This window comes from Malus sylvestris, chromosome 12 (assembly GCF_916048215.2).
Source record: "Malus sylvestris chromosome 12, drMalSylv7.2, whole genome shotgun sequence".
Taxonomy (NCBI): Eukaryota; Viridiplantae; Streptophyta; class Magnoliopsida; order Rosales; family Rosaceae; genus Malus; species Malus sylvestris.
Genome location: NC_062271.1, coordinates 24,095,484 through 24,167,572, shown reverse-complemented (window position 1 = coordinate 24,167,572; position 72,089 = coordinate 24,095,484). Strand labels below are relative to the sequence as shown.

General features: G+C 36.1%; 3 protein-coding genes and 1 pseudogene across 3 annotated transcripts; 3 read left to right on the top strand and 1 right to left on the bottom strand.

Moving 5' to 3' along the window:
- The first annotated feature begins 11,649 nt into the window (after positions 1 to 11,649).
- On the top strand, positions 11,650 to 16,782 carry LOC126593632 (calcium-dependent protein kinase 13-like). The gene is made up of 7 exons (XM_050259727.1): positions 11,650 to 12,527; positions 13,951 to 14,094; positions 14,206 to 14,358; positions 14,786 to 14,901; positions 14,995 to 15,162; positions 15,966 to 16,196; positions 16,311 to 16,782. Exons 1-7 carry the CDS (start codon positions 11,906 to 11,908, stop codon positions 16,458 to 16,460), a joined length of 1,584 nt encoding a protein of 527 aa, XP_050115684.1. The 5' UTR covers positions 11,650 to 11,905; the 3' UTR covers positions 16,461 to 16,782.
- An 18,990-nt stretch (positions 16,783 to 35,772) lies between these two features.
- Positions 35,773 to 37,029, top strand: LOC126592288 (uncharacterized). Its single transcript, XM_050257995.1, has one exon. It carries the CDS (start codon positions 35,773 to 35,775, stop codon positions 37,027 to 37,029), a length of 1,257 nt encoding a protein of 418 aa, XP_050113952.1.
- Positions 37,030 to 53,046: 16,017 nt separating this feature from the next.
- Positions 53,047 to 53,517, bottom strand: LOC126592286 (uncharacterized; annotated as a pseudogene).
- A 6,611-nt stretch (positions 53,518 to 60,128) lies between these two features.
- Positions 60,129 to 63,403, top strand: LOC126591783 (jasmonate-induced oxygenase 1-like). The gene is made up of 2 exons (XM_050257464.1): positions 60,129 to 60,885; positions 62,650 to 63,403. The coding sequence occupies exons 1-2, from the start codon at positions 60,380 to 60,382 to the stop codon at positions 63,230 to 63,232; spliced, it is 1,089 nt and encodes a 362-aa protein (XP_050113421.1). The 5' UTR covers positions 60,129 to 60,379; the 3' UTR covers positions 63,233 to 63,403.
- The last annotated feature ends 8,686 nt before the right edge of the window (positions 63,404 to 72,089 follow it).

The window sequence follows — 72,089 nt, the reverse complement described above, 5'->3', positions numbered from 1 at the left end:
ACTTTGTTGCTTCCTCAATTGACAATGGATGTTATAGTCTCATCTTTTTCAGAAATAACGTGTTCAACCTCTCAGAATCCGAAAGTCCAATAGGCTATTTAAGTCAAGCCAAAGTATATGGCTGTGACAAAAACCACAACTGAAGCTTATTATTATAGCAAGTCCACCCGTTTTAAGAGGTCAAGGGCAAGGCAAGAACAAGGTATATAAGTTGCACTTACTACTCATTCTGAATATTACTTGTCTTTTCACAAACATATACTTTTATTCTTTACGCTTTGAAAACAAAACAATTTTACTTCCAATAAATTATTTTATATACAAGACAAAATCATAGCATTACAACAAACATAATTAATTTTAAAAAGGCGAATAACTCCCTTAATAATATAGCCAACTATATATGAAATTGAAACAATATTATTGCTAATAGCATTCAACTTAGAGGATAAAATCAGTGTGGCTCAATTTGTCTTCCCTTGGAACATATGGAACTTCCTTATACTCCGTGGAAAACCTCATTCGATCCGACGATCAAAAATTGAGAAAAATATATATATTTAAAAGATAAAAAAGGTGTATGAATAGCACCACCCTATTAGTATTTGAATTTTGGCACATCATGGTTATTCATTTTATTTTTCACCACCAATTAAGGACTGGTGGATTTTTATGTACAAGTACAACCCTAGATATGGTTTTTCTACTTCTCTGTACATATGAGATATTCCATCATAAACAGTAATTTCAACTCGATTTTATTTTCGCATTGTTAGGTCTGTTCCAATGTGTAAAGGCTCTACATGGCAATAGGTACTTCAATCCCCTCAAGTGAATAGTAATTGTTTTTAATGAAGAGTAATTACCTATTGCATCTCCATCATAAACTAAATTGCTCAGGCATTTCGTATTAAAATATTAGTATTTTTTATTTTATAAAATAATAAAAAATTATTATATTCGTAATTTCAGATAGGATTTTTAACCGATTTGATCAAGCCACGTGTCATTATCCGAAAGTACGATTTTTGGTGATCGATTTCGATAAGATTTTTATCTAATTCCGTCACACCATGTGTCGTTACCTATTTAGAACAGTTGATGATAGATTTTTGATAAGATTTTTAATCAATCCTGTTGCATCACGTGTCACTGTCTGTTTACAATCTTTGAGGATAGATTTCAATAAGATTTTTAACGAATCACGGTATGCCACATGGCATTATCTAGAACCTAATCCTTTATTTTCTCCATGTAACCCACCATCCATCCTAAGAAATCATACACCAAAATCAAAATCTCTCAAAATCTCTATCTTTATTCATAATTTCTCCCTCATTTTTACAAATGTCTTCTTCAAGGATCTTGTGGGAAATCGATGAGTAAGAGAAAGAGTTGTTTAAACAAGAGGAAGAAATGTTCAATCTCTAGAAGGGAGAAAATGAGATGGAAGAGGAAGAGGATGAAGAGTGGAGAAAGAGAGATGACGAAGCAAGAAACAAGAGAGCCTCGCATTCTCGTCGAGTAATCCAAGATGTGGTTGAGATCTCTAGGCCCATGCGTTTAGCAAACATTAATATAAGCAGGCAACAACGAGGTAAGGATCTCTTGGACGATTATTTTGACCGTAACAATGCATTTCCATATGTGTACTTTAGACTTCATTTTAGAATGCAACAACATTGTTCACCAAAATCATGATTGTTGTTTGCCACCATGATTCTTACTTTGTGTAAAAGAATGATGCTTTTGGGGTCATGGGTCTCATTTCTGAGCAAAAAATTAATGTTGCCTTGCAGATGCTTGCATATGGAGTATCTGCAGACCAAGTGGATGAGATAGCGAGGAAGGAAAAATAAACCATTCTTGAGTCCCTGATGAGGGTTTACTCCGTAATCAAAGCTATCTACACCGAAGAGTACTTCCAGAGTCCCACGACAAAGGACCTGCAAAGGCTTTTAAAGAAGGGTGAGATGCAAGGTTTTCCTTGCATGATTGGAAGCATCGACTGTATGCACTGGACCTAGAAAAATGCCCAAGAGCATAGCAAGAAGCTTATGGAGACATAAAATGAGCCAAAAGTATCATTTTGGGGGCGGTGGCATAATTTGATACATGGATTTTGCATGCTTTTTTTCAGTGTTCTAGGAGCTCAAAATGACCTCAATGTCATTGCCCAATCCCCAATGTTTCATGATGTTTTGCAAGGAATAGCTCTTTAAGTCACGTATACAATCAATGGAACCGTTCACTTAGGGGCATACTACATAGCAGACAACATCTACCCAATATGGAGATCATTTGTCAATACAGTGTCATGTCCACGAAGTGAAAAGGAAAAACACTTTGCAAGATGTCAAGACGGGTGTAGGAAGGATGTGGAGTGTTGTTTTGGTATCTTCCAAGCTCGTTGGGTGACTATCAAGGGTGCTGCCAGATTGTCTGATGTAGAGGCGTTTCGATCCATCATGATGATGTGTATCATTCTTCACAACAGGATGGTGGAAGATGGGTATGATTATGATGTCATTGATGAATTTGAACCAGACACGATGAACAATTCTAAAACATACTAGACACTGTGAACAATTCCAAAACATAGATATATTGTGCTCATGACACCACCGAAGACCCCTTGCAACACGAGCCATTGGAAAAGGATGGACATTACAATGAAAGTCTCATTCAACGATATACTTCATTCCAATCCTCATTCTATCACAAAGCTCGACAAAATGACTTGATAGAGCACTTGCGGGGATTGAAACAAGCTCAAGAAACTTAAAAACAAGCTTGTGGTGGAAGAAGAATGCTCTTAGTTTGTTTGGTGTACTTTTTTGAGTTCATTTGGTGTGTTTTTTAATATTATTTGGTGTGTTTTTTAAATTCATTTAGTGTGTTTTTTTAAGTTTATTTGGTGTGTTTTTATGAGGTTTATTTGGTGTGTTTTTGTAATTTATTTGGTGTGTTTATGTTGTTTGAATAAAGATGCTCTTACTTTGAATGGAGTACCAAATTAAATAAAGATACTCTTAGTTTAAATAAGTTACTAAATTAAATAAATACGAAATTACATAAAGTACCAAATTAACTAAATACGAAATTACAACCCAAAGTGAATGGAAAATTATGGGCTCCAATTTTACAACAAATTCCCTAGTCATCACCTAACCAATTTTAATGCTAACATCATCTCCACTTGCTCCCTCATCTCTTGCACGCCTTATTTGTACCACGTCCGGTTTCTCCAAATTCCAAAAATATTTAGAATTCGGAGACATTTTTTCTACAGGCATGCATGTTCATAATGTCACGATTTTGTTGAGCCTTTCTTTTTTCTCTAAGTATCTCTTTTTCTTGCCTAAGTAGCTCTTTTTTTTCTCTTATTAGCTTGAAATAATCTCTCAGAAGCTGTAACTTTTGTCTCATCCCTAGCCTTATCAGCCTCAAATTTAACCACTTCCCGCGCCAAAGTCAATTCACCTTGGCGAGCAAGTTTTTACATATATTTTGCATAATCATTCATGGAATAACTCCTTTTTTTTCTTTGAAGCCTTCTTACCTTGAGGCCTGAGTGGATAACAGGTCGCCCTGACACTTCTTCAGGTGTCGCTCCCGGCACTTGTTATGTGTCACTTTCATGAACATGCGAGTCGTGATTTGACGTAAAATGTAGATGGGTGTTGTTCATGACAACTTCTAGACCGATAGACGCAACTTTGTATTTGGGACAATCTTTGACAATATTCCAACATTCCTACTGGTTAAATGATTTGTTTTTGTTTATGTTTTTGACATGGTACCAAACTTGTTATTGAAGTGTCTACAAAATGCGGGAGAAGAAAAAAATTATAATCAAAGTAGTTAATGTGAATTTAGGTATAATACAAACAAATAAATAATATTTTGTTACTTGAACCGCGTAATTTTCGCCACTTCAAATATTAGTACTAGATTGTGCCAAGGCGTCTCTCCAAGAAGTAAACGATTGGTTGAGTATTCTCCAATGACTTGTGAGAGATTGTTTCGTTCTTCTACCGCTAATCTTCTCGAGAAAAAAGGAATGAATATTCTTCCACTTTTCTCGCAACTGCATCTCATTACCTGTAATCGGATCATGATTGAACCTAGCTAGAATACAACGTAACATCTTCAATAATCGACCAATTTGCACCTGCATCATTGGCCATTTTTTTGCAAACAAAAGTATATGAAAACTTTGAGAGAAAGATTGGAATGTGGTTGAAAGTATTTGAAAATATGGTGTAAGGTGGAAGATAATGGTAAGGTACTTATAAAAAAAAATAAAAAATAAAAAATAAATTTGGATTTTTTCAACATTTTTTATTAAATTTTTATTAACTTAATTAATTTGTACCGTTGGATTACAAAAAAAAGGTGTGATATCCACACACCATTTTTTTACTTCTCATACACACTTCTAATTTTTGGTCGTCGGATCAGATGAATTGAAGAAGATCAAATGACAGAAATTAAAAAGGGGTGTGTAAGAAGTAAAAATGAGTGTGTGGATATCTCTACACAAAAAATTTGAAATCTAACAATCCAGAATGTGATACGTGGCATAACGGTAACATATCAGATTTTATTTATTTATTTTTAAAGCCGAAAAACTTGAACCGTTGATATGGAAATCAAACGATTAAAATTGTGCCTCGTCATCTAGCCGTTGGGGGAGGTTTGAATTTTTTATGACCGTTGGAAATCTAATGGTCCAGAAAAAAGAGATGTTGAAAATCCAACGGCGTAAAGGAAGCCATGTTGCTCCAGCAACTGCTATTAAGTAGGGTGCCACACGGCCCCACCACCTGCAATCTTGTAGGTGACGTGCCCCCCACGCGCTTTATGCAAAATTTTCTATAACGTGGCTAATGTCAGCATTGCATCACTCCTCCCTAGGCGCTCGGGCCTTGGACGTGCGTCTGAGCTCTCCCACGGGCTCCCCCTCATTCCAATAACCCGAATGGGCTGGCGGCACTTTGGCAGGCAATTGGGTTGCAATTGAAGCCAGTCCACAGGGAAAATGCCCAAGCTGGAGTTGCTCTTAGAGAACGAAAATGATTTTCACACAAATATTTTTCTCTAGTAGTTATATTCGTTGATTCTTATATAATTTATTTGATTCAGCAATAAAGTTGTGGAATTTGACTATGGTGAATTGAGCAACAAAAACACAATGCACTATGTTGCTACAGACTCACACAACAATTAGGTGGGAGCATGGATTGCATTTGTTATGTCATAACCCTAAGGATGGGCAACGGTTATAGCGGGCAGGTAACCGCAGTTATTTACTTATAACTGTTTATGTTCATACCCGCATAACCGTTTACCCTTTGGGTAATTGCATGAACGATTATACTCATACCCATAACCGTTTATACATGGTTAACCATACCCATAACCGTGTACCCATTTAACCATAACTGTTTACCCATTTAACCATAACTATTTACCCGTTTTTGAACCCGTTTATCCTTTTTTTTTACCCATTTATCCCATTTCACCCGTCTACATGTTTATTTTTTTAACAACTTGAAAATTACAAAAGAAAAATTTGTCATAATTTTCGTTTTCTAATAATTAAACACTGTTATAGGTATATTTTAGTATGTATTTCCCTATTTTAATCATTTAAGTCCTCATACAATTCCAATAATTGAAATACTAGTTTGCGAACGATATTTTTCTGCTACACCCAAGCAAGTCTTTAATTATAATCCATATGATTACAAAGTAAAACTTCTAAAAACAAAAGGTAGTCATTATCTTGAATACTAGATGATTCATTTGCATAGAGGCAAAAACCAAAGAAACTATCTTATAAGCATTCATAAACAAATAAATCAATAATTAATCAGATAAGTATGAAATCGGAAGGGTAAAATGCACCTTGAGGGGCGAGGAGAGACAGATGAGCGACGAAGATTAGAGAGAGGGTAGTGAGGAGGGAGAGATGAGTAGGGTTTGGGGCGTTTGAGACTCTGAGTCTGGTGGAGAGATTGAAAATTTAGGGTTTTTATTTTTATTTTTTAAATTTTACATATATTAAATTAAATGGGTAAATGGATACCTGTTATAACCGCGGGTAATACCCATAACCAATGGATATCCGTTATAACATCGGGTAATGCCCATAACCGTTCATTTAAATTTCACAGATATACGGTTATACCCATAACTATTTGTTTGTCTAAACAGTTACCCATAACCGTAACTGTGAACTTTAAATGAACGGGTAACCACGGTTACCCAAACTCATGAGTATTTTACTTATCCCTACATAACCCTAGTACCTTTTTTTTTTCGTTTCTTTTTACCTATGCTTTTTTGCGTAATTGATATACAACAAAGAAGTCGGTGTTGTGGACACTAGAGTTTCATGTGAAATGAGAGATAAGTGAAGTGACGGTTCATATGCATTGGTTCACTACCCGAAAGTTATTTTTCATGAGCATTGGACATGATATAAGTTCATGCCTTACAAGCATCTAAATAACTTCTCCACTCTTCGATAAAAAACTTAGTTAAAAGCGTTGTACAAGCACACCTACCCTCACGTGACAAGTTAATTACATAAATATAGATATTTGCATTTATAACTGAATGGTGTACATGTAATATAATTTTTTTTTTTATATAAAAATGCGTCAAATGACAAGGGTTCGACAATGCTCGGAAAGTAAATAACTGTGTTGAATGAGTTTTTCTTTTTCCTCTATATGGTTCTTTAGCTGCAGTGCATTGTGTACGTCTTTGGTGACATTGCATGTTGCCTTTGTCCAACTTTACAGAGGCACTCGTGCCAGAACTGCTTTTCCTTAACGGTCAACCTACAATTTTGGCAGCTCCACAAAGTAGATCGAGTTTTCTATTGGAAGTCTAAGTCACTGGGCAACTACTGCAGAAAGATCGAGTTTTCAACTGGGGAATTTCCCTATAAACTTAGAAGGAATGGAGTACCATTCATGGTGAACTGACCTATTTAGCACATGCCTCTCACCACAACAGTATTTTGGTAGATAGTAGGGACTGCATTTGTTATGTCATAACCTTTTCTTTTCTTTTCGTTTCTTACCTATGATTTTTTTGCGGAACTGAAAAACGACATGAAGTCGGTGTTGTGGATACGAGATATCACATGATGAGAAAGATAAATACAAGTAATAGCTGACCGATACGTATACACCGACTGCATGTAAGTTATTAATTTTGGTGGACACTATATAAGTTCATGCCTACGCACATCTAGTCGGAATTTCAGTTGCATCTCCAATCTTGATATATAAAACTTAATTGAAAAGTTGTGCGTGAGGTGAGATTCACGTTAGAAGAGACGGTGTATGCAACCGAGATAGCCTAAGTTTTATTTCACTTCCTCTTCAACTCATTTCATAAATATTGATACTTGAATAGCAATGTGACGTTCTTCAGTGGTGTTAAGTAATTAACCAGAGTTGCATGAGTCTTTCCCATAATGTACTTTGTTGTGATATTTGCATGGAATTGACATTTGGATTTCTGTGTATGGAGCCGACGGATTTGGTAATCCGGACCAGTCATTTTAATTCCTGTAATCCTCATTAATTAACAATTTTACTGGCCCACTTTACACAAACTAAAGGTTCGAAGCGCTCTTTTTCTCTCTACTACGGCTCAAATCTCCGGATCTTTAGGCTCTGGACAGAGAGATCCAGAGAGGATCTTCACTCATTTGCATGGTGCTTTTGTTCCAACTTTACAGAAGCACTTATGCCATAATCGCTTTTCCTCCTCACCCAACATTTTGAACAAATAATTACAATCAAAATTGGAAATGTAACCTTGTTTTATACAACATATCGGACCCAGCAATTCACATAAAGCCCATAACATTCAAACCGATCATTGAATATTATTGATTTAAGCCCCCACAAATCAAGTTCTTCTAGGGAAGCAAAAGCAAATTGGAAGCAAAATCAGAAAAAAAAAGTTGAAAGCCAGTTGGTAGAGTGTCAAATGAGACCCACTCAAAGGGAGAGAGACGTTGACAAGAAGGCCCACTTTAATCTCTAATCCACAGACAACAAGCAACATCTTCTCTTAATTCTCGCACTCACTTTCTTTTGTGTTTGGCTTTTCTCATGGTGCTCCAATTATTCTCCTTTATCTCATTTAAACACTCATACCTATGTATTATAATTCAAGGCCAACACCTTCCTTTATCTTTACGATAAAACTTAACGCACTTGTAGTTGTAGTTTAAATGGTTAAAAACATTTACAGCTGCATTCGAGGTCATATATGATTCTCTTTTTTCGTACAATCGGTTGTATTAAGACAAAAAACCTATGTAGTAAATATTTAGAGAACGAAGCGCCTACGAAGCACTTGAGGTTAGCTCATGATTAAGAAAGTTGAAATAACGATTAAAAAAGTTCTAGGGTTCAATTACTTGTAGTTGTAGCTTAAATGGTTAGAAACATTTACAGCTGCATTCGAGGTCATATATGATTCTCTTTTTTCGTACAATCGGTTGTATTAAGACAAAAAACCTATGTAGTATATATTTAGAGAACGAAGCGCTTACGAAGCACTTGAGGTTAGCTCATGATTAAGAAAGCTGAAATAACGATTAAAAAAGTTCTAGGGTTCAATTACTTGTAGTTGTAGCTTAAATGGTTAAAAACATTTACAACTAAATTCAAGGTCATATATTTGAGTCTATTTTCCTATACTATTGCTTGTATCGAAACAAAAACCCTATGTTGTATATGGTGAGAGAACAAAACCCCTACGAAGTCCTTGAGGTTAGCTCACAGTCAAAAAAGCTGAATTAATCTTTTTTTTTAAATTTCTGTATTTTTAACAATTTTTAATAATTTTTTATTTATTTTTATTAAGTGAATTAATTTGGACCATTGGATTTGAAAAAAAATATTCAAATCCAACAGCCCATAAGTATGACACATGGCGAATGGTAACAATTTTGATAGTTGGGGTTTTTTTTAAAGCCTGAAAATCATGGACCGTTGATCTTTGGATCAGACGGCCTAGAACACGCCACGTCATCTAGCTGCTGGATTTCAAATTCAAAATTTTTTTACTGTTGAAAATCCAACGGTCCAGAAAACTAGCCATTGGAAATCTAATGGCCCACGTGGCCTACCCATCTGATCGGTGAGTGCGCCTGCGCATGCGGGCCCCGCCTCTGATTTCTTGTCAGCGACGCGCTCCCAGTCGCGCGTGCTTCCCACCCGCTTGGCACAAAAAAAATTTCAAATGCCCTACGATGTCATGTTGGGGTTAGCATGATGTCAGATGGGCCAGTTCTTTAGTCTGTCGATTTTGGGCCGGCCTATGACCTGGCTTGGGTTGGAGGGTTTTAGCTAGGTGCCGGACTGTCAAGCTCTGGTGGACTTGCTTTGAAATAACGATTTAAAAAGTTTAGAGTTCAATTAATTGTTTCCATTTTTGCACGTTACCTTGCTTAGCATATTTCCTTGTTTGCTTGAGTTTTTTTCCTTTTCTTTCTTTCTTTCTTTTTACCAATTATGGCATTATCTCCTTGATGGATATTTTAGTCTCCAATTCTCAGCAACTATTTATTTTATTCATGTTGTTTCACGTTTTCCTTTTAAAAACTAATTGCACTGTTTTATATCCATAATTAATTATGAAAAAAAAAAAGAAAAGCAAAGGATGTTTTCAACCAAACAAAAAGCAAAGGTTGTTTTGAGACGTAAAATGGTAAGTAGCTGGTTAAAACTTTCAATTGTCATACTCTTACATCACATAAAACTCTTCTAGACAACAAGCGTATATAACATCTCTTTCACAATAACTGATCACGTTACTAGCATGTAACGTATAATGAGTAGCGTAGTATCCACATAAAATTCTTTCCTATTCTACTTTACAGACACAAACATAAGAAACCCAAAACGCCATCAATCTTGTTTGTGCATTTTGAGAAGAACATAATGAGAGGGTGGAGGAAATAGGGTCTAAAAATTACACAAAATATGTAATAGAATTTAAGAATTGAGATAGAAATGCAAATTCTCTAATTAATTGAGGCAGTATAATCAATAGCCAAAAGTTTAGGGGAACGGAAATAAATTTGATTATTTAATTAACCCCTATCATTCTGTCTGTTCTGGCTCTACCCTCTGGCCTCTCTGCCTTCTAGCGACACGCGTTGGGTCAAATATAACAAAAATTAATTAAATTGCACCCAAGGCCAACAGTAACACTATTAATTAATTAATTCCCAAGTAAATAAATAATTATAAACAACCCCAACGTTAATTTATATGGAACGTGTTCAATTCTATAACAAGATGATAGCCGAAGAAATGCTGAAATAACTCTGTGAGTTTTTCGGCCCTAAAAAAAGTTAGCTACCATAACCAAACCACCAAGTAATTCCCTTTTAAAAAAGGGATATTTTGATATAGGCGCCTCAGTTTTGAATTTTCTAGATCAAACATCCATGCCTTTTAATGATTTGATTAAACTTTTTTTTATCATAATCTTGGTGCTATATGCACATTATATTGTAACAAATTTCCTATAATCTAGCCTTTTGATTACACTCTCCTCCATTAGAGATAATTGTAAAAAAAAAAAAAAGTTGGTTAGATTCAATTTATTTTCACAATAATGCTACAATTTAGCAATAATTATCTACGATTTAAGATGTTTTTTTTCCAAAATAGTTTAAAATAATTTTCAATCCCCCAAAATCAAACGTACCAAAATGAGTTTTTCTTTTAGTACGTTAAGAGAAAATAGGATTGAGAATACTATAAACGTACCAAAATAAAAATAATGTACCAATATTAACAATATGTATCAAATCAAATGTACCAAAATTGCAACTAAACGTACCAATTAATGATTTTAGTAAATTCAAACGTACCCGCAGATAATATATACGTAATGTATTGTACCTAATAATAATTTGTCAACAACTATACTTAAAAAAAACAAAAAAAAAAAATATAATTTCACAAAAAATTGAAAAAATTACACAGAGCTTTTATGTTGATCACCAACTATTTGAAAAAGAAAAAACCATTTGGAAAAAAAATAATATTAAATGTTTGCATACCCAAAAAAAAAAAAAACTGTGATCGAAAAAACATATTTGGAAGAAGGGAAAATATAGTTTAATTACTAATATCTCCACTAAATAAGAAAAAGTGCATCGTGCAGATAAAAGTATAAATTCAAAAATTATTTTAATTTTAAAAAATAGAGGTAACTATTGGTCAAAGCACTTTAATCAAATTTTAAAAAAGCACGGATGTTTAATCTAAATGATATATAAAAATTGTAGGAGATTCTAATTTTCCCTTTAAAAAAATATAAAAAATCCTATAACGTAACTTAGTACATTATCAATGAAGAAGTTATTTTAGAAATAATTAAAATATATTACTAGCTTGATTTGTATCTGTTACACGTAAGTTACTCTCGTTATTACTCATTCTCTCCGTTTTTCCACTCTTTCCGTCCCGTTCCCGACCGTTTAAACCCTCCTGCTCGATTACCCGACAAAAATCGCAGAACCAAAGAAGAACATAAAATATTCTCCAAATGTTTAGTATTTTATTCAAAATTAAATTCGTAAAATAATTAAATCTCCAAAACACCATCACACCTCACTTCTTCTCTCTACAGCAACGGTCCACCGTACACCCTCACTCTCACTTTTCCAATTTTCTCTCTTTCTCTCTCTAAAACTTACTTTGATTTCACAGTTCAGGAGTTCTCTGCTACTTTCTCTCTCTACCTCCAGGCTTAGGGTTTCGGCATTATCATGTGAAACCCTAGCTCGCCCAGGGCTAGTTAGGGTTTTGGCGAGATCTGTACAGAGCTACCGACCGTGGGCGTTGCAATGGGAAATTGCTGCAGATCTCCGGCCGCCGTCGCTAGAGAGGACGTGAAATCTAACTTTTCCGGGCACGATCAAGGAAGGAGGGACTCCAACGCCGGGAAGAAGGCACCGACGACGGTGTTGACCGGCGTGCCGAAGGAGAATGTAGAGGAGAAGTACCTGGTGGATCGGGAGCTTGGCCGGGGGGAGTTCGGCGTCACGTACCTCTGTATTGACCGCCATAGTCGTGAGCTTTTGGCTTGCAAGAGCATTTCGAAGCGGAAGCTCAGGACCGCTGTGGACGTCGAGGATGTGCGGCGCGAAGTGGCGATAATGAAGCACTTGCCGAAGAATTCGAGCATTGTGAGTTTGAAGGAGGCTTGCGAGGACGAGAACGCCGTGCATTTGGTGATGGAGTTGTGCGAAGGCGGTGAGCTCTTCGATCGGATTGTGGCGAGGGGGCATTATACGGAGCGGGCCGCGGCGGCGGTAACCAGGACGATTGTTGAGGTTGTGCAGCTCTGCCACAAGCATGGAGTGATTCATAGGGACTTGAAGCCGGAGAATTTCCTGTTCGCAAACAAGAAGGAGAATTCGCCTCTGAAGGCCATTGATTTCGGCTTGTCTATATTCTTCAAGCCAGGTACGATTCGAATTCGAATTTAGGGTTTTTGAAATTGCGATGCTAAGCTTCAAATTGAAGCTTTTAGGGTTTTTGAAATTACACACACATATATATATATATATATATATATATATATGTATGTATGTATGTATGTATGTATGTATGTATGTATGTATGTACATATTATCTTCGAATGTTTTGATTGACTACGCTTGATACTTAGTTGACTTACTATGATTGGGTAATGAATTGTATGGATTATTTATCTTCAATGAATTGTCTGTTATGTAGAATGTGCTGCGATTCGTAAGTCTTGGACTGAGGTTGGACTGAGGTTGAACTGAGGTTGACCATAATTTATAGTAGTTAGACAGTAGAGTACTTGCATTTTGGTTGTTTAATCTGTTGTCCAATACTTTGCGAAAGTGATTGCCTTTTCAGCTCTTAGTTAAAAGAGTCATATTTCAAAATTGACATCGTTGCAATCGAAGGTTTGAATGTGTAGCAAAAGCATTCATTTTGGCTTGGTACAAGTTAAAGTTACAATATATGAACTGCGTTTGGCTTTATTTGTTACTTTGATAAGCAAGTCTAAAGGGGCGATGTGCGGAAAAATGTATTGGCTGGGTTTGCTGTAATGCACCAGAGAATTAAGGGATTGACACCAAGTTAAAACAAAGTGTGGGAGTTTAAGAGATGAAGGACTTTGACAATTAACATAATAAGGTTATAATAATAAACTTGTAACCTTGTTATCTCAGTTCCTGTTAGGGAAGTTGCATTGTTGAACACTTGTGTCTGGACTTGTCACACACATACATTCCTTCCAAAGATTTTTTTGTCTTTGATGCTCCAATCTTGTAGATTCCTTGTGTATGTCAGCAAATAGTGCTAAAGAGACCTTAGGTACTTGAGGCTGGAATTTAAAGTTCTCTTCTGAAATGAGTTAGGAAAAAAAAACTCTGATATCGCTCCATTCATGTAATGACAAAACTTGAAATAGTTCTTCAAATTAGCTGCCAACAGAGTAAGCCGGTTAACAGTGCTAAACAGACATTGAAAGAAATAAGTTTTTGTTAAACGGAAAACATGAGGGTTTGAAGAAATGGATACACAAGAACCAAAACATGGATGTTTGAAGAAATAAGCTTTTCGTTATTTGATGTGAAATAAAGACTTTATGAAGTGTAAATGCTGCGAGTTACAACAATATCATTTAACTGTGAACAAAAAGTCCAAAATAACTATATTTCTCCTAATACCTATTGTGTGTGGTAAGCAGCAAATTCTGAAGAATTGTAACTGTTATTGATAACTACAACATTGCAAGCATGAATTTCTGCTTTTTTTTTTCCTTCCAAAGTATGCTAATTGTGGAACATTTTCTTGTCATATGTATGAATGTTGCTATTTACTTATTAACTTCTACAAAAAAAATTAGGTGAGAGGTTCTCAGAAATTGTTGGAAGTCCATACTACATGGCTCCTGAGGTGCTCAAGAGGAATTACGGGCCAGAAATAGATATATGGAGTGCAGGAGTTATACTGTATATTTTGTTGTGTGGGGTGCCCCCCTTTTGGGCTGGTAATTATATCTCCCATTTAATCTCTTTCTCTCTAATATCTTCCTCACCCCCTCAGGGAGGGGAGTTTGCTCTGTAAAGACTTCCATTTTACCTTGTGTACTTCTATGCAGAGTCTGAACAAGGGGTTGCACAGGCAATTCTACGTGGGCTGATAGATTTCAAGCGTGATCCATGGCCCAATATTTCGGAGAGTGCCAAGGGTTTAGTTAGGCAAATGTTGGAGCCAGACCCAAAGCTACGATTGACTGCGAAGCAAGTTCTTGGTATTGAATCTCTTTGTGTTATTCATATACTTTGTGATAGGGATCCATTGCACATTTTTAATGTGGCAACTGAGCAAGCTCCCTTGTTTATATTATGAGGAGATTATGCTGTTAAAAAGGCTAATGTATTCTTCATATTATATCAAGTACTGCTTTTAACAAAACTCTAGATGGGTATCTTGGTTCATTAGAGAAATTTTTTGACATGCGTAAACAATGCAATGATGTGGATAGCTACATTTCTGATTTTTAAGGATGACAATATGACAGTCACCAAATGGAGGAATGCTTTTGTTTTCCCCTAGATCACTGGTCAAGAACTATAGGAATTTTTTTATTGTTTGTCCTGTATAAGAATTAAGAACATGTAGTTGTCTCTTGCTTGCTTTAAGTTAGTACTTAATGTCATAGTTTCTCCTTTTTTCAGAGCATCCTTGGCTCCAAAATGCTAAGAAAGCACCGAACATTCCCCTTGGAGATGTTGTCAAGTCAAGGCTTAAGCAGTTTTCAATGATGAACAGATTCAAAAGAAAGGCCTTGAGGGTTGGTTGATCGCACTTACAAACTTTCTAATATGTTTAGTGTATAAGTAGTATGTTTCAATGCAAGTGCTAATTTATGTGGAACTTCAAACAGGTTATTGCAGATTTCTTTTCCGTTGATGAAGTTGAAGACAGTAAGGAGATGTTTAAGAAGATAGACACTGATAATGATGGAATTGTTTCAATTGAAGAATTAAAATCTGGACTTCGGAATTTTGGATCCCAGCTTGCCGATTCTGACATTCAATTGCTTATTGAAGCAGTGAGTATTGCTTCATTGTTAACTCTTATCGAAATTAGCTCTAGCATCACAACTATTATATAATCCATTATACATCAAGCAATTAAGTTATATTGCTAATGATCCTTACATGGTTCTCAATTTGTTTAATAGACCAAGACCTATCCTCCAATCCATTCTGTTTAAAGGGTTTAATGTTATATTAATTAGACATGTTCTTAGGGTGGGGGTGATAAAGCAAATGCACATTAGTTAGATACAACATTTGTGAAGTATCAAATGAGTCTCTGCACCTAATGACTTTAAATTTTTGGGTTAGATATTCATGTATTACGTATTTAACAAATTCAACCTATGCACTTTATAAGATCAAGGGCAGTCCTAGGAAACAAATTTTTCTTCTAACGAATATGACTAAGTCATCCATAGGTCCGATTATAAATTATTCCTTCGTAGAGATTGGTGCTACCATACTAGATGCATTCTTAGATTGTTTGAGACATTCATCCCCACATGGGCCCCAGATTTCTAAACCCTAAACTTTCACTTTGAATGCAAATTAATGTTTTGATGGGAAAGGTAATGTAGTTGTAGGGAAAAGGAACAGTGGGCGAAGGTGATGATAAAGCATATCTTGGTGTATTTATATTGTTTTCATGGTTTCATGCCTTGTTTGGTAGATTAGTTATGGCAGTGTCATTGATTTTCAATGACCTTTGTGCCTGCAACATGTTCCCTTTTTCGAAAGTACTGAATGGGAAACATAATTTCCATTGGTGTATCAGTCTCTTCTGGTTTTAATTTGGCTAGTTTGTTGGTAACAGGTTGATACTAATGGGAAGGGTACGCTGGACTGTGGAGAATTTATTGCCGTGACCCTCCACCTACAGAGAATGGCAAATGATGAGCATCTTCACAAGGCATTTTCCTACTTCGACAAGAACAGCAACGGCTATATTGAGCCAGATGAGCTCCGGGATGCATTGATGGAAGATGGGGCAGATGATTGTACAGATGTAGCAAATGACATATTTCAAGAAGTGGACACAGACAAGGTGAGGACCCGAGGAGGAATTGCTTGTTACACCTACTATGATATTGTGATGACAAACTCTCGTTTTCTCAGTCAACTTGTGATGAAAACTGATGTTATTGATTTGTTGATGCAGGACGGGCGTATCAGCTATGAAGAATTTGTCGCCATGATGAAAACCGGGACAGATTGGAGAAAGGCTTCTCGGCATTACTCAAGAGGGAGATTCAACAGTCTAAGCATAAAGCTGATGAAGGATGGTTCCATAAATTTGGGGAATGAGTGAAAGCATAGACAAGTTTGGTCATTTGGATTGTTGATGCAAAAGAAGTAATTCGGTCTTTTCCGGCACATCATCTGCTTTGCTTTCTTTTGTGATTATTGTTAGGGTCCCTTGATTTAGACGGGGCTCCTTTTCGCTTGGGTGCCATACAAGTCGGATCATGGAGGGGGGGATGGGTATGTTCGTTTGCCCCTGCAATCGTTTAATGGGGTAAAAACACGGTACCTCGTAGCTACGGCACGCCATGTATGTATGGTTTTCTCTGTCCATCCAACGTTTTGTAGCTGTACTTTGGTTGATCATATTGGATTGAACTATGTCGTTACCGCGTGTTATATTTTTTTCAATGAAAAATGAAGGTCTTGTGTAGTGTGCTTTTTCTGGACTACACCAGTGCCTCAACGTTTGACTACAAAGCCGTCCCAACTAAATCCATTTCTTCGACTACTTGCTGAATAAAGAGGGTTGCTATTTCGTTTTTAAGTTTTTAGTTTTCATTTTTCATTTTTCCTTTCGAGCCGAATCAAGGGTGAGTTTTTCCTTTTTACTTTTTTGGAATACTGAAAGCTTGTTTGATAACCAATTTTCAAACAAATGGAATCTAAAATTAGAACCAAGAAAAAATTAAAACCGATTTTCATTCACCAATTCCATGCTACTAACGTCACAAAACATGCGCCGCACTGAATTGAACACGGTTGCTTGACTTTTATGTTCGGTCGGGGATACAGCTCGAGCCTCAAAACCCTCGCCCATCCTTCGAACATACCTGAACGAGAATGGAACCTAATTTGGTTGACAAAATGTGGTTCGTTCGGCAAGATTTTGTAGGGCAGCCCCTATTTTCTAACAGTGTCCATTTGTATAATGACACTTGGTGTAAGTGCTCATATTCCGTACACACTGAAAAATCTTTCCATGTTTTGTTGGCCCCTTAGGTTTTCATTTCCGTATGGTTAGTAAACATATGCGTAATTTGTAATTATAATATTATTATTTTGATTCAGATTACGGATAAGTAAATATGTAGTCACCATTTCTTTAGTTGTTGTGGGGGCCTCACATTTTACGAAAAGAAAGAAAAAACTTATTCAAAGCATTTTTTTTCTTCCCTTTGCTGGAGTCATCGCAGCGCCTTAATTTATGTTAGCATTCTATATTTTTATTGACTAACTGGATTGGCCTTCAAATAAGTGGGTTTTGATGGCAAACCAAAACCAGACCCAATTCAACTTACTCCAACAGGCTTAACATAAACTAATTTGATTTCTTCATCATAAGTTCACTGTAATTTCTGCAAATTGCAGAAAGTGATAGGCCTGAACTGAGTATTAGAAGGCATTCACACCTGTTGCACAGACATGGACATGAATATGGCGACACGTGACACGCAAACATGATGACACGGCAAATCTCAAAAAATAAGGACAATGATAAGACACAACAATTAAAATATAATAAATTTACAATAAATATTATATATCTTAAAGACAACACACACCCAATCAAATTAATCAACCTCTATTATCTTTGGAGTAGACAATAGTCGGCGAAAATTCAAGATACACAAAATTCAACCAAAATATAAAATGCTTACCTCTAATGTTGGAGTCTATGAGATTTATATTTACAAAGCTGCCCCCAAACTTATAAACTTTAAGTTTTGTAAATTTTAATATTTACAAAAACTGCCCTCAAAATGTTTTTATGTTAACAAAACCGCCCCAAGTTTTTATATTCCAAAGCTGCGCCAAAATATTTTTGAAATTTACAAAAGAGCCCTTGCCGTGTCTTGACTGTGTCCAAACCATGACACTCTGGCAATTTGGGATTTCAGAGTGTCCGTGCATGCAAGAATCACACAAAAATTCCAGAATTTCTAGAAGAAAAAGAAATAGTTGGGAAGCCATCAGATGCTGAAGCCTTAAAATTCCCAATTGAAATCGGGAAAAATGAAAAGGAAAGAGAAATTGTATATCTTTGTTCTTTGCATTGAATCGTATCAGTTTTTTAAAACCCACATCCAAATGACTTCTTGATCCAGTCGTGGGAACAGATCAAAATATTAACTAATAACATTTGTCTGTTAAATACTGATGTTATTTTTATTTTTTTATTTTTTTAAGTCAGTTTAACAATTTCCTCCTATGTTTTTATACGTGTAATGAATAGTATTTGAGTTTGTATGTGTGGAAGAAACCCTAAAAGACGTCTGACAGTTCTGTTCCAAAAACTCGATGAATTTCTGTGTCGTATCAGGTGTAGCCAGATCTGCAGTCACTCAGTCAGTCTCTGTCATGGAATCCACACAAGATTAAGATGCCAAATTGCAGAAAATTCTTTACCTTCCTAATCTCTCTACTCTTCCATATCCTTCTATTTGAACGGTCATGGTTAAGCTACGTTAATATTTTATATTGATTTTTTTTTTAAATAATAAGACAAAATATAATATGTGAGAGGAGAGATAGGAAATGAACGAGAATATGAGGATAGAGAATCCTCCTTCCCAAATTGCTGCTGCAGTTGCAGCTGATGCGTATGAGTTTTGTTTGCATAATCGTGTTCTCATCAAAGCAAGTAAATAAATAAAATAAAATACAAACCAACTTGGATGGATTCCAACATGGTGAAAGCTCCACATATAACCCCCTTATTGTTTAAGTTTATGTTTATTTTTCGGTTAGGCCAAAGACGGCCCAGAGGTGAATAAGCCATGTGTTTAGGCTCTTACTTAAATTAGGCCTCATATTTTCTTAGAAAAATTAATGAAAAGAACTTGAAAACTTTAAGTTTTAACGATAAAAACAAAATAATGGGTAAAGTGAATAGTAATAAAATTGAATTTTTAGTGTAAAAATGTGGTTTTTTGTAAAAATGAACAGTACCGAGAGCTTTTCATTAAAGTTCTCTATTTTCTTTGCCCATAAAATTTCATCATTCATTGTATTATTGATTCGAAATAAAGAAAAAAAAAATCTTTTATTCTCATAAATCTAATGCTTCTCGAGTTAATATTGTTAAACAAAAAAATGAAATTAAGGTACAACTCTACTGCAAGGGTCCATTAAGATAACGGGTGTGACATAACACGATCCGTTAATATAACATGTTTTATCCGAAAATGACATGAACATGACAGACACGACCCGTTTGCTAGGCCTACTTATAACTACCTTTTGGCTTCTTTTTTTTCCCAAACCAATTATGTTAAAAAAAAAATCTCATAGTCATAGTTTTGAGTTAGCATGACTTTAACTTTTTGTTATGATCTAGTATGTTAATCCTTTTTTATTAAAGCTCGTAAATAAACCCTTTTCTAATGATATACTCTTCTCAATACTAAAATTTTCATACAAATTTTAAACCTCCATCCGTCTTGTTTGATTAAAATTTTCCATGACAATACAAAACAACCAAAAAAAACCTTTAATCGTTCTCCAATTAATTATATTTGTAACTATTTTTTTAATTTCCTTTATTTAGCTTAAAGATCCTTCCTGTAATGAATTTCTTGCTCTACCACAGTCCCTAAACTCCACAGACAGGAAATTGGTTTTCATCTTGACTGTCCATCTATTACTTACGAAAAACAAAGAACTTTCAATCTTGAAACATGACAATAAGATGATATCATCTTCAAGTCATCATTGCTTTCATCATTTTGCTCTGCACGTTCAGAAATATGAAAACTTGCTACTTTGAATGGTCAAATAAATTGCACGGCAAACCAAGCAAAACGACCAAGTTTCTCATTTCCCAAGTTTGGTTTTGCATCATTGACTGGTCACTCAAAAGCACTTGTAAATTGGGACAATATTGAAAATCTTGTCGTCCGAAGTGTAGCATCACTGTTGATGTTACCCGCAACATTTTAGTGCACATGCACCCCCACACTGGCTTTTCTGTAAAGTGCTTGTTGGGCATTCCCTCTAATTGTTGTCATCATATGAACCAGGCATAGCTTCATGCTTACCAAAAGATCTTAAAAGGGTTTCCATGATGAGCATATTATACACATTTATTTAAGAAATATTGATGCGGGATTGTGAAACAACTAATAAGGACTGACCTTCTAGTACTTTAAAGTTTAAGCTCTAGTTTTCCACCGTAAATATATAATTGGTTAGTTGGATTCGATTCACATTCTAAGATCAACTTGGGCAAAAGAGATTTCAATCTTTGAGTTTGATTCCCATGTTGGGTGAGACAAAACATTTAGTGCGGTGATCAATACCCAAAAATAATCTATTTATGTGGTGAATTTTTTTGTGTCAATGTACTGGAAAATGGGTAGCCATGTTCTTGTGTTCTCAATTGCTACAAGTCTCTAATGCTACAATGCATGGACATAGACACAAAGTTATGACACAACACAACACAAAGGAGCGTCAAGTTTATAGAAAGAAAAAAAAGACACTATACAAAATGGATTCAACAATTAAAAATAGGGGGGCATTTCAATATGGATCCGAAAGACAACATGATAATTAGATGAAGTCCAATATTATCATTTCTCCATTTTTATTCCTTTTATATTCATTTTATATCTTTTAAATGTATTAAAGATAAATTAAAATCTTCTAATTTCAATAAATTTACTTATTACCTTTGACAAAAAACTAATATACTAGCACAAATTCATTTGGAAAATATGCGACCTAACTCCAATAACAAATATATCAATGTATATTTTGCCTATATTTAAAATATAACTAAAAGGTACAAAAACATAATATACCTATAAGAAAGATGCATTAATCTATTATGTAGCTAGGTTGATAAATACAATTAACTTGTAATAAAGATTGATTATAAAAATTAAAAATAAAATCTATAAATGAGGTTTAGTACAGGAAGTAGAACAAGAAATAATAACAAAAATTAAGAAGAAATAATTAGAAAAAAAAATCTAATTTTGCAATTTTATTATTAAAAAGATAATAATTGATAATAAAGCAATCTTAAAATGAATAAACTGGACTATTTTTAACAATATTGTCTAAAAAAGTTGGACTTATATCTAATAACAGATGTCAACAGGCTATTGGTTGATATGAAGAAATAAGGATAGATACAATAGGTATGGTTGGATTGGATAAGTCACATAGGCAAGTTAGTTAGTTAGGAATTCTCTATATGTACCGGTATGTTAGCACTATGTGCAATCAATGAAAAACAATTCTGATTTAGTGTGCTTTCTCTCTTTCGTTCTTTTCTTCTTCTTCTTTTTCGATACCATTGAAATTCTTCTTAGTTTCTTGGTACTGTTATCATGGTATCATCGCCGAGGTGCGATTCGGGGTGAATCTTCCACTATATCTGTGTTGTCTGAAGTGATTGGCTTTTCGAGGTATGTTCTGAAATTTCTGAAGTGATTGGCTATTCGAGGTGAGTTCTTAGGCTATGGTCTGCAAGATTCAATGGTGCAAATTTCCAGGCGATCTCAGGTGCAAAGTCTCTTATCTTGAAAACTTGCAGATAAACTGTTTGATAGAATGTCTCTGTAAGAAAATTTGCTGTGAATCGATGAAGTTTTAGTTTCTAAATTTGACTGCTTTCAAGAAGGTCGATGTCTATTGAATTTGCTTAATCAAGATTGTGAGTTTGAAAAGCCGATGCTAACCATTTCTGTTGTAGTTAGTTGAATTATAAAGATTACAGTGTGTGATTCTTGTGAAAGATTTGAACATTTAGTTTCTTGTTGAAGATTGATATCATGGTTTCGTCTACTGTGAAAATTGAAGGTTTGTTGGGTATGTTAACCATAAAACTTAGTGATAACAATTATACTAAGTGGATTTTTCAGTTTCAGTCAGTTTTGAAAGGCTACAAATTGTTTGGTCATTTTGATGGATCTGTGAATTGTCCACCCAAATTTACTGTAAGTGCTAAAAATGAAGTAAGGATGTGTCAGAAGATTATCAAGAATGGGAATCACTAGATTTGGCTTTGTTGAGTCTGTTAATTGCTACATTGTCTGGTGATGCAATTGAACATGTTATTGGTTGTAGAACTACTAGAGATGCTTGGTTGAGTCTTGAGGAAAGATTTGCTTCTGTGTCAAAAACTGGTGTTAATCATTTGAAGACTGAGTTACATACCATTCAAAAAGGTGGAAACTCGGTGGATAAGTATCTGCTTCGGCTTAAATCTATTAGGGATCAATTAACTGCAGCATGAGAGTTTGTTTTAGATAATGATATCATTATTGCTGCTTTAGCTAGACTGCCAAAGGAGTATGCAACTATAAGAACTGTAATTTTGGCTCGGGATACTAGTAACTCAATGAAAAAGTTCAGAGCTTTATTACTTGGTGCTGAAAGGGAAAATGAAACAGTGATTAATTCATTGTCTAATAACATGTCGACTTTGTATATGAATAGTGCATCATCTAGTTTGTCTGGTAATTCACAACTTAACAGTGGTGCTTCGAGTTCTAATTCGTCTAATGTTGAGTCAACTACTGGAGGAAGAATCACTCAGGTTCTTTATGGTTCTTTGCCACCATGTTTCACTTCTTAGCCACCTGGAGGTGCTTCTTATTTTCCTGGTCAAAACTTTGACTATGGAACTGGTTTTGTTGGTAGTAGTAATACTGATTCAGGTTCTGGGTAATGGTCTGGTGCAACTCAATATCATGGTGGGTGCAACTCCATAAGGGAAATTATGCATATCAACCTCCTAAACCACCCATTTCTCAGGCACCAACATTCACCACTTCTTCATCCGTGCCTCCAATTCCATCTGGTTCATTATTCTCTCAGTAACAAGGCAATTCTAGTACATTAGCTCTTTTCATGGCACATTATTCCTATCAAGTTCCAGGGTTTTATCCAAATATCTCTGATTAGAATCAAGCATTATATCAAGGCCATCCTATGGCTGCTCAGAATAATGTACCCGAGACTTTTGCACAGAATTCAACATGGATTCTTGGTACTGGAGCATCCCATCATATGACTTTTGACATTGCGAGTTTAAACAATGTAACTCCATTTGAAGGTGCATAAACAATAAAAATTGGGAACGATCAGGGATTATCAATTCATAATATTGGAAGTACTATGATAAAAACACCCTTCAGTTCTCTAATACTGAACCAAGTGTTACATGTTCCTTCAATAGCAGTTAATCTTTTATCTGTGACTCAACTGTGCAAAGACAATAAATGTTGGTTTATTTGTGATGACATAGTGTTCTTTGTGCAGGACAAGGAGCAAAGCAAATTTTATACCAAGGAAGGATTAAGCCTGGAGAATTGTTTCATATCCCTGCCTCAACATTCTCATATTCAGCAACATTTATTGGACAATTGGTGAAGTCTTCAGTATGGCATTAAAGATTGGGACATCCAACAAATGAAGTATTGTCTGTTATGTTAGCTAAGTCTCAAATATCTCATGCTATAGATGATGTGCATAGGATGTGTATTGGTTGTATTCATGGAAAGATAGCTAAGAAACCTTTTGCTTTTGAATTTGTGAGTTGTCTTTTTCCATTTGAAAGAATTCATATGGATGTTTGGGGGCCAACATCTGTCAAATCAATTGAAGGTTATAGGTTTTATGTTACCTTTGTGGATGATTGTACTGGACATGTATGGATTTTTCCATTATTCAATAAATCTGAAGTCTTCTCAATTTTTGTTCAGTTTTACAATTTTGTTGAAGTTCAATTTGGAATTAAGATCAAAAGTATGCAATCTAATGGAGGGGGTGAATTTGTCAATAAAGTTTTTAAGGATTTTGTTGCCTCCAAAGGGATGATTCACATAATTTCTTGCCCTTACATACCTCAACAAAATGGTTTAGTTGAGAGAAAACATAGACTTATAATTGAAACTGCTATAACATTGATGAATGTTGTTGGATTACCTCAAGAATTTTGGTATCATGCTTGTGCTCATGCAGTGTATTTCATCAATAGAATGCCAAGTAGAACCTTGCAGATGGCCTCTCCTTATTACACTCTGTTTAATAAATCATCACAGTTACATGATTTGAAGATATTTGGATCGGTTGTGTATCCATATTTGAGACATTACAATGATTCCAAACTTCAACCTAGGACTTCTGTAAGTGTGTTTCTAGGGTATGCTCCTGGTTATAAGGGTGTTATCTGCTACAATTTGGAGTCAAAGAGGTTAATTCTATCCAGGCATGTTTTACATGATGAGTCAATTTTTCCAACCAAGGTTGAGAGACCTAAAATCACAGAAGTGGTGAGAAATGTGTCAACGCTTATAATTGTCCAATTATAGTCAATATTGCTAATTCCAGAACACATTCACAGAGGCCAATTGAAACATAGTATGTAAATACCAGTCACATGTTAATACAAGGATCACATAATGATTCAGGTTCCACTTCTCATTGTAGATAGATCTCACAAGTCCCAGTTTATAATTTTTCTGAGAATGATAGTATTCCTACAACAAATGATACCATGCAAGAATCATCACGGGGATCTGAAACTTCAAATTCACAGGCTCATTCTCAAGGTCAAGGTCAACCTCAACCTTTGTTGCCTGTCCTCAATTCGGAACAATTCGGAACAGTTACAGGTAATTCTACCATTTCCTTCTAATGTGTCTCCAATTTCTGTTCCAATTCAAGAACCAGTATCACACAACTCACACCCTATGCAAACAAGGATAAAGACAGGAGCTATTGAAAAGAAAAACTATGTTGCTTATCTTGCTTCATTTCCAGAACTTTAGTCATTACAAATTGATGATACTTATGATACCATCTCTGTTGGATATTCATTTATCGCTGATGTTAATGATGGTGATGAACCAAAAACGTTTCGAGCTGCTGCATCCAATCCTAAATGGCAGCATGCAATGCAGGAAGAGTTCAATGCACTGAAAACTTAAGGGACTTGGAATCTTGTTCCTAAACCATCCAATAGATCAATCATTGGCAACAAGTAGGTTTATAAGATAAAAAGAAATCCTGATGGGAGTGTAGCAAGATATAAGGCAAGGTTAGTAGCTCATGGGTTCACTCAAGAGCAAGGTGTTGATTACTCAGAAACGTTTAGTCCAGTGGTTCGTCATTCCACGGTAAGACTGATATTGGCTTTAGTTACTTGTCACAAATGGGAACTAAGGTAATTGGATATAAAGAATGCCTTTCTACATGGAGAGCTTCAAGAAGAAATTTATATGAAGCAACCACATGGGTTTCTTGATCTAAAATATCCCAACAATGTATGCAAGTTAGTTAAATCTCTGTATGGGCTTAAACAAGCTCCAAGGGCCTGGAATGCGAAGTTCACTGGAGTCTTGCCATCTCTTGGGTTTACTGTGTCCTAATCTGATACAAATCAGGCAAAGGTGCAATCTTACTACTTTATGTAGATGATATTATTCTAACTGGTTCAAATCAGGCAAATGTGCAATCTGTCATTACTCATCTTGCAGAACTATTTGATTTAAAAGATATGGAAAGATTGACATATTTTCTGGGAATACATATGCAATATAAACTAGATGGCAGCTTGTTCATAAACCAGTCAAAGTATGCAAATGAGCTGCTCAATAAGGTAGGGATGAATTCATGTAAACCTGCCCCAACACCTTCAAAGCCACATACACAGTTGCTTGTCTCAGAAGGTACACCTATGGAAGATCCAACATTATACAAGAGTGTAGTAGGAGCATTGCAATACTTGACATTCACCAGGCCAGATATATCACATGCTGTGAATGTGGTGTGCCAATACATGACTCAACCATTTCTTGGTAAAACGAATCCTAAGGTATCTGCAAGGTACATTAGACTTTGGAATTACTTATATACCATCCAAAGACATCAATATCTCAGCATTCTCTAATGTTGATTGGGCTGCAGATGTAAACACAAGAAGGTCGATTTCAAGATATGTAGTGTATGTTGGTGATAATCCCATTTCATGGCAGTCGAAGAAACAAACATTAGTTTCAAGAAGTTCAACTGAAGCTGAGTATAAGGCTTTAGCTAACTGTACTGCTGATGTGTGTTGGATCAGATCAGTGCTAAGAGACTTGCATCAGGTTCTGAGTTGTCCTCCAGCTCTACATTGTGATAATCTGTCAACTTTGGCACTTTCATCCAATCCTGTGTTTCACTCCCGCATAAAACACCTTGACATTGATTATCATTTTGTCCGAGAAAGGGTTCAAAATCGAGATATAACAGTGCATTATGTACCAACAGAGTTTTAGGTTGCCGATATACTTACAAAGGGATTGCATAGTCCTCTATTCATCAAGCACTGTTATAACCTCAGGATAGGAAATCCCGGCTGAGATTAAGGGGGAGTAATAACAGATGTCAACAGCCTATTGGTTGATATGAAGAGATAAGGATAGATATAATAGGTATGGTTGGATTGGATAAGTCACATAGGCAAGTTAGTTAGTTAGGAATTCTCTATATGTACCGGTATGTTAACATTGTGCAATCGATGAAAAACAGTTCAGATTTAGTGTGCTTTCTCTCTTTCGTTCTTTTCTTCTTCTTCTTCGATACTATTGAAATTCTTCTTAGTTTCTTGGTACTGTTATCAATATCAAGTTTTACCCCTAAAAATATATATTTAAATAAATAGCTATGTCTAAAACATTATTAAATAAGAATTCAAATTTGTTACTCAAGTTCAAATTTATTTCAATAAACTTCAAATCTTTTTGAACAAATGATACTATCTACATTAAAGGGATGGAGAGTGGGCTAAACCTCATAATGAGTTAACAATAATATGGTTCAAATTCGCTTTTGGCGAGAAATGAACGTAAGACCTCTTACTTATAAGTGAAGAGAAATACCATTAAATCGTAGTACTAAGTGGCAATAAGCTCCAAACATTTGAAAGATAAACATTAAAATTCATCATCCAACTTCAAATTCAAACTATGACTCATTTTTCTGAACATGCATGGTTCATAAAGTATACAAAAAAATGGAAATAATTAGAAACAAAAAACCTAAACAGTACAAATATTTTAATATTATATGTGTGGAAGTAAGCATACACTTGTTAGCTTTTAGACAGAGACAAAGGTTGGGTTTACAAGTTTTCTCTAGAAAAATGAGTGATAGAAGTTGTTGGAATTCGCCCACAAGAAGAAACACTCTGAAACATCAATTAACTAGCAGTAGCACCGCGCAGTAGGTTGATAGATGCCATCGGCACAGTTTTCACCCACACCTGAATGTCGTGGGGTGCTTTATGAGTTTCCTTAAGAACTGAAAATTCTGAATAGGGATTTGGGGGGATTCGTATCCCTCTTTCTACCCGACAGAACAAGAAGAAGAATTGTAAAGGACTTCTAAACGAATCATATTTTAAGATAATTTCGGGCTTCTCCACTTAAATTTTTGTTTTGATTTTTCATTTCCAGGTCAAACGTATTCGAAAAATGAGATATTTGTATCCTAAAGTTTCGATACGCATATTTGTTGATGTTGACCATATATTTTGATCAGAATATGTATCTGATCGTATCCATCAAATATGTTATCCGATATTGCATTAAATACGGGATAGATACCAAATTGACATGTCTGTGCATTGTAGCTACAATTATATCAACTGGCAGTAAAAATTTCATTTCCTAAAAGAAAAGCTCCAATTGTTCATAAAGAGAATTCGATTTCAAGTCACAAATGAAACCTAACAATCAGAGTCTAGAAGAGAGATTTGAACTCGGTATTTAACCCCGAAGAATCAGATATTTAGAAGAGAAACACCAATCAACGGAAAGCTAATTTTTACAAATTGTCTTTATAAGTATACATGAATTTGTTATTACTTTTGCATCATTAAAGGTGAATGACATTTTGACCAATCAACTATATTATCATTGCTCTAAAAGGGATGGTGGTTGAAAGTGTTGACCCTAAAAACTACCAAACCTACGTGGCGCGCAGACTAAGTAACTAGTGAGCTAACTACGTCATTCAGTTGATGCGGGGCATGCCAACTTGTCGGCCGAGCTCGACCGAAAAGTAAAATGTGTGATGATGCGTTGAGCGCGCGGCTGACTTCTCGATCTTGCGACTGCGGCCGAGGAAGGAACACGTCTCGACCTTTGGGTTCTAGAGCCTGAAGACAAGGCTGCTAACTTTACGAAGTTCACAAATCGTCGACATTGAATTCGGTCACAGTGATTATATTTGTAAGGGTATAAGCACGCTGAATCGACACCAAATTATAGGGGTACAGATACTCAAAACAGGTATATGTCTTGATGGTAAATGTGGTTCGGCCGTCAGAATGCCGAACTCTAAAGCTTACTTGTGAGTATCCAATTATAAAACAACTTAGCGTTCAATATGCCGAGCCCTAGTAAACTGTAACACCTCACCTCACCGAAAAGGTTAATGAGATGGCCTCTGCCAATAAAGACCCGAAAGTCTTTCTCGACCGAGACTTAGATAAATAACCAGTCGACCTCGACGCAGTGCTGTTTATCCAAACTAAAGGTGTTCTGCGGTCGGCTGGTTCTACGGTGATAATGTTATTTATCCAAACTGAAGGTATCACCGGTTGCCTTCACAATGCTGTTTATCCAAACTGAAGATGTGTTGGTGAAAAAAGAAAATAAAAATCTCAAAATGTTTGAGAGGTTTCGGGTAGAGTGAGCGTTTGCGTAGGGCAGTTTGTGTGTTACATTGGAGAGCCTTCCATTGCCATTGCATCTGTATTTATAGGACTGAAGTACTTGCTTTGCACGGTCAGATAATGTTGCAGAGTTTAATTGCAACTTTAATTCCTGAAATTAATCCGCTTCAAAAGGCAAGCATATCCTCAGATTCTAGTTCGTGACTTCTAAAATAAAGCCTATCTAGGCTTCCACATCACATCAGAAACCTAGCCCACCTAAGCTTCTGATCGCATAAAAACCCTTCATCAGAAGCCTTTTAAAACCATTCAATCACTTCCATCACCATAGCCTACCTAGGTTTCCTATGTCATCATTACAAACTTAGCTTTTCTAGGCTTGTCTCATCATCACCCAGAGCCATCACCTTTATTGTGGCATGCATCCTGACCCTATCTGAATGCATTTCAAATTCATTTTTAGCTTCCATGTACCGTCAGATATCCCAAATTAACTCGAACTGTACTGCTTGCTTGGGATATAATTCACATCATATTTATCTGGTTGAAGAAGACACTAGGGTAATGCATATTAAAAGATAATTATTATGATAAAAATCATAATATTATCCTTTAATAATGACAAAAATTATCTCCACTTTTCCATCTAACGATTGAGAGCTATGCTCACTCAACGGTCTTGATTGCACGGGCTGATGGTGTAAATTTGGGTCCAAACATTACCCCCCAATTTCCTTGAACTTCGGCTCGTAAGCCAAATGGTTAAGGAAATTAATTATTTGTAGACCACAAATCCCGTTGTATCGCTGAAAACTCTTCCTCGACAATAACACCTATGCTCTACCAATGCCGTAGTCTTCCTCAGCTATTCTTTCGGCGGCAAACATTTACTCCAGCCATTGAATTTAATGGCTCATTTAAATAAATTCCACTGAGTTCACCGAATGAACCTTATCATCAAATGCCCATTAATTCAAGTTAAATCAGTGTTGAATTAGTGGTCAAGTAGCCAACTGAACATCACACCTTTTTTTTTTTTTTTTAATGAAGGAGAGCAGCTGAAGGTGAGAAAAAGTGTGCACCATTTGTGACAAAATTTTGCCAAGCACACCATCTTGTTGCCCTTCTTATTTTCTCAAGTATCCCCAGTTTCCTTGAACTTCGGCTTGTAAGCCAAATGTTTAAGGAAATTAACCATTTGTAGCCAACAACATTTCGTCATATTGCCGAAACAAATTTTGTTCCTCGGCATTAAAGTCACCTCTTTTCTGCCAATGTCGTAAAGCAGGGCTGAGGTAAAAAAAAACCGTTCTTGAAGCTTGGCCTGCCTATATATATATATATATATATATATAAACTTGATTGCCTGATGTGATCTGTTGGCCATGTAGTTGGCATATAATATATATATATATATATATATATATATATATATAAACCTGATGTGACGCTATTGTACATGCAGTTGGCATATATATTGTTTCAGGTTGCCATTACCGAGAAGAAAAGGATGCCGAATGTATATATATATATATATATATATATATATGTATGTATGTATGTATGTATGTATATATGTGTATATATATATATATATGTATGTATGTATGTATGTATATGTATATATGTATGTATGTATGTATGTATGTATATGTATGTATGTATGTATATATATATATGTATGTATGTATATATATGTATGTATGTATGCATGCATATATATATATATATGTATGTATGTATGTATGTATGCATATATATATATGTATGTATATAAAAGTAGCCTGATGTAGTGGCCGAATTCTTCTCCTGACAAATGTCACCAAGTGGAACCACTTGCTAATGAAAAAAGGTCATCGGCCGAGACAAAAACTGGCCGTAGCACCTTTAGACTTCCCATTCATTTGGTCGAATCAGCTAAAGAAAACGGGACCAAGAAAAACGGCAGCTCGGTTTACCATCAATTCTCGGTCTTCGGTTTTTCCTACTTTTCTGCATCAAGCAATGAACAACGAATGCAGCTGCATGCTGACTTGCAATACAAATATATGCTTAACCGTTCATAATAAGGAGGAGGCCAACGATGCTTTATTCCCAGCCGTGATCTTTTTATATAAAAATTCTCAATTTGATTTTGCACTAGGCCGAATAAAGATTTTTTTCCAAATGTTTCTGACTTGACGAAATATTTTTTATCATCAGTCACCGAATGCGTTGAACAATTATTATGCCCCATGAGCATAATAATTTCGTCAATTTCGGCTTTTAACCAGAACAACTTGGCCGAACGGGATTTCTGCATATCGGCTTTATCACCAATAATCATATCGATTGGCGTGGCTATGGCGGCTAGGTCTATGTCTTCAATTACCATACCAATCAATGTGATTTTATGGTTTGAAACCGTGTATCGGTCTTGTTCGTCATTAGAACACTCTTCTGATGAATCATTTTCTGAGTCAATTTCTGGCTCAGAAACTTGAACTTTTTCTTCTAGGCCTACCACACTTTTAGTGTCAACCGAACAAACAAGTGGCCTAGGTTCTTCTTCGGTCGTCTTGACAAATTTCCTAGGCCGAATTTTGATTGTTGCTGGAGCGGAAAATTGCCCTCATTTTCTAGACAACTTTTTAAGGAGTTGTGCTTTCTTCTTGTAGCAATGCTTTACTTGGCGCCAAATCTCTAACGGAACCTGATTGAAATCTTGATCTATCATGTGAACTTCGTAGTTTTAGCACTGGGTCCCATTGGGCATGCCAAAATGTTGACCCTAAAAACTACCAAGCCTACGTGGAGCATAGGTCGAGTAACTAATGAGCTAACTACGTCCTTCAGTTAATGCGGGGCATGCTAACTCGTAGGCCGAGGTCAGCTGAAGAGTAAAATGTGTTGATGTTGCGTTGAGCGCGCGGCTGACTTCTCGATCTTGCGACTGCGGCCGAGGAAGGAACACGTCTCGACCTTTAGGTTCTAGAGCCTGAAGACAAGGTTGCTAACTTTGATAAGTTCACAAATCGTCGGCACCGAATTCGGTCACAATGATTATATTTGTAAGGGTATAAGCACGCCGAATCGACACCAAAGTAGAATGGCACATATACTCAAAACAAGTATATGTCTTGATGGTAAATGTGGTTCGGCCGTCAGAATGTCGAACTCTAAAGCTTACTTGTGAGTATCTAATCATAAAACAACTCGGCGTTCAATCTGCCGAGCCCTAGCAAACTGTAACACCTTACCTCGCCAAAAAGGCTAATGAGATGACATCTGCCAATAAAGACCCGAAAGTCTTTCTCGATGGAGACTTGGATAGATAACCAGTCGATCTCGACGCAGTGCTGTTTATCCAAACTGAAGGTGTTCCGCGATCGGCCGGTTTTATGGCGATAGTGCTGTTTATCCAAACTGAAGGTATCATCGGTTGCCTTCACAGTGTTGTTTATCCAAACTGAAGATGTATTGGCGAAAAAAGAAAATAAAAATCTTAAGATGTTTGAGAGGTTTCGCGTAGAGCGAGGGTTTGCGTAGGGCAGTTTGTGTGTTGAATTGGAGAGCCTTCCGTTGCCATGGCATTTGTATTTATAGGACTGAAGAACTTGCTTTGCACGGTCAGATAATGTTGCAGAGTTTAATTGTAACTATAATTCCTGAAATTAATCCACGTCAAAAGGCAAGCATATCCTCAGATTGTAGTTCGTGACTTCTAAAATAAAGCCTATCTAGGCTTCCATATCACATCAGAAACCTAGCCCACCTAGGCTTCTGATCTCATAAAAAACCTCCATCAGAAGCCTTTTAAAACCATTCAATCACTTCCATCACCATAGCCTACCTAGGTTTCCTATGTCATCATTACAAACCTAGCTTTTCTAGGCTTGTCTCATCATCACCCAAAGCCATCACCTTTATTTTGGCATGCATCATGACCCTATCTGAATGCATTTCAAATTCATTTTTAGCTTCCATGTACCGTCAGATATCCCAAATCAACTTGAATTGTGCTGCTTGCTTGGGATATAATTCACATCATATTTATCTGGTTGAAGAAGACGCTAGGATAATGCATATTAAAAGATAATTATTATGATAAAAATCATAATATTATCCTTTAATAATGACAAAAATTATCTCAACTTTTCCATCTAACGATTGAGAGCTATACTCACTCAACGACCTTGATTGCACGGGCCGATGGTGTAAAATTGGGTCCAAACAGAAAGCAAATCAATCCCACTAAGAAAATAATTGTTCAGTTAAGTGGGTAAAGTCCATTACTGTCCTATTACATAGTAATTGTTCGAGTGCATTGCTACCTTGTAAATGAATTATTCGGGTAATTGGTATCAAAGATTTATACTTGAAAAAAAATAATAAAAAAATAATTTTATGTTTAATTTTGGATAGAATTTCTAACCAATCATGTTATGCCTTGTGTCATTATTTGCGATTACAATTTTTGTGGATAGATTGTTGATTAAAATTTTAACCAATCTCAGAGTGCCTCATGTCATTCTATTGTAAAAAATTTATAAATAAATTTCTGATAAGATTTTCAACCAATAACGATGCGCTATGAGACATTATTAGCTACATATTTCTTTCTTTTTTCACATCGGGACCAAAGACATGAAGCACGAGCATGGATGGGGCATGGGACTTCACGAGAGAGAGTGGATCCTACCATGTGATTGGAGGTTTTGGCATGGGTAATTTAGCCCCTCGCAAACCCTCAGATCCAAATTTTAAATACAAGATTTAAATTTGATAGCTTATGCGACAATTTGACGTTTTGTATAATTTTACGTTTCAACTGATATGTTAAATACGAATTTTGTTTCCTCTCTTGTTAAATACAAATTTCGTTTCCTCTCTTTTTGAGGTGTATTTATTGAACTAATAAATATTAAAAACTGATAGCCGAGATATTCTTTTAGCTAGCCCAAAATTTAATATTGGAAGAAAGCCAATCTATTAAAAAACCCAAAAGCTAAATTTGAAAGCAACGTCAAATTAGGCAGCAAGAGCCTAGGCGTTATTCCACGTCAGAAATGAAGCATCGGTTGGAGAAAGTTTTGTTACTTTTTTTTAACTGTTGAATGTCTACTTGTAACTTTTGACGTCTTCTTTGGAGATGTTTTAAAATATGAAATATTATCCATCATGTTGCAATTAGTAATTTTTTTAACAATCGATATTATCTATACTAAGGAGGGTGGGCGAGTGGGCCAAGCCTCACAATGAGCTAGCAATAATGTAGTTTAAATTCGCATTTGGCAAGAATTGAACCTACGACATCTCACCTACCAGTGAAAAGGAATACCACTAGACTGTGGTACTAAATTGTTGTAATTTGTATTTAACATAATGTGATTGTATAAATCCTAAATCGAGAAAATATAAGATCTTTCGGGATCTAGAAGATCTTTTCTATCAGACTATATATTACTTGGGGCACAATCAATCCTCTCTCACTTATTACTATAAATAAAAGCACTATGCATGAGGAATATCAATCACATAATTCATCATGCCCTTATTTCCTCTTTGTCGTTTCTCTCTCTAAATTTTAGGTCGCAACGCATCCATTTTTTTTTTCACGTTGACTATTAGTAACACTACGTTATGGTATTGTTGAGAACAAATCTCACATGTTTTATTCTTCGAACTTCCTTGATGCTCATCTTGCCATGAAACATGGCTGAAGCAGTTAAATACCGTCCATCGACGAAGTGGATCAGCTGCACACATCATGTTCTTTGCATCCCACATCTTATGTTTGCCAACTTCCTTGGTGCTCAACATCTCTCGTGAACCTAACTCCGTATAAGCTCATATAAAATTTGTGTTCCTATCAATATGAGATTCAGCTAGAACCTGCTATTTGCCACCACGTGTCTCACAAAAAATCTGAGTGTATGAAATATCTTCCATGTCCAAGACTAGATGGATTAAGCTGTTTGTAAGCATGTCTTTCTCAACCAACAAATAATTAAATTTTAAAGTCAGCTGAAACTGGATGGATTAAGCTGTTTGAAAAGGTAAATGTCGAATACTGTACAAAAAATCTGAGTGTATGAAATATCTTCCATGTCCAAGACTAGATGGATTAAGCTGTTTGTAAGCATGTCTTTCTCAACCAACAAATAATGAAATTTTAAATTCAGCTGAAACTAGATGGATTAAGCTGTTTGAAAAGGTAAATGTCGAGTACTGTACGCATTCATAATATTCAAGAGTTGCTAAGATGGAAAGTGATTGATTTTTGACAACGTAGATTGATTATCTCGGGTTGATTAGTCAAACATTGTAAATTGTTCATTAGTGATTTACTTCCTTATTTAGCTCTCAGTTAGCCTTGATTATAGGCAATAGAGTGAGATCATGATTTATCTTGTGTGTATAAGAATGTAACCTTGTTCTGTGAATAATGTAGAAAAGAAATTACACCACATCTAGTTTCTTTAGATGGTACCAGAGTGATCGAATTGGGACAAACACAAAACAAGAAATACAAACCCTAGCAACCATAACCATGGGCGACAAACCAGACAAGTCAACCTCTTCAAGCATGACTTTGTATCAAAAGTGGGAAAACCCTAATCACCCACTCTACCTTCACCACTCGGATCAACCTGGTGCAATACTTGTGCCGTAGCTGCTTGTGGAAGATAACTATGGTACATGGGCTCAATCCATGACCATGGCCTTGATGGTCAAAAACAAATTAGGGCTCATTGATGGAACGATCAAGAAGCCAAGCGATGAACAGATTGAAGAACTACAACAATGGAACCGATGCATCAACCTGGTGAAAACGTGGCTGCTTAGTTCCATGTCCAATGAGCTATCGGGAAGCGTCATACACTGCAAGGATGCACGGCAGATGTGGCTCGACCTACAAGATAGGTTTTATCATGTGAACATCGTTCAATTATTTCATATAGAGAACGAAATCCATGACTGTGTGCAAAGTAATATGACAGTAAGCTCTTATTTTACTAAACTTAAGAGTCTTTGGGATGAACGTGATGCCTTGTGTTCAATCCCGGCATGCCGTTGTGAGATGAAGAAAGAGATAACGTCGTATGTCGAAACTCAGAAAACGATGAAGTTCCTCATGGGCTTGAATGACTCATATGCTACGGTTCGTAGCAACACTATATTGCTAGAGCCACTGCCCACAATAAACAAAGCATATGCACTTGTCCTTCGACATGAGAAACAAGCCGGAGTTTCGAGTGGAAAGAACATTATCCAACCAGAAAAAGCCGTGTTTGCTGTGAAGGGCGTTGGTCGAGAAACTAAGTCCGACGATGATGGGCAACGCTGTGGAAAGTGCTACAAGATAAACCACAATACAAAGAATTTTCGTGCTCATCTTAAATGCACTTTTTGTGGCGGGAAAGGTCACACCTTTGACTTCTGTCGCAAGAGAAAAACAGCTGCTGAAAATGAGTCAAGTTGTTCCTTTTCTTCCAAAGGGAATCATGTTACATCACATGACAAAAATGAGGTGATGCCTAGCTTTCCTTTTTCTCAGGAAGATTGTAGGAAAATTCTTCAAATGTTGAACAAAAACAAGTCTTCCTTTGCCAATCAAGTCGGTAATTCCTCACATGTTAAAGAGCTTTCAGGTAAAGCTTTCTCTTTTACATATAATGGCAAGAAAGATGTTTGGATCCTGGATAGTGGTGCTACGGACCACATTGTTTGTAGTCCTGATCTTCTCACGCATTCAAGGCCAGTTGCGAATCACACTGTTGAATTACCAAATGGTTCATTTGCCAAAGTCACCCACATTGGACAAATAATCTTCTCACCCAATCTCATTCTTGATAATGTTTTATGCATACCACCTTTTAGGTTAAATTTGATATCCATTAGCAAGTTAGCATATGACTCATTCTACATTACCATTGTTTTAAACCATTACAGGACCTATGCTCAGGGAAGATGATTGGGACGGGCCTTGAATGGAATGAGCTCTACTACCTTGACCTACCTAAGAAAGGAACATGCAATCACATTCAAGTCACTTCTCTTAACCTTTGGCATCAACACCTTTGACATCCCTCTCCAAAAGCTTTTTCGTTATTTCCTTTTTCCAATAATAAATCTTGTGTTTCCAATAATTGTTTGATTTGTCTATTAGCCAAACAAACCAGATTATGTTTACCATTGAGCTCAATTTCTAGTAAATCATGTTCTAAGTTAATACATATTGATATTTGGGGTGGTTATCAGGTTACGTCTCTTTCAGGTGCCAAATATTTTCTCACTATTGTAGATAACCATACTAGGAGCACATGGGTTTATTTGATGAAGCATAAGTCATGTTTGTACCATACTTGACCAATCCCGAAACTACTGAGCACCGGTCAACGTTATATCGTCAAGGACCTAGAAAAGTTTCCCTCCAACCAGGAGGCCAATCATAGCGCAACACGTGTCGACATCAGAAGCCAATCACAACACGACACGTGTCAATGTCAAAATAAAGCTAGAAACTCTCTTCTATAAAAGGAGATCATTCTCCCACAATATTTCCTAATGTCATTTGTACTAAATCATTCACTAGTACTCACTAAAGGAGAGCTTGAACCTATGTACTTGTGTGAACCCTTCACAATTAATGAGAACTCCTCTACTCCGTGGACGTAGCCAATCTGGGTGAACCACATACATCTTGTATTTGCTTCCCTGTCCTTATCCATTTACATACTTATCCACACTAATGACCAGAGCAATCTAGCGAAGGTCACAAACTTAACACTTTCTGTTGTACCAAAGTCGTCACTGATTTTGTGCATCAACAAGTCAGATAAACGAGAACTTTTAGTCCAATTCATTCACATGGTTGAAACTCAATTCAATGCTAAGGTCAAAATAGTGCGAAGTGATAATGGTACTGAATTTAAGCTTGAAAGTTTTTATGCTTTCAAAGGAATCTTACATCAATCTAGTTGTGTTAATACACCCTAGCAAAATGGTGTCGTCGAACGCAAACATCGGCACTTACTCAATGTGGCTAGAGCGTTACTCTTCCAAGCTTCACTTCTAAAATGTTTCTGGGGGGAATGCAATTCTTGTTTCGACCTACCTCATCAATAGGACACCAACCCCTCTTCTCCAAGGGAAAACACCATATGCAAAATTGTTTCACAAAGAACCCAACTATTCTCACTTAAGAGTCTTTGGCTGTTTATGTTTTGCATCCACTCATGCGCAACGACCCTCCAAATTTAATCCCCGTGAAAGTCGTTGTCTTTTCCTTGGCTACCCTTATGGTCAAAGGGTTATCGCCTAATTGATCTCACACTTAAGAAAGTTTTTATCTCACGGGATGTGTTTTTTGAGGATCAATTCCCTTACCAAAATCATGATTTTTCCGCTGTGCCACCCTCCACTTCACACCATCCCACTTCACCTCTACAATTTACCATGGACTCCTTTCTCGAGTCCTCTCATTCGATCAATCCCTCAGGAGACACTTCTCCTGATTCTCCTCGTCATTCTAGCACCACACCCCAGGAGCCTACTTCACCATCACAACCCTCCCTACCCTTCGTTCCTTCCCTCGACAACTCCCCTTCTTTAACCCTACTCAACCCTCCACCTTCACCTACCCAACCCCTCTCTGCTGCTTGTGTCTCTCCTCCACTCTGATGAGGCACACAACATACCAAAACATCCACTTTTTTTGTGGGACTTTCATGTTGAGGCATCCCTTCCTTCACGTGAGGCTTCCACATCTTCCACGAGCATGGTCAAGTCCTCAAGTACTTCTCATTCTTTTTCTAATCATTTATCCTATGGTCGTTTGTCTTCTCGCCATAAAACCTTCACCACCACACTTACTCTTCTCAAAGAACCTACTAGTTTTCAACAGGCTGTTCAGGATCCAAAGTGGCTTGAGGCCATGCAACATGAAATTATCGCCCTTCAAGCCAACCACACTTGGAATCTCATGCCTTTACCGCCCCACAAACGTCTCATTGGCTGCAAATGGGTCTACAGAGTGAAACTTAAACCTGATGGTAGTCTCGAACGGTACAAAGCTCAGTTTGTTGCGAAAGGATATAGTCAAATCGAAAGTGTTAATTATTGGAAACCTTTGCATCGGTTGCCAAACTGACCACTGTTCGTGTCCTTCTTAGTGTTGCTTCGCTGCAAGGTTGGCATTTGCACCAACTTGATGTGAACAATGCGTTCTTGCATGGTGATTTATATGAAGATATCTATATGTCCTTGCCTCCTGGATTTGGACGAAAGGGGGAGACTCGAGTATGCAAATTAAACAAATCCATTTATGGTTTAAAACAAGCCTCGAGACAATGGTTTATCAAACTATCCACTGCTCTCAAGGCTGCTGAATTTCATCAATCATGGTCTGACTACTCATTATTCGTTTGAAGTCGTCAAGATAGTTTCATAGCATTATTAGTCATGTTTATGATGTGATACTCACAGGAAATAATTTACAAGAGATAAAAGAGACCAAGCAATTTCTTTCCTTACGTTTCAAACTAAAGGATTTGGGGCAACTCAAATACTTCTTGGGGATAGAAGTTGCAAGATCAAAGAAGGGAATCACTTTATGCCAACGCAAATATGCATTGGAAATATTAGAAGATACTGGGTTCCTTGGTGCCAAACCCTCACAGGTTCCTTTGGAACAAAATCAGTCTCTCACACAAACAGATGGGAAATTACTAAGTGATCCATCTTTGTATAGGCGACTCGTGGGCAGATTAATTTATTTGACCATCACAAGGCCTGATCTAACTTATGCAGTTCATGTATTGAGTCAGTTCATGGATAAACCATGGCAACCACATCTTGACGCAGCACACAAAGTTCTCAGATACATCAAACAAGCTCCTGGACAAGGAATATTTCTCCTTTCCATAGGTTTATTGCAATTACAAGCGTTTTGTGATGTTGATTGGGCACGATGTAAGGACACGAGAAGATCGATAACTGGTTATTGCATCTTACTTGGTTAAGCACCAATCTCTTGGAAAACAAAGAAACAAAGCACTGTGTCTCGTTCCAGTGCAGAGACAAAGTATCGTTCTATGGCCACTACATGCTGTGAAGTCACATGGTTAAAGAACATTTTGAAAGATTTGGGAATAAACCATGCTCAACCAGTTACGTTATTTTGTGACAATCAAGCTGCTTTGCACATCTCTTCAAATCCGGTATTTCATGAACGAACAAAGCACATAGAGATAGACTGCCATGTAGTGTGTGAGAAGATTCAAGAAGGGATGGTGCGAATAGCCTATATACAAACAACAAACCAGCCAGCTGACTTGTTTACCAAAGCACTGGGTTCAGTTCAATTTGAAGCATTACTTAACAAGTTGGGTGTTATCAATATACACTCCAACTTGAGGGGGAGTGTTGAAGAGGATATCTCGGGTTGATTAGTCAAACATTGTAAATTGTTCATTAGTGATTTATTTCCTTATTTAGCTCCTAGTTAGCCTTGATTATAGGCAATAGAGTGGGATCGTGATTTATATTGTGTGTATAAGAATGTAACCTTGTTCTGTGAATAATGTAGAAAAGAAATTACACCACATCTAGGTTTTCATTAAGCAATAATTTTTTCTAATGTTCATACTAATGAATTCTACGCTACTTCTTAGTAAAATATTAATTTGAGTTTTATATTTTAAAATAGAGAAAATTTAAGCATTCGTGTTTGAAGTTTAGCTCAATTGGAGCATTAGGTGCGGACTAAAAAAATCATGAGTATTGATTCATAAATTTGTCACAATGAGAAATGGTTATATTGATTAACACCGGTAAAAGTTTTATAAACAATAAAGACTTTAAAGGAGCCAAAAAGAGATAGAACTGTCAATGGGTTATCTAAAAGAACCATTGATACAAATTGTAATAAGTTCAGGTACCAATACTTATAGATTTTTAGTTAAGGAACAAGCTCTTATCTGATTGAAGTGTGGGGATCATTACTCCAATTAACTCTTTAAATTAAAAGTAAATTTAATCAATAACTGAGAACGACAATCAAACAACATAACATTTTGAAGATATTTCTCATTCACAATCGATTTTAAGTACTTAGACTTAAAAGCTATTATGACTTTTTTGAGTTAGGTATAATTGGAACACATGAACTTTAACAACTCCAATTTGCCCTTCTTTAAGTTTTAAAGGAAATCAACCTGTGGTGGCCTCTTTTCTCTCACTCTCATGCTGATGTACCAAGATTGTTGTTAAATAGTGCACCTCCACACGAAGTGGCCATATTAGGTGACATGGAAACGCGTAGATCGTTACGCTCACATATAAAGAGTATGCTCTCATACTGTATTAGAATATGAGCATCTATTTCAGAACCGCTTAACAATAGAAGGGAGTGATCCAAAATTATTTAAACTATTAGGCAAGCTATTCACGTATGTGCCCAAAGGCAAGCTTAACACATGGATAAAAAGATAGGAAAACTAATGAAAAAGGCTTGAAAACTTTGAGTTTTAATGATAAGGACAAAATAAAGGGTAAAGTGAATAGTACCAGGATTGACTTTTTAGTGTAAAAATGTGGTTTTTCGTTAAAGTGAACAGTACCGGGTGCTTTTCGTTAAAGTTATATAGCGTTTTTCTAGTGAAGGATTCATACTCTCAACAAAAATAGATATTTTTTTTATTTATATCTTCTCCTTTTTCTTTTTTTTTTTTTTTTGTCGAAAGAAAGATTTTATTAAAACTCGAATAGAAACATTTACATTAGAAGCCAAAGTGATGAACAACCACTCTGAATCAAACGAATCCATGTATGAAATCCTCTCATATGTAAGACAAAGGACGCCACTAGATGTGTTGCCCAATTACAGACTCGAGAAGCAAAAATAAAATCTACTGACCTCAAGTGCATTTGTATACGTTTAATATCAAATAGAAGACCTATCTTTTTTTATATAAGAAGAAGAATAAGTACGATATTTCATTCATTGAATAAGACATTATAAATACATATTCTTGAAGATTTCAACATAAAAATAGTCCTAACAAACTTGGCCCAAGATTTACAGTAAAACATGATCAATCACAAAACAAAAGGTAGACTTCAATAAATATCGTATTACACGGTGATTATGTTATAACAAAAAAATCTCAAATCATATTAGGACAGGTTGTATGATGCGCACAAGTCTAACCTGCCACGCCTCGGACCTGAAATCAGTAGAAAATCTCGAATTCGGAAAGCGAGCTAAAAATAAAAATAAGTAAATAAAAAAGATTGAAACGAGGTGAGAATAAAATTTCTTTTATTAAAACAAAGAAACAAAATAAATAAAGGGAAATAGAAACTTGAACACAAGAAAAGCATTTAGAATAAAATCGTTTTCTTTTAGTACGAAGAAATAATTTTTAAAAATAACTTACTCACACAATCCCCACGAATCCAAAAGTTCAACCCAAAGCCTTAACTCACAGTTGCCTCGGACAATAATTCTAGGGAAAACACTTCTAACGGCCAATCTAACCAAATCTAGACACCCACTATTTTTTATTTGGTTGAATCTCCAACTCCTTAATCTAAATGTACAGTTTCCAAATGGGCTAGTGCTCCCAAGTAGTATACAAAAATTCAGAATTTTCTCTTCCAACTAGTTATAGTTGTATCACAACTAACTAACATGAAGGAAGAAATGGTAATGAGCTAGTGAAATGAAGTACAACACTTTCTATCCACTTATAATACTACCCATAGACCAGATACTAATCTCAAACGGTCTAACTCCTTTAGGTTCAACCAATCTAATTGGTAGCACAATTCTATCCCAAGGATATCTAAGCCCTATGCTCTGATACCATTTTGTCATGTTCCGAATTCGGGTTTTTTCAACAGATCATGGGTCTAGGGTGTGACATAACTGCATCACCTAATTGTTGTCCAATCCGTAAGCTTAAAACATGAAGGAAAGTAGATTCAACAAATCAAACAGTTTTGCCGCTTTACAACCTCTTGACATCCCGAAGAGAGCCGTAGCACCATACCGGTTAAACTCATAGTGTCTTACCCGCTAACGTGATGAACTTGACGTAATCTGACAGCTTTCACGGTTTGCAGCTCCAAATTCATTTTGGAGATAACAATTGTAGACAAAATCTTTTATTAGTTATGTGTGGGGGCCAAAAGATGGTGACTATCTTGGCGATTACAACGTTTTTTTATAAAGATAATTATGTATCAAAATAAAAAATAAGAAAAACAAGTGGGAGAGAGAAGAGACCAAGAAGAATTGTTGGCAACCCCAAAACGGCTAGATTTTTTTCTCTCCAGATGGCCAAGTTATTTTTTTTATGTTCTTTGAAGGTCTTGACTTCGTCCTCCGTTTGTATATCTTTGTTTTTATTTAAATAAAAATTCGAAGATGAGGGATAGGGGGTCGTTATGTTGGGAAGTTAGCCTTTTCTAATCGCTTTGAGCAAGAAGGAAGTAGCCTACTTTTGTAGTTGATGGGTAAATCTTGTAAGGATATAGATATAGACAGTGGCTAGGATTGTGCCATCTGTCACAGGATTATAACTCTTAGTTAGTTAAGTTGTTAGAGAATGTATTCTTTCTATAAATACATCATTGTAATAGTTTGAGATTAAGTAAAACAGAAAATAATAATAAAGATTCAATAGTTCTCTCTCTCTCTCAATCTTTCCCTCTCTAATTCTTGAAGCTCTGTTCTTCTCTCTTGATCTCTTCATTTTCTGTATTAACATGGTATCAATCGCCATTGTTGCTCACGCTATTTTCTTCGATTCTTCGGCTGCTTCCGCTTGATCTCTCGATTTATCATCCTTTCTGTTTCTCGACGACGGTACATTGCTGCGTCTTTGTTGCCTTCTGTATTCTCTTCTTTTCTGATTTCTCGGGTTTCTGGTTTTCTTGATCTTGTTTTTCCTGCGATTTCAAGATTGTGCACACCAGGTGTTTGTGATATTTCCTCTGTTGATTTTTCATTTCACGTCTACAACGATGGTTACTGTTTCTCAATTACAACTCCTTCAATCACCTATTACTGGTCTTATCTCTACGATTTCTACATCTGTGAATGTTAAGCTTGATGATTCTAATTACTTGAATTGGCAATTTCAAATGCAATTATTGCTTGAGGGGCACGGTATTATGCGTTTTGTTGATGGCTCCACTCCTTGTCCATCTCGCTATATTACTGGTTCGTCTAATGCTTCTGGTGTTGGTGCTGAGACATCCTCCACTCCATCTGAGAATGAAGATTACATTGTCTGGAAGATGCACGATCGTGCTCTTATGCAATTGATTACTGCAACTTTGTCTCCTGTTGCGATCTCTTGTGCTATTGGAAGCACAAGTGCCTGTGATCTTTGGACCAGGTTAAAGGAACAATTTTCTGCTGTCTCTAAAACTAGTATATTTCAGCTCAAGTCGAATCTTCAAACCATTAAGAAAGGGGCTGATTCAGTGTCTCGATATCTCCAAAGAATTAAGGAAGCTCGGGATTATCTTTCTGCTGCTGGAGTGATCTTTGCAGATGAGGATATTGTTATTTTAGCCCTCAATGGTCTACCTCCTGAGTTTAATACTTTCCGAAGTGTTATTAGGGGTCGTGAGAGTGTTATTTCTCTCCAAGAATTCAGGGTGCAACTTCTTGCTGAAGAATTGATTGTTGACAGTAATGTGCCATCTCAGTTTATGTCTGCCATGGTGGCAAATGACTCTGGTGGTCCTAAATTCTCTGCATCTCAACATCAATATGGGGGTCTTCCTTCTGGTGCTTCAGAACATAATTCTGGTTCCTCTGGTGGATATCGCTCTTTCTACAACAATAAGAAGGGTAAAGGCAGGTCTAATCAGGGATATAGGTATCCTCCTCCTAATCCTAGACAGCAGTTTTCAGCTCATGGATCTCACCCTGCACCTGTATTCTCTGGGGTTCTTGGATCCTTTCCGTCACAGTATCTTGGTCATTCCTCTCCACAACAAGTTCCTTGTCAATTGTGTAATCAACTTGGTCACACTGCTCCGTTTTGTCATTCAAAACCGTTGGAACGACAGGGCTGTCAAATCTGTGGTAAGAGGAATCATACTACCTGGTATTGCTTCTTCAATGACAAAGGTCCCAATTTTGGTGGTCCAAACTATCCTCATATGTCAAGCAATGCGTATGCTCCTTCTGCACCTCCTCAGTCCAATTTTCAGGCTCTGCATACAGTCTCTTCTCCGTCACCTTCAGCTACCACATCTCATCATCAACCACAAATTTGGCTCACTGACTCGGGGGCCACAAATCATATGACTACAGATCTCAGTAATTTGTCATTGGCCTCTCCCTATCCCTTTAATGAGACAGTGCAAACTGCTAATGGTGCAGGTTTGGAAATATCTCATATTGGTAGTTCTATTATTCAAACACCTGTGCAGCCTCTCAAATTGAACTCAATTCTCTATGTGCCTAAACTATCTCACAATTTGTTGTCAGTTCATCGCATTTGTCTTGATAACAATTGTTGGTTGGTGTTTGATGCTTTTTGTTTCTGGATCCAGGACAAAGCCACATGGAGGATATTATACAAGGGCCAATGTAGTAATGGACTCTATCCTATTCCTTCTCTTGTCGATCCTCATTCCCTTCCTTCTCACGGCAATTCTAAAGATTTTGCATTGCTTGGACAGCTTGTTAGCTCTAATCTCTGGCACAATAGGTTAGGACACCCGTCCAATAATGTTGCTTCTCTTATGCTTAGTAGGTCTCACATATCTTGTACCAAAGATTCTGCTCCTATGCTCTGTCATAGTTGTTTAGAGGGCAAGTTCACTAAATTGCCTTTTCAGTCTAGTGAACACAAATCTGTAATTCCATTTGAAATTGTACACAGTGACCTTTGGGGTCCTTCTCCGTGTAATTCCATTGATGGATACAAGTACTATGTGACTCTTATTGATGAGTGCACTAGGTATTGTTGGTTGTTCCCTCTTGTTAATAAATCAGACTTCTTTGAGACTTTTGTTGTCTTCTACTCCTTTGTACATACTCAATTCTCTGCTTCTATTAAGATTTTACAAACTGATGGTGGGGGGGAATATAGCAGCAATAAACTTACCAACTTTCTTCACAGTAAAGGGATACTTCATCATAAGTCTTGTCCACATACTCCAGAACAAAATGGCTTGGCCGAGAGAAAACATAGACATATTGTTGAAACTACTGTCACCTTGTTACAATCTGCCAAGTTACCTTCTTCTTTCTGGACTTTTGCTTGCCAAGTTGCTGTCTATCTTATAAATCGAATGCCTACCCCAGTTTTGAAACAGTGCTCACCGTTTGAAATGCTTTTTGGGACTCCTCCTCTTTTAACACATCTTAAGGTGTTTGGATGTTCTTGCTTTCCTTTGTTGAGACCTTATATTCAATCCAAGTTACAAGCTAAAACCATTGAGTGTGTTTTTCTTGGGTATGCATCCAATTACAAAGGTTTTATTTGCTTTGATGTGCTAAAGGGTAGGTTCTACATTTCTAGGCATGTAGTATTTGATGAATCTAGATTTCCCTACCCTCATTTGTCTTTATTACCTAAGCACCACCCTGTCCCATCTTTTTTCTCTCAATCCTCCTCCCCTCTTCCATTCACAACCTTGGATAATCTCTTAGTTCCAACTCCACCATCACCCTCATCTTCACCATCACACTCTTTATCTACTGAGATAATATCTTCACCCTCAGTTTCTTCTCAGTCCATTACTGCTACTACAAGTGGTGCTCCTCCACTCCCTGTGGACTCTGATTTTGGTCCTGATTTACTTCCGGTGGTCTTACCAATTGCTCCCCTTAATTTGCATCCTATGCAAACCAGAAGTAAGAATGGCATCTTCAAGAAGAAAGTGTTTTTGAGTCATGTTGCTGATTCTAGCAATGTTGATTTAACCTTGGTAGAACCTGCCACATTCAAGTCTGCAATGAAAGTACCAGTCTGGTTTCACGCTATGCAGGAAGAGATTGATGCATTGCATCATCAACACACTTGGAGTCTTGTCCATTTGCCTCCCAATAAGAATCTTGTTGGCTGCAAATGGGTTTTCAAACTCAAAAAGAATTCAGATGGTACAGTGGCTCGGCATAAAGCTCGACTTGTTGCAAAGGGGTTTAGTCAAGAACCTGGCTTGGATTATGGTGAAACCTTTAGTCCAGTGGTTAAACCAACCACTGTGAGGTTAGTTCTCGCTTTGGCAGCTCATTTTAATTGGAATCTTCGACAATTGGATGTCAAGAATGCGTTTTTACATGGATTTCTAACTGAAGAAGTGTATATGGCCCAACCCCCTAGTTTTGGAGATGCTGCACATCCTGAATTAGTTTGTAAACTTCACAAGTCACTGTATGGGTTGAAACAGGCTCCTCGAGCCTGGAATGACAGATTTACAAGCTTTCTTCCCTCTCTTGGGTTTCAAGCCACTTATTCAGATTCTTCTCTATTTGTTAAGACAGTTGGTAGTGATATTGTGGTGCTTTTACTCTACGTTGATGATATCATTATCACTGGTAGTTCTACTCAACTTATTCAACAGATGATTCATTCTTTAACTGCTGAATTTGATATCAAGGACTTGGGTGTGCTGCATTATTTTCTGGGCATTCAGGTTACCAAAACTGCTCAGGGGTTGTTTCTTTCCCAGTCTAAATATATTACGGATTTGTTGCAGAAAGTTGAGATGATGGATTCTAAAGCTTGTGATACTCCTTGCTTACCTAATAATAGGTTACTTAAGGACGATGGTTCTCCTTACAACAATCCCACAGTTTATCGCAGTATTGTTGGTGCCCTACAGTACCTCACGTTTACTCGCCCAGATATTGCATTCTCAGTTCATCAAGTGTGTCAATTTATGCAATCTCCAATGGTGTCACATTTTACAGCTGTTAAGCGGATTTTGAGGTATCTCAAGGGAACATTATCTGTTGGCATGGCCTATACTCGGGGCGATTTGACACTGAAAGCATTCAGTGATGCAGATTGGGCTGGTGATCCCAATGATCGGAGGTCCACTACTGGTTTGGTTATATTCTTGGGCAACAATCCTATTTCTTGGTCCTCCAAGAAACAAAACACTGTTTCTCGTTCTTCTACTGAAGCAGAATATAGAGCTATGTCTACTACATCTGCCGAGCTGGATTGGATTCAACAGGTGCTGGACTTTATGCATATCAAGTCTGCTCCTACTCCTGTTCTCTTCTGTGACAATCTTTCTGCCATAGCGTTGTCTTTTAATCCCGTTCAACACCAACGCACGAAACATATTGAGATTGATGTGCACTTTGTGCGTGAAAGGGTCGCTAAGAAGCAACTGGTTGTTCAGTTTGTATCCTCTCGAGAACAATTTGCTGATATTCTGACTAAGGGTCTCAGTGCCCCTCTGTTTCGGTCTCATTGTTTCAACCTCATGCTTGGATCATCCACTCATGAGTTTGAGGGGGCATGTAAGGATATAGATATAGACAGTGGCTAGGATTGTGCCATCTGTCACAGGATTATAACTCTTAGTTAGTTAAGTTGTTAGAGAATGTATTCTTTCTATAAATACATCATTGTAATAGTTTGAGATTAAGTAAAACAGAAAATAATAATAAAGATTCAATAGTTCTCTCTCTCTCTCAATCTTTCCCTCTCTAATTCTTGAAGCTCTGTTCTTCTCTCTTGATCTCTTCATTTTCTGTATTAACAAATCTCGGGTCTTGGTTCTTTCTAATTGCTTTGCGCGTATTAGAGAGTAAGGTTACTTTTATAGTTTGATGACCAAATCTTATGCGTAGTTCAACTCACCTAATCTTTGTTCATCATCATCATCATCATCATCATCATATATATATATATATATAATCTTATTTAAAACTCAAACCTACACCTTTTTTGTCTATCTGAAGAAATTATCAACTATTCTTGTTCAGGTGGCTTATAGTAGAAACCACCATATTCTGCACACCCATTTTTACTTCATACACACCTTTTTAATTTGCAGCCGTTCAATCGACTGAATTAAAGATGATCAAATGACGGAAATTAACAAAGAAGCACACCCCTTTACAAAAATGACGGAATGTGTATATATAAATATAGGTCCAACTGTATTTTACACACTCCAAATTTACAGTGATTTTAAAGGGACCCTAAGGTTTTAATTTTCTCACATTGCATTTTAAGATTTTGAAATTCTATCAATTTTCATCTTGGGGTTTGCTATCCACACACTCATTTTTACTTCTTACCACCCCTTGTTAATTTCTGTCATTTGATCATTTGTAATTCAATCGATTTGTCATTTGATCATTTGTAATTCAATCGATTTGACGACCGCAAATTAAGAGGGTACGTATAAAGTAAAAAATGGGTGTGTGGATAGCACACCCCTTTATCTTTGGACTCTTTTTTTTTTTTTTTTTTTTTTTTTTTTTTGCTATAAAAATCTTTTGAATATCTAATCCTCTATTGAATTGAAGAGTTGTTTTGTATATACAGTGCAAATGTAGCTTGCACGTTATCCTATATAAGGGTCACCATATCATCAATTTAATGAGATATCAAAACAATTAATCTGATCAAAGACATAAATTGAAGCAATTTCAATACATTACAATACAAAATGAGAAAATTAAAACCTCATGATCTGTTTTGAAAATCAGTACAAAATATATTCAGAAATAACTGTGCCTTCATGCTTTTTCCATTCATTCAACTGCTTAAAAAAATTATTATAACCCTATACACATATACAAACACAACTTGTTGGAACCTCCTTGAATCGATATTGTTCATATATGTTTAGAATAATAAGTGAAATGTGAAAAGAAATCGCACTTGACATATCCAACAACGGCGTTGTGCTAGAATAATCGCCATGCTCGTGACATATATTAAACCTTAAACCCTTCACGTGTCCTTTAAAAGTTGATGAAAAAAAAACAATTTAGAATTCCACGTTAAGTTGCGCGTGTCCTTTAAAAAAAACAACACAAAAAGTTAAAAACTAGTTAGGTTAGCTCCCCACAGCAGTTTTGAACTGTTAACTCTTTTTAATATCGTTTAATTAGTGAAATAATACCTACCAATGAAATAAAAACATTACGAGAATTCTTTATAAATTATAAAAGTATTTTATTTACGTTGAATGGTCTCATTTCTTATATGCCACCTCTATCACATAATTTTAAACAAATAAAATTGGAAGGGTCTCCCTGGAAATATATGGCCTTCGGGGAACATCCGATTCTGGAAGGCCAAGGTTATATATGGGCACTAGGTCACATTTTCTTATTGTTTTCTTGGCCAATGTTTCCCACGTGATGGAAAATCTTAAGCCCTCCAGTGGGATGTCGGCCAAACATTATCAGATACTAATTAATATGGACTTTGTATTATATTTGTAATATCATAAGGTGTGAGGCTTGAAGCTTCCTTAATAAAAAAAGATCGAGTCATTGACGTTGATGATGTCACTTATAGCCCTAAGAATGGTTGTGTTCCAGCCGAAATTGCACATCACGCGAAAGTTTCATTGGGTGTCAAGCGCACAGCCAGTAATACAATTACATATTAGGTTAATTATTTAAAAACCATAAGTATGGCATCTAGATCATGATATATGGAGGTGAAAGCTTAATTAGGGCAAGTTTAATAATCGTTTCGGTTTTTTGTTTTTTGTTTTTGTGATCATTTTTGTGGTTGCAAATATAAAGAAAATACATAGAGGAAAGATGATGTTGGACCCTTTTACCTTTACATCTTCAACAAAATGGAAGAAGAGTGATAAGAAATTTTGAAATCTTTCATCCACTCTTTTTCGGCCCTCATTTTCCTCATGCATTTCTCTTGTATTACTAACATAAAAACGTAAAGAGTGCTGATATTCTCACCTCATAGTCTTATTTCCCACCCACTTTTTAATGAAAATTTTAATACCAAATTTAACCTTATGTAAAGGACTTTGAAAGCCCTGTTAAAAATTAATCCTCTTATATATTCTTTGTAGTCAAAGTAAAAAAGGATAGCAAAAAAAAATTAAAAACTTAAAATGAGAAACGAATCAAACCTCCCAATTTCCTTTCTTCATCCCTCACCCCTTTCTAACTATTTCGTCCCTTTTCTTCTACCTCTTCCGTCTACCCCACCCACCCCAAATTCAATCTATTCTTTTCTCCCTACTTTTCAACCCTTAGCTCTTAGTTGGAATTCGGAAACAAATACATATATGAATCTTAAATCCAGATCTGGTGGGGGAAAAGAAAGAAAAAAAAGAGGAACATAGAAAGGAGAAGAAAAAGAAAGTAATGTAGCTTTCCCAGCGGTAGGGAGAAAAAGAGTCGTCGCCATTATATGTTGTGCCTGATTGTGGTTGCTTTCGACTAGGTTGGGCAATGATTTCAAGCATTCTTTATATTTATTTTATTTAAAATTTAAAAATGTTAGGGATATTTTTGGAATAAAAGTGGGTGGGAAGAGAGTATTTGGTTTTTTAAACTTTCTATGGTGGGTAAAAATATAACTTAGGTGGAGAAATAAGACTATAGGGTGGGCATAGTAGCACTCAAAGTAAAAATCAAAAACCAAAATCGAAATTGTTATAAACATATAAAAAAAAAAAAAAAACCCTTAACCTATATAATTGTAGTAAATGGTGAGAGTGGGTGGAGAAATCATGACTTAAGACCAAGGCAAGGATTTATTAGGACAATACTTAGGTATTCATTAGTGAATACCTTATACCAATAAGATCCTTTCTGGAATCTTTTTGTGAGGATCCTAGGGATTCGTGAATCGTGTCTGATCATCATATATCGTGCAGTCAGTTTTTGTCAAGTACTATTTGTGTTTAATTTTAAATAAAAATATTTAAAATAATTTCTGACCGCATGATCTACCTTATATACTCATTTTCTGATTTGCCCCAATTAAAAGATGTCACATGTTCTTTGTTTCTTAAAATTAAAAATAAAAATAAATTAATTAATTAAATTACTTAACATGCCTTTTATTTTCTAAAACAATGAAACATGTGTTAAAATATCATTGGACCAAAATCACATGGTGAGCATATAAAGTACTCATTAGTGAGTACCTAAGTATTCTCCTTATTTATAAACTTCTTCCTTACAGTGTTGATTTGTTATGTGGAGGGTTTTTTTAGTAATTATATGATCCAAAGTAGGTTAACATATTTAGCTAAAAAAAGGTTTTGAGGACAACTTCGATATTTTATATGTTGAAAATTCTAGGTTCGCTGATTTCTCTCTATCTCCTTAAGTTTAGGAGTGTTTAAATTCCATAATTGATTTGATTTCATTATATTTTCCTAAAACATCTCATATGTATCTGTATATATTGTATATACGCTTATGAACGAAATCAAGCGAAATAATTATTTACATGGTATCATCTTAGGTATAGGATTATTCTTCCTTTTGATCCTGCTTTCCTCCTTCTTTTCCAATGGTTTTGTGGATGCAAAGTTCTGCTGTCTTTTGCTTTGATAAAAATGCACATACAAAATAATAACACCTTCAATTAAGGCCAAAAGCCTTACACGGCCACGATGAATGGGGGAAGCTTTGGCCGAAGAATCTCTGATGTCAAAGTTAGTATTATGAAAAGAATGTAATTTAGGAGTTTGTGGGTAACAAATGGCTTAGCATTTTAGTGGGATAAGTGGGGTATTTAGGCCATCTCTAACGGAATGAGGGCCACATAGTTCGTTTTAGCCCTATAGCCCTCTAAGAAATTAATATTTTAATAAATAGTGTCAGGTCATATTTCTTACCATCTCAAACTAAGGGGCCAGAGGGTCATAGGCCAAATATAGCCCTATGATAAAAAACCATCTCCAACCGAGGGGACCAAAGGGCTATAGGGCTAAACATAATTTATTATTTTAATTTAAAAACTACAACAACTTAAATTTAAATTCTATAATCATCATCATCATCTGCCATTGTAGGATTATAGTCAGAGGTAAACAACTCTCGTCGGGCCATAATTTCCCTCTTTTTCCTATCAAAATAGGCCTTACTCATTGGAGTGTAATCCGAAGTGTTCCTTTGCATATTCCTATCATCCATCTCTTCTTGTATTTGTTTGGCCTGTTCTTCATGCCTACGGTTCCTTTCTTCTGTGGCAGTGACATTTTACTCTGCCATTAAACGCAAAGCGGCCACAATTTCATGTTGAAAGGCGTAATCATCCTTTGCCTTGCCCTTTTCCTTCAATTTTCGGACCTTGTTTCATCTCATAGCCCTAGGTATGGAACCTTCACCTAGAGACGGATTTTCTACCCTTGTTTCTTGAATGGTAGGAGATCCATCTTCATCCCCATCTGCAGTTAAGGATGCATTTCCGAACATTGGCGTAGGACCTACTCTTTGTTGAGGTGGATCTTCAAATAACACCCACCCTTTACAAATTTCCCAACAACCGTGATGATTAAAGGGTTTCGAGTTGTCCTCCATATACAATTCCTCCATTTGGCGTACCTAGAAAATATAATTACAAAAATGAAAGGAAATTAATTTATGAAATTAAATGTAATATAATTAAATATTTAAAATAAATTGTGAAAACACTTACTTTGTCGTAGTAATTGGTGCCGTTTTTATGTCTACTTGCGGCCGTTAACAATGCTTGATACCATTTATTCAAACTTGAATGAAGATGTTTCTTCCATCTTGAAGAACAAGTCTCGTAGTTTCAGGTATTCGGTGGAGTTGTGCCTTTGTAGAACTCATAGTATTTTTCGGACGTACGAGTCCAAAAACCTTCACTTGTTTGAGAATACCCCCTCATATTATCTTCCGAGACCCATCTATAAGCCCTGCAAAGAGCTTCATTTTTTTTTCAGGTCCAAGCCCTACCTTTCATTGCAAATGTGGCCATTTAAAAATTATTGAAAAAATTGAAGGAAAGATTAATGGCAGAGGTAAGAAAATAGAATGTGAAGAATTGAAATAGAATGAAGTAAGATAGTATGGAATGATGAAAATTATGTGAGAAATGATGTAGGAATGGCTTAGGATAGGAAAAAAATGGGAATTTAAAAGTTTTTTTTAAAAAAAAATTTGTCAAAAAAAAAATTGAATAAATGGCATCAAGCATTGTTATAAAAGCGCCACCAATTACTACGACAAAGTAAGCATGACGTCATGCTAACACTAGCTGTAAAAAAAAAAAATTTTAAATGCCATTTTTATAACAATGCTTGATAAAAAAAAATTTAAAATGCCATTTTTATAACAATGCTTGATAAAAAAAATTATAAATGCCATTTTAAAAGTAAGCATTGTTATAAAAGATGTTTCTTCCAAAATTTATGTAGGTTAGCATGACGTCAGCTAGCCGTTGGTTTCAAAATTTTGGGTCGGCTCGAGGCTAGCTAGCTGGCCTATTTTCACTTTTTTGGCCTAGTGGGGCCCATGAGCCCTTTGGCCTAACCCTCGGTTGGAGACGATTTTTGTGTCATTTCGGGCTATTTTCGACCCTCTGGCTTGATCAGTTAAAGATGACCTTATAGAAAGGTGGTCGGCCATTAGGTTTGGGAGTGGCTGACCATATATGGTGAATTTGGGTGGAGTAATTCAAGATATTATGTGAAATAATATCTTGAAATTATTGTGGCAATTATTCTAAAATGAATAAGGGATTTTAGGAGTTACCTTATTGAATGAAATCAATGAGGGAATGATGAGTGAAATTTAAATAAATTCCATAATAATCACCTTTGACTCTTCCATGAATGAAGGGAATCTTGAGCTATTATTGTCCATTGAGGGCGCGTGCAAATTCGGGTGTACCTCGTCCATCTAACTAGGGTAATCTCGTCTTTTTTGTCCAAACATCCACGTGTTGCCTCTAGGATTTTGGGATTAATTTTGGCTCCACAGACATCCCTTCACTCCTCTTCAATAGCTGCTATTTCTCTTCTTGGCCTCGACACTACCCATTTTCTCAAACTCTCTAAAACTAAATACCTATGTTGGCTTCGTCAGATTCAACTGTTCCTTATTGGTCACAAACTTCAAAAATTCATCAATGGTTCATATTCTCATCCTTCCCCTACCCTAACCACAAAGACAAAGATAAAACCCCCATCTCTATTCCTAATCCTGCCTTTGCAACTTGGCACCATCTAGACCAACTCATCATCAGTTACATCACCACCACTCTTACTGAATTGGTTTTCCATGTAACCATGCTATGACACTTCCAAGGTTATCTGGGATTGCCTTGCGACTTACTTCTCTCAGAGCACTATTGTCGACATTGCCAACTTCCACTTCCAACTCCTTAATTTGCATAAAGGCTCCAAGACCATTGATAAGTATTTGAACCATGAAAAATCTATTGTTGATGTCTTGCCCTTGTAGGCAAACCGGTTTTTGATGAAGAATTAGTCACTATTGTGTTGTATGGTATCGGCCCTGATTTTTCTATGTTGGTTACTGCCATTGTTAATGCTACACCTATGCCGGATTTCTACAGTGTCCAGTCTCGACTGCTCAGGCCATCTCCAACCAAATGAGGGCCAGATAGCTCGTTTTAGCCCTATAGCCCTCTAAGAAATTAATATTTTAAAGAACATTGTCAGGCCATATTTCTTACCATCTCCAATCGAGAAGCCAGAAGGCCATAGGCCAAACATAGTCATGTGACAAAAAATCATCTCCAACCGAGGGGGCCAAAGGGCCATAAGGCCAAACATAATTTATTATTTTAATTGAATTAAATATGGTTACTTAAATTAAACTACCTCAATAATTTTTCAAGATGGAATCTCAATAATTTTTCTATAAGGAATCTCAATAATTTCACGTCTCGGATTTCGAGTGCTACGTGTCGATCTGTGAGTAACTTTGTAGATTTCTAGTCGAAATGTTATCTAAATAATTTTTCGAATATGATTTCAAGTGCCACGTGTCGAGATGTAATTGGTTGTGGGAACTTTAGATAGGATTTTTATCTGCGTGATACTTCTTATCTTCAACTTCTAATGTCCATAAATAAGGTGGATATTGGCCTATAATTCACACACCTTCAGCTTTGCCCTCTCCAATATCTCTTTCAACAGAAAAAAAGTGTAAAGATGTTTGGTAAACTTTTATATAAAACTACTATGGGTATGATATTAAATGTAAAATAATAATTATTTTATTTATTAATAGTCTCTCTAGAAGTCTTCCATTTTTCTTTTCTCCATCTTCATTTATTAATTATCTATATAGCAGTCTCCCGACTCCCCCTACTCCCCCAATTTTTTGTCTTTATTTTTTATATTTTCTCTGCTCCTTCTTCATATTTTTTATTTTCATTTCCTCCTCCTTCGTCTAGCCAACATAGCAAATGCATCAGAGCAATCTGTACTCCGACACTGTGGCTATGCCTATTGCACTACTTATCTCAACACCGTCTTTGATGGGTTATTCTTCAAGCTTTCTCATCTATCTATCTCCCCAACCCTCTATCTGAACAAATTCCTTGGATCTTGATGAAATCGAGGTTGTCGGATTGGGCATGCTGGGAAGGGGAAGGTGAATCTGACCAATTTTGGCTTAGTATTTGTGTGGTAATTTTCCTGCAAATTTATAGTTTTTTACCACAGTTGTAATGGAAGAGAAATTTTTTATTTGAGTTTAATCAGATTGATTGATTAACGAAGAGGGGGACCAGCAGAGAATGGATAGGAGTTCTCACCTTTTCAGTTTGCCTCAGCTTCTGCGTATGGCCCAGGGCTAGCTGACTGGCTTATTTGGGCTAACCGGTTGGCCTAATTCCTCTTTTTTTTGCTTGGTGGGGCCCACGAGCCCTTTGGCCTAGCCTTGGTTGGAGACAATTTTCATGGCATTTCAGGCTATTTTTTGCCCTTTAGCCAGATCGGTTGGAGATGGCCTCACTTTTGAAGCCTAGAACTCGCATTCTGCTGTTATACTTCTACTCGAACTTCAACTCTCATGATCTCTCATCAGTCTCATCCTTCTTCTAACTCAACTTCCCATAATGGTTCTTGTGGAAATCGCAGCTCTTGCGATGACAATCCTGGTCCGTCTCACTGGAACAATTAGTAACAATTGAATTTTCTTACTCTTCTTGTACCGCAACCTTGGCTCCAGCCTTTGGATGGAAACAGTAGGTTGGGCCCATGCCACATCAGTCTCTCCAATTCGGCTTTTATTCTCTTTCTTCTAAGGCTGGTCTTTTAGTAATTGCTCCCCTTCCATGGTGTCCCACATGTTCCATAAATCAGCACATTGCTACTATGTGCTCGCATCGCTACGAAGGCCCTAACACTTTTCCCCCATTTGATGGCCCTAATCCAGTTCAGTACGTTGATATTCCTTGGTATCCAAATACCGATGCAACGCATCATATGACGGGCAAACCCACCTCTCTTTACAGCCCTCATCCTTATAATGGTAATAACTCTGTTTTTCCTAGGTAACAGGAATTCTATGTCCATTACCCACATTGGTAACATTCTCTTATTTCTTGGTTCTTCCCAATTTCAGCTTCATAATGTTTTCTATATACCGTCTCTACAGAAAAAAACTTGATATGTGTTGCTCAATTTTTCTTTATATTTGCTTCTAATTTTTACCAAATCTATGACTTACATTTGAATAATTTGACCATAAGTATACAAGGTGAAGCCTATACAGGCTCTGGAGTTAGTGGGGCTGGCCCATAACCCACTCGAGCGATTTTCCATACTGGTGCATTACTTTTCCAAGGCCCCTGTAAATGAGATATTTTTGAATATGACCGGTACACAGAGTGATACATTACATGTCATTGTATAGATAGTGAGATATGTGTGTTAAAAAGTTAATAACTTAAAAAATAAAACTTTTCACTACTTATATAAAAATATATAATATATTACTCATGTTCCTGTCACAATAATAAATTTTGTCCTGTAAAAATGGCTTGTATCCATTGTCTTTTCGTTCCACCAATCCAACCTCACATCATGCTCTTACAGTTGTCTTTTCTTCTGTCTTGCATAATCGCTTGGGTCACCCGTCTTCATCAGTGTTATCTGGTTTAGGCATCAAGTTTAATCATTCTCATGACTTTTGTAATGACTGTGCTCTTAGCAAGTCCCATCAACTACCATTTTTGCCTAATAATGATATTGCGCCCTCCTTATTTTACGTTATTCATTCTGATGTATATATGGACATCACTTGTTATTATGTTTTATTACGGACGAATAAAAATTTAGGCCCATGTTTTGAAGATGGTCTTAACTAAAAATAAAAAATGAATAAAGAGAAGGAGATATCTCTTTTTTCCTTTGAGGGAAAACCCAATGTTATTTCTATTTTCTAATTTTGGAGAGTAATGAAGTTTCTCATCTCATTTGTAGAGAACGAAATATGTACATGAGCATCTTACGATATACATGTGGAAGATAGTCCATGCAGAAGTACGTAGAAAATATATTACACAAAAGCTACTGGAAAACATAAACAAATTATATATACATATATATATCTTAGCATAGTGAGAGCAAGGAAACAGAAAAAGGAAATTGGATAACTACGTCTTGTGACTTGTCTACTTGTTTTATCTAGGGCAGAATATTGGTCCACAAATTAGTCCATCATGGTATATATGTGGAGGATATTCATCTGATGTTAGCTAAGATTAGCTAGTAGAAAACAAGTAGTAGAGAAGGAAATGTAAGTAACAATAATTCTGAAAAATTAGTTTCAATTTTAGCCAACAAAAATGTGGCAGATAAGATGATAATATCGTATAGTTAGAGATGAATGAGGTTTGAATGAAGCAAAACGTAAAATACCACTAATACATCAGTTGGAACCTCAAGTACTGTTGCGATTTATTTCGATGATTTAGATTTTAGAGCGGATCCTAAGCAACTTATTAAAGCACAATATACATGACATTTTACAGGGTTTAAGTTTACAACTCAACTCATATTCAATGTTATTTCATTATTCATCAAACATTAAATTGCATATACAAATTAATTGATAAATTGTGCATGCATACACCAATTAAATTATTTAACTTTGAGCAAGTCCGCCCCATTAAGACAACTTAATTGATAACTTGTGCATGCATATACCAATTAAATTATTTAACGTTGAGCAAGTTCGCCCCATTAAGGCAATAATTGTCCACGCAATTGGACAAAAGCAATTACTACCTTAGTAAAAGTAATTGCCGAGTGCATCTCTATTAGCTATCGGAATGTGGTTGGCATCAGCATGATGTCATGCTAATGTCAGAATGACATCAGACCACTCAAGTGTTGGATCTAGCCAGAATTGCCTAGTTGGCCAGTTAGACAATCTTGAGCCCATGTTTGGAAATGGATCCTCTCCGGCCCTTCCTCCTAGTCCACCAATTTCGGAGATCCGGGCCATTGAAATTTGATCCAATGACTACAAACAGGGGTCCACTTTAAAAGTTATAATAATTTTAGCCATTTGATCAAATTTCAATGACCCAAATCTCTGGACTTAATGGATTAGGAGGAAGGGATCCAGAGAAGATCCCTTTCCCCCATGTGTGGCCCGACTGATTGGGCTGGGTGGAGAGAATTGTTGGGGATTTGGGAGATTAAAGTTGGGTAGAGGTGGACTTGCTCTTACTAGTTAAATACAAAGGAAGGATAAAAATATAAAATTTCTAGAGGGAAATGATAATTACAATTCTCTTCTCTCCTCTTATACATTCGCTTATATGTAACCATTAAATTGAAGGAATCGACAAAAACAACATAAAAAATTAAACAAATATGTGTAAAGAACAAGAAGAGTGTAGTTATAATATTTCTTATTTGGAAGGGGACCTCTCAGCACAAACCAATATATGTATTGGGAAATATTTCAGTCAGAGAGACACACAAAGATAAAGACAGGTTGAGCGATAAAAGCTCAGCCACAAGTGGTCAAGTGGTGTAGCTAGCCTAATCTAAGGTATGCTGTCCTGCTAGTTGCTACTTCTCAAAAGGGCAAGTATAGTTTCAAGTTCAAGCACATAAGAAAATAATAAATGGACCCTAGTTAAACTTTTCAATGATATGTATATCAAACTATATCATTACATTTATTTTGTTTTAAAATTATGGTGATGAGAAAATCAAGTTGCTCACGGCGCCGAAACTATAGCTAGTTCCCCCACCCTCACCCTCCTTCCACTACTTTATATAAACCTCCTATCTCCTCCTCTTACAGTCTCACTCTTGCATTGCAGATTTAAACCCATCTCACTAGAAACATAACCACAATGAGTTGCCTGCAGTCTTGGCCTGAGCCTATCGTGAGAGTCCAGTCCTTAGCAGAAAGCGGCATAACCGCAATCCCCGAACTCTACATCAAGCCACCATCCAAACGACCATCGCCGCCAAACACCAACAACCACCGTGATGCTGACCTCAACATCCCGGTCATTGACCTCCAAGACCTTTTGAGCGACAAGCGGAGCCTCCGCGAGTCAACTATGCGTTCGATCTCGAGCGCCTGCAGGGAGTGGGGTTTTTTTCAGGTGGTGAACCACGGGGTGAGCCACGAGCTGATGAAGCGGGCGAGGGACACATGGCGCGAGTTCTTCGGGCAGCCGCTGGAGGTGAAGCAGGGGTACTCCAACAAGCCGAATACGTACGAAGGGTACGGAAGTCGGCTGGGAGTTGAAAAGGGGGCTATTCTGGATTGGAGTGATTATTACTTTCTTCATTACATGCCTCCCCAGCTCAGAAACCACCACAAGTGGCCTGCTCTCCCTTCGTCATGCAGGTATTTTTCATTTTTCTGATATGAATGTATTCTCATCGTTGAAAACGTGCGTTTTATGACTTTTCCTTTTCTCCATGACAGAGCCAGAAATTTCTTCTAATGGGGCAACCGAAAACAACTAAGAAAACCTTATTATAGTATGGTTATACGCAATATGATATTAAGGATGGTTTCAAATGATAATGTATCACAATTCCAATGTTACAAAAATTGCAATATAATAGTGGAAAGTGACAAAGTGATGAGAAAAATATATGTACATGATAAGCGGGAGAAGGTTTTTTCAGTTTGAATGACAAAACAAGAGCACTATTTCTCATATAATATTTAATATGGAGTATAAGTATAATGAATGTATGTTAGACATTAGATACATATATTTTCTTCAAAGATAACTCATGTATATTATATAATTGTAGTCTGCAACTAAACAAATGAATTATTTGAGTGGGGGCATCTGCCCCAGTGAGCCTTTATCGGCTCCGTCCATGCTTTTCTCTGTTTATATAATGATAATTACTAATGCCAAAATATATCGAATTGGTCTGTTTTAGGTGGCGTAAATCATGTTATCAGTTTATTGTGAAAGGAGCATGTATACACTTGTTCTGTTGGAGCTTTTTTTTTTTTTTTTTTTTTTTTTTTTTTTTTGTTTCTTTTTGTTTTTTTTTTTGTGTGTATAAAGTACGATTGGTGATGACGGCTTATTATTAGGCTCATTTGAATTGACAGCGTATAAGTTCAGCTTTCTTTTAAAAAATTATTTACAATATATACATGTAAGCCTTGTGTTTAGTCAAACATTACGCAACATCTTAATTAGTATATGTGAACAGAAATATCTTTTTCTCAAAAAAGTAAATTTCATAAGTGAATAGACAGATGGTAGATAATAGATATACATGTACTTGTAGAACAATTAGACTAACTGTTTGACCAAAAACAGAATATATTTGATTTCTAACACAAAAAAACATAGATTTAGGGTTTCGGTATTTATAATATTACCCTCGAAATATATATTCTTTTTGTTGTGAGTCAATATTAAACGTATCTTATGGATTTATTAAAGATTTTAGTTTGATATCAATATCCTACCAAATATTTAATGTTGTTTATTAAACATATCTTAGATATAGTCATGTTCATCCTTACCAAAACTAGTAATGCAAATTTTGGTTTTATTAGATACATAATTTCTTATTTCCAAACTTTTGGTGCCGATATTTGTCACCTAGTGATCTAAATCTTTTTGTAGAAAAGTATGTTAGTCATGATCCACTGAAATTGGCGTACCAAAAAAAAGTGACAAAAATCGTGAGGCAAACTTCCCAGAAAGCAGATTTATGGTACCTTGTGGCCTTGTAGTCCTTTTCCATGAAGCTCATACCTAACATAGGATTTAGAATCATATATAAGCGCATGGTTTCGCGCTACAACATGCAAATTGCACTTTGGCTTTAAAAGAGTCATTACTGGGTACGTATAAAACAAGGAAAACAGATGTCAATTGATTTTGGTCGATGATCACACATGCGTATGAGCGATTAATCTTTGCATTCTTCATAAATTCATAAACAAATCCAAAAAATCTTAAACATATATATATATTTGTTGCATTGTTGTTGTTGTATTAGAATAATATCATAATTTTCTATAGACTTCACGAATGAATAGAAGTACTTTTTTTTTTTAATAGAGATACTAGGAAATATTATTGCCTGTCATATGTCAAAATACTAATTTTCAGTGTGATGTTTGTAGGAGATTGATTGAAGAATACAGTGAAGCAACAGTTCAACTATGTGGGATTCTGATGAGGGTGTTGTCTCTAAACCTTGGCCTTGGGGAAGACCAACTTCTCAACGCTTTCGGAGGAGAAGAGAACATTGGGGCATGCTTACGGGTCAATTTTTACCCAAAATGCCCTCAGCCAGACCTAACACTTGGTCTCTCAGAACACTCTGACCCAGGTGGCCTGACCCTTCTCTTACCTGATGAAAATGTGGCCGGACTTCAAGTTCGTAAGGGTGAAAACTGGGTGACTGTGACGCCTGTTCCTAATGCCTTCATCGTGAACGTTGGAGATCAAACTCAGGTGCTGAGCAATGCAATTTACAAAAGTGTAGAGCATAGAGTGACTGTGAATTCAGTTAAAGACAGAGTTTCACTGGCCTTGTTTTACAACCCAAGGAGTGATTTGATGATTGAACCTGTCAAAGCTCTTGTCACAAATGATCGACCTGCCCTTTACTTGCCTATGACATTTGATCAGTATCGGCTTTACATTAGGACGAAGGGGCCTTGTGGAAAGGCACAAGTTGAATCTTTAAAATCCTATGAATAGTATTAGTCTCCATGTCTTTTATTAGAATATTGTATGGTGGTGTTGTTGCACTAGAATAATCTTGTAATTTTTATATATGGTGGCAAATTAATTTACTAAGTTATTAATGGGTACCTGTTAAAACCCATTTAATTTGATATTACCATAATATAAGAATGATATTGATAGTGATGATGATGGTGTACGATGAAATTAAACTAAATGAGTCTTAATGAGTATTTATTAATAACTCAATGGGTTAATTTGCCACCTCTAATTACATGTGACAAGTCAAGTACTAAATTTTCAATGTGATATCTTTGCAAATTCACCTTATGGTATGTTATATATGTGCATATTTATTAATGTTATACGTCCCTAAAGCATTAGATTCCCACTAGAGATGCACAAAGGCTTACTCTGGCATGAATCTAGCACAAATCCGGCCTGGTTAAAGTTGGTACGGCAATGGCCCAACTCACCACAAAATATCCAAATAAATATGCACATATGCGACTCCGGCATTGATTCTACCGCATACTAGTTTGACGATGACAACCAAAGCTACTCCAATGAAAGAACAAATTAATTAAAATCGTGCATGATGTGGAAATATCCCATTGCAATCACTATAAGGTACAAATCTGCCTATGCAAATCACCCTTTCTCTTCAATACACCTAAGTTATATGTACGTTCTCTCCTTGCCGACTCAAACTGATCACGAGTCTAAGACTTCGTAATTCGTATAGTGGTCCAATTCTTTTGATAAAATTAAAATCTCGAAAATTTGGTTTTGTCAAAAAAAAAGAAGAAAATGAGGACCAGGAATAAGCATAAGTTTCATATTGTTTGAACTCGGTCAATGAAGATGTCTGCGTGCCTTTGGTGCCAAGACTTGGTTGTCATGTTTTAGTTCCGTACGCACTGATTGTAGAAAAGAAACGTGAGTTTTAGGTGTCGGTGCAAATAGTATATTTATGATGAACTGTTGAATTATTTGATATATTTAGATGAACAAACATATATCAAATTCGAACAATCTTTTGTAGAAATGATCTACAAATAAAGATTAAAAATAAACGGTTCTGAATATATAATTTTTACAGTGAAGATGGGAATTAGCTCGTCATTTAAGGAGAGAGTGCAAATATTATCCATTTTCATGCACGTTTGTTATATGTTAAATTGTGAAGTTTGATTTTTAAAAAGGGGTTTTTGACTTGCTCACTTAATATCCCACTTTTTTGAGGCACTATCATCTACCATCCACTCATCATTCCAGGCATGCAAGGGTTGGCCAACAAAGCTTTACACAGTGCCAAACACACTAGCTCGTGCCCATTAAGGATCATGCATTTGGAAGTAGGAAAGATGTTTTTTTTTTTTTTTTTAAAGTAAGTAGGAAAGATGTTGCTCAATTTTACTATACTTCCTATATACGTTTATATACTGACTAGTCAACATACTCTTTACATTCTGGAAGTAGGTTTTCTTGTTTTGGCAAATAAAGAATATGATTATATTCATTTCTACCTTCTTTAGGTTTGAGTGGATTCCAAATCAATGAACAAACTAGATAGGCTATCCTAATGACGTATTTACATGAATTGTGGAAGTCCGAAAATCGGGAGAGAAATAATCGAAAAACCAACCAAATCAAAACCGTTTGGGTTGGTTTGATTTTTTTTTATTTTCCATTCAGTTTATAAAACTGAATTAAACAAGAAGAATCAACTTAGTATGTCCTTTTTGATTTTTACAACTGTGAGTTAACCGAACCAAACCGTTTATACATAATATATGGAGTTAAAGATAAGAGTTGGGGCTCGTGTAACTCATAAGAGCTGAGTTATTTTCGAACTTTTAAGTTTGCTGAACTTAATTAGCACAGACAAAATAAAAAATGATATGGATTACACATTACATTTTGCCTAAAGAGGTTAGAGCAAGGCATTATCGAAAATGTATCAAATTATTGGTTGTGTCATAAAGACCTTATGTTCGCGCCCCAATCAGCCCCTGGAGGAATATGTGTAAATTAATGGATGAAAGGATAATAATAATAATTCCCATAATAATGGGGAATTATTATTATCCTTTCAAAAATCTCATTTCGCACTCTAAACTTTCTATAATTAGAAAGAAAATAACACTTGTGAAAAGTATAGAATGAGATTTTTAATGTACTAATAACAGTTCCCTATTAATAATTAGATTGATTAGGGGAGAATAGTTGATTTTAGGGTTGCTTTGGTATTGGGTCCAAGCCATGCACCAAATCGTATACTGCAATTTGTCCAAATTCCAAATCACAATCCAACCACCGTAATTGGTTCACCAATGCTGCGATTTTGTTTGGTTCAGTTTACAGTTTAACATGCAAGTATTACGGAATAAAAATTTCAAAGCTATGTCTAAATAATTACTAGAATTTTTTTATAGAAATAGTCATCATCAGACTGTTAACCACAAAACTTAAACAATCTCATAACTTCAAAACACTTAATCTCATAACTCAACTCAAACTTTCAGTCTCATAACTCCAAGGCTTAGTAAAATTATAAAATATAAAAGTATTATAATATTTTATAATTATACAGTATATTTAAGGAGCAATAGTTTTGTGAAGCCCAACTGCTTTTATATCAGTCGGGTAGGCTGGACTGGGGTTCGAGGAAAATCTATACGAATTCTTCTCTGCAAGAGACATCGTTGGGTTTAATGATTTCTCCGGCAGCCTTGTTGGGATCTTCAGATCGAATAATTAGTTTACAAGACACTCTTAATCTTACTAAAGAAGGAGCCATTTTCATTGTTATTATGCCTGCTGTTAAAATTAGGTCTGCTTGTCTAGGACTAGATCATAATACCAGTCCATAATGATCAAAGTCAAATCGTGAGCCTATTAAGGAAGCAAATTCAATGAAGCAACAAATGGTACCTAAGAAGCTATACGACTCAACTCCAACATAACTATTCTAATATAGCTGGCTCTTTTAGATACTTGAATATTTCCCAATTGTTCCGGTCCGTTTACCATTATTGCTTATGTGAACATAGTAGTTAAATAATCCCATCTCGTTACATATGCTGGACTAACTTGACTCAATTAACCAATATTACAAAACGGTCCAACTTGACCCAAATTGATCCATTTTTTTTATAAAATCAGCCAAAATTCAAATTTTTATTTTTTTATTATAACCTATATTACATGCAAGGCAGCATCTACATTGATTAGGTTCTGTGCACCCCAACTTGTTTAGTAACTACTTTCTCGAGTTTTCAATTTTATCGCATCCTTTACTTTCCTCAAGCTCCTCTATATTTGCAGGTTGAACAGGGATTTATTGGGCTTAAACGGGCCAGGCCGGCTTTAGGCACCCTAGTCCAAGCCAGCCCACTAAAGATGGCCCCTTTAGGGTGAGGGAGCTTTCTTGCATAGAGAGGAATGGGACATGATACTTGAGGTGAGAGAAGTGCCTCTTACCATGAAGAGAATATCTTGGACGGTTGTGTGATAACATAAAATATTCCATCTAATGGGAAAACGCTACGTGTATAACTTGCCATATATGGCTATCCTGTCGATGACGGAATACGCAGTCCGTTAGTTAAATTCTAACGGGCCCAATACGTCGGAAACGATTCAAGTCAATCACCAACGATCTAGGCAGATTATTCTAATATGTAATGGGTTTGCCTATCAGCCTCTTTAATGGTTTGTATGCAAACAAACAAACAATATTATCTAGATTAGGGAGGAAGAGGGTGGTGTGGTTCAAATTCGTCTTTGACGAGAATCGAACTTAAGATCTCTCACTTACCAATGAAGAGGGATACCATTAAACGTAGTACTAAGTGGTAATCTAAAGGCGTCATAATCTATCACTTTTTCTAATTTAAGATGATAAGATTTGGGAATATTATTCGGGGTTCCATTAAGTGACCCACAACCTACATTCATCATTCACAATATTGAACATAAAAATTCACGTGAAATTTCAGTTTTCTTATGTATAATGCAAGACTTATATAGCAAACTCCGTTACATTCATTATATATATATATATATATATATATATATATATATATATATATATATATATGTATATATATGTTCGAGGGAAGGGATCCCCATTTGTTTCAAAAAATAGGGATTAGTCCCACTTCACATCAATTTTCAACGATCTGAACTTTTGTAAGTGTCAATTCATAGATCATTCTTGCAAAAATTCAATTTAATCCGAAATCATTTATCTATTTAATTGTCACGAATAAATTTCAATGTTTCTTAGAACATGGCATTCGTCAATTATTTAAACCAAATTAGGTGCCCCAAATGTTTTTAATTTGGCTAATATTTTGCAAGAATGATCTATGAGGTGCAATTTAAAAAATAAACGATTTGGATTGTTGAAGTTCAATGTGATATGGGTCCACAACTAATCCCCATTTTTTTTTTCAAAAATGGTGATCACTTATATATGTAATTAAACCACTGTTCTAAAAATCCCCACGCGCTAGGCAACTGGCCACCGCCCAGATTAATGCCTAAGCATTTGAAAATTAAGAAATGGCGCCTAGACCTACTGATGCGCCCGCCTAAACCACCTAGACCGTCTAAGTAACTAGCCCGCCCAGACCCGTCTAGACACCTGCCTAGATGGCAACTCACTTAAATAGAAAATAAATCATTTTCCTTTTGCATTTTGTTGTTTCCAATAATTGTAAGAGACTTATTGAACACTTAAATAAACACACATTATATGTTTGCTTTCCATGTTTTCATTATGTTCCAATACTTCATAATATATATGTCATTCTATTTTCTAATTTATGATGAAATTATTTATATTTTAAATATAAACAGACATTTATTTACACGAAATACAATAGATTTACTTAAATCCGCCTAAACGCTAGGCCCCAATCCACTGCCTGACTAGCATCTAACATCTTTTAGAACCTTGAATTGAATTAAAAATGTCTTCATAATTCACCCAATCAAACCAAAATTTTCAATGGATTAAGGGATAAAATAGAACTTACAAGAACAATACTTTGCTACTCAAAGATGAGTAGGAACTCCTACTTAAGATTTATCAAAATTGGTCGTTGTCAATTTATAGAAGTTCGTGTTTATAATCAAAACCGTTCATATTATAAATCACTCTATAAAGATCGCATCTGCAAAAAATCAATTAAAACTAAGGTCGTTTAGTCATCAAACTGTTTAAAAACAAATTAACGGTATTGGTACAAGCATTACGAATTATCTATGTATTTGCTATAATACATTGACTAAATGACCTTAGCTTTAATTTATTTTTTGCAGAGATGATCGTTATAGTGTGATTCATAGTATGGGCGATTATGATTATAAGCACAAAGTTCTGTGATTAAAATACTAAGAATTTTAAGTAAGAGTTTTAACTCATTTTTTAGTAGCCAAGTATTGTTCGATAAAATATCCTTTCAGTACGCTTTGGGTAATAAGAAAGACGTAGATGAGTAGACGTTGGTTTGGTGCTACATAGCATCCTGATGAATAAAATGGGCACTGTCCTTCCACATATGCAAGTTCATGTTTGTAATCTATATAAACGGGCAGTCGTCTCGTAGTACTTTCAGACTATATTAGGGATTTTTTTTTTGTTCAAATATATTTTTAAACGTACCAAACAGATAAGCTCATCCTATAAAAAGTAGTCGTCTTATTGATTCTTATCTTAGGAAAGAGATCCTCTCCGGATCTCTCCCTTTAAAACTTAAGGATCAAGTGATCTGAGCTTTTAAAATTTAATCTAATGGTTAAAAACAGAAAAGTTAATAAAAACTTTTAAAAATTATAATAATTTTTAACCGTTGAATCAAATTTTAAAAGTTCGGATCACTTGATCCTTGGGCTTTGGAGAAGAGATCCGGAGAGCATCTCTTTCCCTTATCTTGCCCTCTCTGTAAACAAACAACACTTGGCCCGGTCATATTTTCTCTATTTACCTAAACTAATTAATTGCAAGCTTTTAGAGAATCTGTTTAAGTAATTAATTAACCATTAATACCTAAACGGCTAAATGACAACCTCTAGTGGTGGTCCTACTCAAATTAGCCAAGATTTTAGCCTAAGGCCATCTCCAACCGATGGAGGATCAGAAGGCTCCCTTTAGCCCTATAGCCCTCCAAGAAATTAAGGTGGGTGTAGTCAATTTGGATTTCGGAGGATTTTAATGGAATTTTTTAAGTGACAAATTAAAAAGAATTTTAATAGATTTACAATTCTACGTGGATTTTGGCAGATTTATATGGATTTCTATTATAGATTTTTATGGATTTGAATGAATTTCTTAGGATTTTAGTTGACTCCCACAACATAAAATGAATTTCTTTTTTAGTACACAATCTGAAAAGAACATAAATTGAAAGGAAATAGAAATACAAACCAATCAAATATGTAAATAGAACGGGGCATTGAGAATATTGATCCAAGAGTTTGAATAATTGTAAAGAATAGCTTCTGCTTTAGAACATCATATCCATTTAAGAATGATGATTTCAAGTTCAAGAACAGGATATCTAATCATGAATAATAATAATATATGTGAAAGAATACCAAATGACAATCGAAATTACCAAATGACAATCGAAATTGAGTAGGGCATATTTGGGCAGCAAAATCCTGGGATAAAAACATTTTAACCACGACAAAAAACAATAAACAAATGAAACATTTGAACCCAAAAACATGGACACTAATTTGCAGGAAAAAAAAAAGGCTTAAATCAGAAGTGCAAATGGGAAAAGCCCAACTTAGAAAAATCAAAAGTGCAAATGAGAGAATCTCAATTCGGAAAAAGCACGAGCATAAAGCAAAACAACTTACAACTATAATCCAAATTCAAAAAAAAATTCCGATTGTTGCTCATCTTCCCAAAGGAACAAACCAAGAGCATGAATTCAGAAAAATACATAAACAATGCGAAAACGGGGAGTCTACTGGGAAATGCTCTAAACAGATGGTAAGACTGTTCACCTTCTATGGTTTGGTGTGAAAAGAAATCTAAGGGGGGAGGGTTGGATTGTTGATTGCATTTGGTATTTATATCACCCACTCTCAAATCCTTTAAAATCCTTCATTCACAAATATCCTAGCAAATCTTTGAAATTTCCACTACACCCAAATTTGTATGGACTTTTTAAACTTTTAATTGACTACCCATGAATTTGGATGTATTCTTTAAATCCTCCTAAATCCTAATTTGACTACACCATGATTTTAAAATCTTTTAAAATCCACACTCAAACTCTTAATTGACTACACTCCGATTTTAAAGTCTATTAAAATACTATCAAATCCTAGTTTCACTACACCCCCTAATATTTTAATGAATCGTGTCAGGCCATATTTCTTACCATCTCCAACCGAAGAGGCCAAGGGTCATAGGCCAAACATAGCCCTATGACAAAAAATCATCTCCAACCGAGGGGGCCAAAGGGCTATAGGTCAAACATAATTTATTATTTTAATTGAATTAATATGGTTACTTAAATTAAACTACCTCAATCATTTTTCGAGATGTAATCACAATAATTTTTCGGGTAGGATTGAGTGCCACTTGTCTATATGTGAGTAACTTTCCCGATTTCTTGTCGATATGTAATCTCAATAATTTTTCGGATAGGATTTCAAGTGCCATGTGTCGATATGTGAGTAACTCTCCAAATTTCTTGTCGATATGTAATTTCAATAATTTTTTGGATAGGATTTCGAGTGCCGCGTATCGAGATGTAATTGGTTATGCGAATTTTAGATAGGATTTTTATCTGGGTGGCACTTTTTATCTTCAGCTTCCAATGTCCATAAATAGGGTGTATATTAGGCTATGATTCACGCACCTTCATCTTTGCCCTCCAATATCTCTTTCAATTCAAGTTTGCAATGAATTCCAACTTTAGATCATCTTCGCATTCCAACTGGGAGTCCTCGTCCAATTTTGAATTGGAAGATAAATGAGTGTAGATGAGACAAGAAGATGAGGAGTCCGATGAAGAAGATAAAGCATGGTGAAACACAACATATATGGTAGCAATGGCTGGGGTTATGACGTGTGAGGCAACTGAAGAACAACCCCAATAGGGTGGATCTTTTGCTGGTCGCTCTTACAAACCACGAAATAGAAAGATGGCGCATGAGACTCTGATGAACAACTACTTCAACCCCAACTCGGTGTACACCAAAAAGGATTTCAGACGTCGCTTCCGGATGAAGCGTCATGTTTTCGAGCGTTTACTTCATGATGTCCAACATGTCAATCCATACTTTTGACAAAAGCTGGATAGAGCAGGCCGCCCTAGTTTCTCACCTCATCAAAAGGTTATTATTGCACTCCGAATGCTGGCCTACGCCTCCCCAACTGATGCGATAGATTATAATATGGTATGTCTAAGTCTACATGTCTTGATAATCTTGCTAAGTTTTGTCACACAGTTGTTCAGATTTACAAAAACGAGTATGTCCGTGAACCAAATCAAGCAGATCTAGATCGGCTTCTTCAAAAAAGCTGATGACCTTGGCTTTCCGAGCATGATAGGGTTATTAGATTGCATGCATTGGCAGTGGAAGAACTGTCCCACTAGATAGCAAGAAGACTTTAGCGAAAGATTGAGAAAGCCAACGATTATGTTAGAGGCGGTTGCCTCATTTGACACATGGATCTGGCATGCTTTCTTTGGAGTCCTAGGATCCAAAAATGACATTACAGTACTTGGGCGTTCACCCATCTTCAATAACCTGACGGAGGGTAAATCACCTAAACTTGCTACTACATCAACGAGCCTCAGTACAATATGGGGTATTACTTGGCAAATGACATTTA

Excerpts from the sequence above, each read along its gene's own strand:
- LOC126593632 (XM_050259727.1), top strand. The coding sequence starts at position 11,906 with ATGGGAAATTGCTGCAGATCTCCGGCCGCCGTCGCTAGAGAGGACGTG. Across the intron at positions 14,095-14,205 it reads GGTGCCCCCCTTTTGGGCTG|AGTCTGAACAAGGGGTTGCA; the intron begins GTAATTATATCT and ends ACTTCTATGCAG. Across the intron at positions 14,359-14,785 it reads GACTGCGAAGCAAGTTCTTG|AGCATCCTTGGCTCCAAAAT; the intron begins GTATTGAATCTC and ends TCCTTTTTTCAG.
- LOC126592288 (XM_050257995.1), top strand. The coding sequence starts at position 35,773 with ATGGCCTTGATGGTCAAAAACAAATTAGGGCTCATTGATGGAACGATC.
- LOC126591783 (XM_050257464.1), top strand. The coding sequence starts at position 60,380 with ATGAGTTGCCTGCAGTCTTGGCCTGAGCCTATCGTGAGAGTCCAGTCC. Across the intron at positions 60,886-62,649 it reads GCTCTCCCTTCGTCATGCAG|GAGATTGATTGAAGAATACA; the intron begins GTATTTTTCATT and ends TGATGTTTGTAG.